The 72089-nt window shown below is 45.4% G+C and overlaps 1 protein-coding gene across 2 annotated transcripts; it reads right to left on the reverse strand.

The window, feature by feature from the left end:
* Positions 1-9064: 9064 nt before the first annotated feature.
* Positions 9065-55804, reverse strand: SULA (NAD(P)-binding Rossmann-fold superfamily protein). 2 transcript variants are annotated; one of them, XM_086493716.1, is made up of 13 exons: positions 55590-55804; positions 14766-14834; positions 14613-14679; positions 14429-14488; positions 13155-13273; positions 12943-12987; positions 11902-11980; positions 11749-11810; positions 11549-11651; positions 10689-10749; positions 10220-10290; positions 9970-10109; positions 9065-9511 (listed from the first exon to the last, which is right to left on the reverse strand). In XM_086493716.1, the coding sequence occupies exons 1-13, from the start codon at positions 55749-55751 to the stop codon at positions 9407-9409; spliced, it is 1143 nt and encodes a 380-aa protein (XP_086349842.1). In that variant the 5' UTR covers positions 55752-55804; the 3' UTR covers positions 9065-9406. The 2 variants fall into 2 exon arrangements, with proteins under 2 accessions (XP_086349842.1, XP_086349843.1); XM_086493717.1 differs by lacking the exon at positions 14766-14834 and having other exon boundaries at positions 14613-14740; positions 55590-55709.
* Positions 55805-72089: the final 16285 nt, after the last annotated feature.

Below are 72089 nucleotides of genomic sequence, written 5' to 3' on the forward strand. Positions count from 1 at the left end.
CATTAAACAGGTGTCCTGCAAAAATCTTTGCAGTCTATGACTCCTTATGAAGCATGGCATGATAGAAATATTTCTATTGAGCACTTGCATGTTTTTGGTTGTTGGCATATGCTTTGGTGCCACAAATACAGCGCAGAAAATTGGATGATAAGACTGTCAAATGTATTTTTATTGGTTATGCAAAGGTTACAGGTTGTATCATCCGCAAACAAAGCATATCTTGGTCTCACGAGATGTTGTGTTTGTGGAACATTTGGTTCAACCCTTGTTGTCATGTACTAGAGACAATAATGTTGACATTTATGACACTTTGTTGCCTCTTGTCAGTGGTGGAACTTTGAATGTGAATTCCAATGAGGAAAATGTACAACCTAAGGGGGTTTCTGAAAATGTTACAGATCAGTGTATTACTAATGCAATTGTACATGATGTACTTGATGAGGAAGGGATGAGAATAAACAAGCTAGGGGTATGCCAAAATGGCTGGTGCATACTTTGCGTGAGAGTGAATTGGATGCACCTTTGTTTAGTCGTACTCGTTTAGGTTCTTGCCATGCATCAAATTTTTATGCTTTGGTTGTGTCTAGCTTATGTGATGTTGAGGAACCTCTATCTTTTGATGAAGCACAAAATCCAAAAAATTAGATGGCTTGCATGCAATCAGAATATGGTGCACTTATAGAAAATGACACATGGACTTTATGTGATTTGCCTCTTGGCATTGGTATGAGGTGGGTTTACGAGTGGAAACGCAAGCCAGATGGTGAGATTGATCGCTATAAGGCTCAACTTATTGCAAAGGGTTATCCATAGCAAAAAGGCATAGATTATGAAGAGACTTTTGCTCCCACTTTTCAAATGACTACTGTGTGTTTTCTATGTGCATTGGCAGCTCATTTTGGTTGGGATGTACATCAGTCAGACATTGTTACTGCTTTCTTGAATGGTGACATAGTTGAGGAAGTTTATGTAACGTAGCCTCACGGTTTTGTCACATTAAAAGGCCACAGGTAAAGTGTGCAAATGTAAGAAAGCTTTGTATGGATTAAAGCAATCTCCTTGTGCTTGGTATAGAAGACTGACACTCATTTTGTCAAATGAAGCTTTCGTAATAGTCCAACAGAAAGCACATTGTATGTAAAGCGTGAGGGTGATGTACTTCTCATTGTTGTACTCTATGTGGATGATTTGTTGATCACTGGAACAAATGAGAGACATGTTGCCCAATTTAAGGCTCCTTTGAATTCTACTTTCAAGATGAAATATTTGGGGTTGTTGCATTATTAGGGTATATAGTTTAAGCCATGTGATGGTGGTATTGCCTTTTGTCAGACAAGTTACATAGAGACATTGCTATGTAAGTTTGGACTTGAGTATTGCAAACCTATTGCCACTCCCATGGAAATAGGTTTGAAATTGAGTCTTCATGATGCCACTAATCCTACCAATGTCACTCTTTACCAAATTGTTGTTGTTTGCCTTATTTATGTATGCAACACGAGGCAGGATATTGAGTTTGGAGTCTCACATGTCAACAGATTCATGCATAGCCCAGGATCTAAACATTGGCAGGCTGTCAAGAGTATTTTTTGCTACACTAGTGGCACTTGGCTTGTTTTATCCCAAGGGAGGATCATTGCAGCCAGATTTACATGCTTTTTCAGACTCCGATTGGGCTAGCTGTTTTGACATGCGAGTGTCCACGAGTGGTTTTTGTTTCATGCTCGGTAGTTCATGCATATCATGGTTGATCAAGAAGCAACCTATTGTGGCCACTTCCAATTGTGAGGTTGAGTACATGGTAGTCTTCACAGCTACGATTGAGTGTGTGTGGCTCAAGCGTCTTATGGTTGATTTAGGCGTTGGACAGGATACTACCAACACTATTTACACTGACAGTCAGAGCTCATTGGCAGTTGTGAGGAACTGAGTTTTTCATGCTCGCACAAAGCACAATGAGGTGCATTACCACTATGTCAGGGAGAGGCACTCAGCAAGAGAGATCAGCTTGGCTTATGTGCCAACACAGGACAACCTTGCAGATCTTTTTAAGAAAGGCATTGTCTCGTGAGAAATTCGAAGCTTTTTGCAAAGCTTTGGTCTTACTCCCCTTTTGTGGACAGATCATGTACTCACACGGCATGGCACTTTCCTATACTCTATGTGCTACCTCTCGTTCACCTCATCACTCCCAGGGGGGATTTGTTACCATATACATGTGGTAGTGATGTGTGTGAACACACTTAGACCACCGGGGAATTTTTTTCCCTCACAAGGAGGTTTTCCCCTTTGTGCATTGTATATACGTCCATCACTCTAGGGCTATCTTATCTTTCCATTGCACACTAAGTAATACACTCTCTGCCTTGAGCTTCCTTCATCTTCTCCAAATTGTATGTGTTTCCTTGCAACCCTAATTCCAACACGCTCTAACTTTGTAGCAACAGACACATCGTGCACAACAATCTGAAGATCCGCAAAAGAGACTCGTCCCATCTCTCACTAACATGTCTGCAATACAATGAAAACTATGCCATCTTGTACCTCAAATACATGCATAGGGTAGACCAAGCCACTCCGAGCTCCTCTTGGAATGACTAAGGAACCGCAATGCATCTCGAAGTACCTGAGATCGACTATCTCTCAACTATCTCATCAAGATCAAACTCTGTCTCAACTAAGGAACGTATAGCATATGACGAATTGTGTATGATGCACCACTAGATAATGACAAACACACATCTCCTGATCTCTCTATATCACACATTGAACATGAGCAAGTTGCACACAATCAAGTCTCCCATTAGAGAAACTTGCCCACCACTCACGACATGGTGTGACATGGAAAGCAGCATCACCATCTAGTAACCACTATAGAGAAAGTGTGCTATCCATAGATATATTTTCAAGAGATATACTCCAAGCAAGCGTGACATCATCATCATCCACAAATACTATCACTGGAACTGCCTCTCTAACATGTGTCAAATCCGCATTTGCATCTCGCATTCATCTTTTTTATTGTCTCAAGCATCTAAAGCAAGGTCGTCTAATGTGCCTTTGTGACCGCAATGCCAACATCTCAAGTGTTGATACGAATGAGACCACTATGTCACATGAGTCATCGTCGTGGACTCAAAACTGTCACGTATATCAACCACCATAAGTAAATGTCAAAGTGGGAGATAAACTCGGCCACTATCACCAAAACAATGGTGAATCCTGAGGAAAAACCAACAAAACCTCCCCTATATCTAGTCCAAAATCTCAACAGATATGATGTTATCAAACATAATAAGAATTGCGGTTATACAATAAGTACAAGGGCAATGTGCATAAACCAATGCCGAAAAGAGATGCACCAAAACTTGGGAAAAAGGAGATCTCTGCGAAGAGAAAATGCTCTCAAAAGAGCTCACCAGCACTTATAGTGCTCAAACGTATCAACGCAAAAAAAATCTCCTGCATTAGTGTAACCACATTGTGCTCTACAATTGTCACACTGATACAAGTCTCAACTGCCAAATAAACCTGGAACCTGTGCTTAGAACCTAAAGTCTGTGACTAATTGTAAACTGTATGCAATAGACACGACTAGAATGGGATACAAGAACACAAATCTGTGTCCGAAACTGACAAAATCTGTCAAAGTAAGTGTCAAAATTAAATCACTGTCAAAGTGAGAATGAATCTTGATCACAAAAGCACTAGAGAGTAAGCTGTAAATACGTAGAAATCATAGTAAGAATCTAGGAAAAAACGGATAGAGCTTCCCCTGAAATTGAAGCAAAATCTCAAAAATCTCACCAAAACCATAGAGACTGTAAATAGGCACTCAATGTCTCAGTAGCAAATCCCCATATGGTATACATTAACTGCCAAAAACTTGGTAATCAAAATCACTCATGAACGAGTGGCTCTATGGACAATTGTGTCTATCCAAAATCCCTATAAACTTGTGAAACTGTCACCTACAAGCTGTAAGGCTCACTCGGTATCTGCATATGTATACATGGCAAAAAAAAATGCACAAAACCATGCTGAAAAACTCTTTGAAGTATCCCACATTGTCATACATGAGCACAATAGTTGCCACATAGACCATACTGGAATAACTCACCTGTGAGCAAAATCTCTAGAACCTGACAAACTACCTCATCGATTAAAAAACTCGTCGCGATCGAAAAACACATGGATAAGCAACCACATGTACGCATATAGATAGCATACATATCCTCCAAGCTTTGTGCCCGAAAAAAATAAAAATCTAGCTTACAAAATCCCTATGAAGGTCAAGATGTACCTATCATAGTAGTAGACGTCCGAGAGTCGATGTCATACGTCGAGAAAATCTGGTCAGAAAAGGGCGTGAGAGCTGCCTATGTCATTGGATATGTGTGTTGGAGAAGAAATTGAAGCGCCATAGGATAGCCTAGATCCGCTCTCTCTCGTCCTCGCTATGTCAAAGCCAGGAAAAAGATGCCAATGCCGTCCTGCATGCGCCGGATGAAAACGTCTCGCTTGCTCAAAGATGCAAGAGTCGTCAAAGCCAAGAGTGCGTGTATCAAAAAATTGCCGACGCTCTATATATAGCACACATCTTGCTTCTCTTTCTTCGATGCCGGAGAAGAAGCACCTAATGTCCCTCTATTGTCAAAGCCGATGTCGAATGTTGGAGAAGCATTAAGAGTCCAATCCGATGTTGACAACGTCCGTTTAAAATTACTTACTTTTTGTTGTGCTGCTCAAATGGAGATTTTGACAGCATAAACGACTTCGAAAGGAGATTAAAACCCAATACACAACCCTAGGACGTCTGTTGGAAACACTCCCAATATGACAAAGAAGTTGTAGCACCAACAGAATCTGAAATCCAGCCTAAAATTGTGCGCATGTGCGGACGCAAATTTAGCTTTCTCTCTTTCTAACACCTGCTCTAAGCTCTCCGCAAGAGCTCTATTCTAAGATGTGATACCACTTGTGAGTGCGCTAGGTGTTGAAGCAATGCGGGGTGCGTGGTGCGTGAGGAATGTGAGGGAGGAGAACATCAAAAGACACGTTGTGTGGGTGGAGCTGCTTCGATAATGTGAGAGATCCGCTTATTCTTTCATATAGTAAAGAATAAGGTGTGTGCACAAATGATGGGGGACCCGATGCGTTCAAGCTGAGATAAGAGGTACACTGCCTTTATCCCAATAACTCTTTCCTTGTGGTGAGGAAAGATAATGAGTGAGTAGTCCCCCAAAAGAGCCGAAAGCTAGAATCCACAAGGACATAATCAAAGGTACCTAGATACCTTGGGTAACAACTATGTTCCTAGATACCTTGGGTAACAACTAAATAAAATGACACCTTTTCCTAAGAATCGTGATAGGCCAAAACCGATTCTAGAGAGAAGTACTTTTCTCTCATCAAGTGGGTGGGGACAGGACGTAGAGTGTCCTTTGCCCGGAATTAGTGCAAGCGATTGGCGAAGGCCGAGAGCCATGCGGGAAAGGATTGTGGACATTCTTTCTCGGTCGTCATCGTCAAGTGTTGCTCTCTTACAAACAGCAGCGATGGACGACCCCCGACCTTGACAATAATATCATAGCAAACTTAGCTTCGGAGTCAAGAAGGAATCCTAACAACCTTGCAAGGCTCGATACACCATGCTCCACGTTCAATAATATTATTGGAAGTTGACTACTCTAATGTCAAAAACAATGTTGACTCTAGGACGAGGGGTGCCACCCCTCCCCTTTAAGTGTCACCGGTCCCAAAGCATGGGATCAATGGTCCCAATTGAAAGGCGGGATGGCAATCAATTTGGAATCTAAACTCAGGATCCCGAGTTTAGATTTCAAAAAACTAATCTCGGGAGGTCAGTCACGTGGACCTGTGGAGATCTAATCTCAGGACGCCACGCTTTCCCAACCAGGTTTTGAACCCTCACCATCAACTTGAGGGGTGCACGCCTTGACCAACATGCCCGCGTGTGCCTCGTTGAAGTAGATGTGATTTCACATCTATTTGAAGGTAAATTCGGGATCTCGACATAAAACCTAAACTCGGGATCCCGAGTTTAGTTTTTGTGGACCCCATCATAAAAACTAAACTCGGAATCCCGAGTTTGGTTTTTACCCGCCAACAGCCGAGATCTGCGCGCACCTTTGATTTTGCACAAGAACCATTGATCCCATGGTTGGGATCCGGTGGCACTTAAAGTTGAGGGGTGCCACTCTCAACACTAAAAGCACAGGTTCTTAAATGAAACCCCCCCCCCCCCCCCCCCCCCCCCCCCCCCCGATCCACAGAGAGACTCAGACAAGCATAAGTAAAAGTAAATACATGTGCATTGCAATGAACTATGCGCGCCTCCATGAATAGCACACATGCCTTGGGCCGCAAGGACCCAACATCAAAATTCGAACGCCACAGATTTTTGAGACCGTCCATGTTCCTCAAGATCCGTGACCGTGGATCCCATCACTCAAAAACCGTGGGATTTAGTGTTGTGGAGGTGCCACCCCACGAATTGCCCTCCTTTTCCTTGGGAAAGAATGCTCGATGAGAAGTAAACCCTAGAGAAATTTGCCAAGTTGGACCAATTATTAAACACTCTTAAGAAGGGGGAATCAACCACCTAAAAGATCACCTACAAGAAAGCAAACTCGGGAATGCCATTTATCAAGTGCGGAATTCAAGTCCAATGCTAGCTACACCAAGGGCCACTCATTCCAATTCACTCATATGATGTCACTTGAGGACACAAAACGACTATATTGTAGTGAATTCTCTAATAAAGAACCCCAAGGCAAATAAGGAAGGTGATCCAATATTCTCAAAGCTACCACCAAGTACTAAAGTTAGAGAAGTCCCGCTACAAAAAGCTCTGATTGTTCTACCAAAATTGAATTTCAACAAGTCTATGGCTCTTGTATCTCCAATGGTCAAATCCTCTCAAGTCAATGAGCCCCAGGAAAAGCAAGGAACAAAGGGACCTTCCATTGGCACTTGCTATCGTCAAAAGCTCAGCAATATCTAAAACATGACCCCAAAATTGTACAACCTACCAGACTTGGAATTGTTCTTGAAAGTGCCAATGGAGCTGGCTTTTGTAAGTAGCTCTACTGGATCAAAAAGCAAAGTGCAGAAAATTCTCACACTACATTTGGAGCATACTCAGAAAATCTGTGCTTCCAAAAGAGACATGACTAACACATCCAACATTAAAGGCACTTCATAAAGAAGAATTTTGGTAATAGCTATAATAAAGAGGTGGTCCTTTGCCAACAATGGATAGCACAACACAAATGCTACAGAGGTACTACTATACTTTTTCTATTTCATTTAAGTAAGATGAAGCTACAAATACAAGTACCACTAATGGCACAGATAAAGCAAATGTACACCTTGCCATGCTCAAAGACCAAAGCTCATGGTGCTATGTCCCCCTAGCCTCATGAACGCCACATACGAAATAAAGGCAAAGCTAAATTGGGATTTCCCAATGCATTGACTTCAACATCAATGAATTCTACATGCATCTCCACACTACAAAATGAAAATATGGTACAGCCTTTTCGATAACCCTAAGGAATACCTCACCACAATATGCTAGAATTAGAAAGATAAAGGTCTACCACTTCAAATGTCCCCTCAATCAAAGCACATAAGCACTTCTCAAGTTTTTGTGCCAAAATCACAAGTCAACATACATGCTTTGTGATGGAGAAATAGGTATGGATTGAAAGACAAAAAAAAAATGATCATGCATCAAAAGAATGGCTGACAACTCAAAAGTCGTTCAAAGCACAAGGATTTTATAAGGGTCAAAGAGACAACTACACAGCTGAGAGTACGTCGTGTAGCCAAAGACTAGACAAGCAAAGAGGAAGCAAAAAACAAATCAAAGAGCCCAGCTGCATTTATCTAGGCAGAATAGAAATCAAAGAACCGGGTCTACTTCAACAACATTGAAATAGCACAAAGATCTTAACACTATAAGACAAGCTAGACCTAGAAAAATACAAATTGGTCTACTTCAACAACATTGAAGTAGCACAAAGATCTTAAATTGTAGGACAAGCTAGGCCTAGAAAGATACAAATGAAATGGAGACCAAAAGCCTCTTGTACAACAAACAGACAAAGTTACGCTCGGAATAGTCACACGGTCAAATGAGTAGGATTATTACCAAAGAAAAAACTCTATCAATACCATAAATCTAGTCAACAAAATCTACATGGAGTCTAACGCTAGTCAATCTTCCAAACCAACTAACAAGCACAATTCCTTGAAGCTTTACTCCATGATAAGTCAATGAGATGGGGACATCTACTCTCAACGACGGAAGCCCTTCCAGAAGGGGTGGCAACTTTGTATATCTTTACGCCCATGTTTTAATGGCTATAACTCTTTTATGAAAGACCCATTTACACTTACCTTAACACACCACATGGTTCTACATGCATTTCTGTGTATGCATGTGTACCTCCTGTCATTGGGCATATACACTACACTCCTTTTGTGTTCCACCCATGCACTCCACCCAAATAATAAAGGAGACAATCCCTTCCAAGTCTAGTTTCCAAAGTCTCCTAAAAAATGGTACCCTCATCCCATAAGCTCACATTACATTTAAAGGCTACTTTTTTCAAGCCCCATCCATCCACTACAGCCTATCCGAATCTCTCTGTATGTGCTTTGATATTATCTCTTGAGAAAGGTACATACATCAGCCCTCATGTGCATAGACCAAAGGTTTTCTCCCTTTGGTGATCAATCAAGGTGCTAAGATCCTAGTCTAGGCTCTACAACAAAACCATCTTTCTCTTTGCTCTCACAAACTGGTTAAAGCCAAACTTGCAATCACTTGCTTTTGCGATTCCTCCTCCACATACAAAAGGTGAATTTGTTTCTAATGCAACTAAAGGCATGCAGCAACAAATGAACTCCACCAAGGACAAAAGCAAGACAAACAATTGATAGGGCTCCTCAAATGTGGAACCCTCTTCAAACTCTGGTTATCAAGGTGAGACATCCAATTTTCAAAATAAGGATGGTGAAGGATCCCCAAAAAGGCCACTTAAACAGCATACACTATTTCCATTAAGAAAATTCAGTCAAACGAGGTCAAAATTGTAACAATTTTCTTTGGTGTCTTTGACCACAGACTCTTATAGGACTGTCTTGTTACTTGTTGCCATTTCTGAAGAGAGTAATCGGATAAGGACCTTTGTGTTGCTCCCCCCCCAAAAAAAAGACAGTCAAAGGTTGCATAGAAATGACCTGGAAAGACAAAAGCAAGGGCATGCAAAATGTAAGTTTGTACATGAAATGGAAATTCAGGACCTTGTCTACGAGTTTGTGAAGGAATGGCAAGGCAAGGAACTCTGATCTGAAAGCCAATCTATCACTGCTCCTATGAGGACACAATGGCTTGCAATGCATCTCTTATGTATCGGTACTTGAACTTGAAGCCCAGTTCCAAGGCTCTCTTGGGAACGACTCTCTGACCATTCAACACCTGTAGAAGCACAAACATTGACGAGTTAAGCTTTTGGTGGTTTTGTTGTTTGGCGCTTGGGTGGGGGTGGGGGGGGGGGGATGGGATAGATTTACCATGGAAACGTTTATACAACCTAGAATATGTTTTCTCCCATAATTTTTGGTTAATGTTTGCTAGTTATTTCACTCAATCTTAGTCAAAAAACTGGGAAAAATAATAATTGGAAAAATAAGAGAACTAGCATAGAACATTATGAGCAAATTACTCATGATAATTCTAATTTACAAAACCAGATTTAATAGTAAAGACCAATATTATCTTATTATACATTTGTGTATGTGTGTGTGTGTGTGGACAATTTCAGTATTTGATTTATATGGTTTTTTTGGAGGGCTTTTGGGTGTGTGGGGGGGAGGGGTGTTGATCATCAACAGAGCGCCAAAACTTAATCACAACATGAGAGCATGAGAGCTTACCATCTCTGCACCCTCACCCAATACAGCTTTCAGCATGAACCCTGGGACGGGCAGCCATGACGGTCGTCCCAATGCAGCCCCAAGCTGATCACACATTTCTGAGAATCGTACAGGGTTGGGGGCAGTCCCATTGATGACACCTAGAACCACCCCAAACATCACAACCAAAGGTCTACTTTTTGCCAAAAATATAATTCAAGAACATTCAGCAAAGAGAGTTAAAAGTCATGCGCTACGTTACAAAGGATACCTTTATAAGAAGCATTTGTAAGGGATTCCATGATCAGATTGACCAAATCATCTCGATGAACCCAAGAGAACCTGTAAAAAAGAGTGAGCCATATAAGTTGCAATGGATTTATGTCATGATAGGCGTCTCATGGTGAGCTCTCTACCAGGGAGCTCTGTACACAGGAGCACTCACAAAGAACTTGTCCAGTCCCACATATAGAGTCTGGTCTTGGCCTGTTCAGACATGGCTGGCCATTGGCCGAGCATGACCAGACCTGCGGTGTGCCGGGCTACACACCCATGTGGCTGTCCTAGGCCTGTTTACATCCCCTGTGGCCATCTGGCCTGGATTGGACTCCATGCCCATGCCCAAGCTCTATGCATCCACCACGTGCTCTACACACTCTATTTGCATATGCCATGTGTGCTCTGTGGTCCCTCAACTACAGGTGACATGACAGATAGTGATGTTTGGAGCAGTTTCGTACCATTGCTTTCCAGAACCAATTGGTCCACCAGCAAACAATCTGAACAACGGGATCATTTGAGCTGCAAAACGAACAAGAGGACCGTAAATAATCCAAGCACAGCTAAGATCTCTAGCAATCACAGAAGAGCAATTACAAATGGTTTTCTCACCTACTTTCAAGAGCAAATCTTAAACACGTCCAACAATATTGACAAAGGGGAAGTTCATTTACTGAACAATGCAAATGCAACTAAAAAACAATGTATATATCTAGATGAATCCAGGATAAGCCCAGATTCACCCTTAAAGGAACGTGCAAGGTATAGGGTGGTCACCCACAAGACAATATAACCATCGGCTCCATCATGCATAGTATTGACTAAATACCACGACATCCCCACTAACGTCGTCAGTGCCCAATAGTAGGTGTAGAACTAGGTTCTAACATATGCTCACAAACACAACACACTATACACACACACACATACACACGAGCATACATCAACACATAGACACGAAAATGCACAATGGTCTACATAAGAGGATAAGAAAGTGCACTACTCAATCTCCCTTCTTTATAAACATAAGAAAACAAATGTCGACTCTCTCTCGCATGGCCTACATACACATAAGACAATGCTTAGTTAATGCCCCTCTTACAAGAAAAAGAAGAAAGAAGGTTTGTTATCATTAGCTTGCCCTGCAGCACTAATGGACAAGCTTTATCCAGCCATTGATCCAAAGAATTCCATGATTCACTGAGGTCTCATGTAGGCCAAAAAATGAATATCATATTTCCATTGGGAAAGCGCCACAGCCACCTAAGGAAAATAACAGGGTGACATGGTTTATAATAAAACTTAAACCAGGATGTTTTACCTAGAGCTCCACCATCATTTTCGAGAACTATTCCAATCCTAATGAGTACCAGTCGCACATCTGCATCCACGTTCTTTGCCGTCGATTCCCACTCTCTGCAGACCTGCATGCAACTACACAATCCTTGTCATACCAGAACCATGGCAGAAAATTTAAATAATAACTGAGGCATAGAATAGAAGTATCTCCATAGTGCTTACCTGGGACAGGAAATCAGCTCCCGAAGAACTGAATTCATCGAAAGTCTGTGTTTCACTGGTCCCTGATCACAAATTACAATGAAATAATTTTTTTATCAACCAGATATGAACATGTCTCAGTTGAAAGAGAACGGTCAAGTTTTGGGATTGTACCATAAAAACCTACAGCTGTAGAACTGACTAGCACTGTAGGCCTCAGCTCTTTGGGTGCAGCATTGATGGCGTCCACTACCTGAAATCAAAGAGAAAATTTTAGGAGTTCACATTTTTGACCTACGTAAGCCTTAATAAAACAATGGAATTCTTGGGAGCAATTGTGGACCATTGGGTAAAGCTTGTGGATTAGAGCCACATGGCAAGCAAATGATGGCAAACCTTTTCTTCCTTTTTCTTGTAAGAGGGGCATTAACTAAGCAAGCGGTGCCATCATTTCCAGAACAGGGCACGGCACTCAGAACAGGGACCCAGAAAGTGGGCAGGAACAGTGGCCGAGACAGTGCACACTGCCATGGTGATTTTCACCTTGTTTTTCTTTTCATCATCCAAGACACCAACAAAATGAAATTAATGCACTTAGCAAGCTCTTCTAATTGTAAGGTGTGAGCTTTGTCCTATGTTGGTGTGTATCTTCTCTATCCTATTGGGATGCATATGTGGCACAAAGCCATGTGGTAGCATGTGGAAAAGGTACTCAAGGGTGTGGGTAACTAAGGGGGTCATTACTAGAGGGTGGGGACTCACCTAGACTTAGTTAATGGACCTCTAAAGTGGCGTGAAAGGTCACCCACGTGTTTGCAACTTGTATGGGCTGACTTGGAAGCCCTGTATGATGCCATCAGTGATGCCAGATGAGATGCCTAAGCCAGCTCTATATAATGAGCACTTTGTACACACTTTCAGTTAAAAAATCAATCAATCTAGTTTTGCCTACACTCTATCTCCATTGCGTACTCTATTGTGTATTTAACATTGTCATTGGCATGCATTAACACCATGAATGCTTCTGTCACCTTGATCCTGCACTATTTGTAATCCTCTCTGATTCTATTTTTAAAATCGTGGCGCCAAGAAAATGTACCAGGTAAGCTACTATGAAAGAAGCAGCAGATCACAAGGACACGGGACCCATTTGATACTCTATAAGAATGTGATTAATTTTTTCCCAGGGCACAACCCAATGAGAAGTAGCATTACCTTCGAAGTAGCAAGTACTCTGCTCCTCATAATTTCAGCCTTCACCTGATCATGGAGAAACAGAAACATACATTGTACATGATCTCAAGAGGAGTATTACGTCAGTGCATGGATTGAAACACAAAATCCAAGTTCTCCCTAGATTTAAAAACCTTCTACCAAAATGTCAAATTGTAGAGATTAATGTAACTCAGCAGAAAATAAGTCCTCACTTCTGATGACCAGCGAGTACTGATAGGTGTTCCAGCCAAATTGACAACTGCTGTCGAACCCTGAATCAGCTTGGCCCATTGGGGTTCTTCTGCTATTTCAATTCCTGGATAAGCGCTTGCTGCAAAATTGGCAAAAACTACTCAGTAAATTAAACATCAAGAAAAGAGCAAAAGAATATGTACATCAAGGATGGAAAACTTTACAAATCACAAATGTTTGGATAAGGGTTTGATTGTCGATCAGTTAGGAACACTTTTTACAACCTACGTACATTTTTTAAGTAAATAAATGAATACAGAAGAACACAGAGTCACAATCACAAAAAAATTATCAAGAAGCTGGAGTTCCTCCAGTAACCACTAACAATAAGGCACACACACCTTGACACTACAGATACACAACAAAAGTCCACAATAGCAAGGCACATGCATCTAAAACGAAAGGGCGTACGCATAATAAGATAGAAATTTGAAATTGGTTTTTCAGTCAACTCCTCACTTCATGTCATGGCTAGGACCTTCCAACAGAGACTCCAGGAAAACAAAGATTTCTTAAAAGAATAAATGTGTGGATCATTGCAGGTTGGCTTCAGACGGTGTTTTCTATAAACAATAAGCACCTTTACCAACTCTTTTACAAAATCCTGTAAACCTTCCCCATAATTCAAGCTTCTGCTCCAGTTTCTCAAGGATCTACTTATGAGGCCAAAAACGGTTATAAAGGTTCCTTAAGATGAGATTGTGAAAGGAAACAGTGAAATTGGAGCATGACTATCTCAGCCCAGACAGGCCCCATTTTGAGTTAGCCCTCCATTTCTAAAGAGCTGATAGGAGGCTATATCTGTCCAAGGTTCAACCAATAATCCTTGAAGGGAAAATACTCCCCCATAGTGCTGACATAGTTTGTGTAACGTTATGGAAAAGAACCCACACCTTGCCAAAAAAAGCCTTGAGTACAGCCATTCTGTATGTACTGCATGCACAAGCAATGATGGAAGATTCATAGTTAATGCTAGTGTTTAGACATATCACTTGCAGAATAACATAAGCAACCTTATATGTGAGCATAGGTTTCAAATCAAGACTACAACTGCCACAATATTGCAATACCAAGTTGTCCCCGCAAAACTTCACTAGACCTTTCTTGATAGAGAAAACAGAGGCGTTTCAACATAAAACAACCCCAAGTTTATAAACATAAATGTCATGGAAATGCTCGCTTGCAAACATATCGTCATGGCCAAATTATTCAGATATTGAAGTTACCTGCTTACCAGGAAAGGTCTTGCCTGCATTTGATGCGGAGCGTGTAAGAACCCTTACTTTATGGCCCTCTGTAAGCAAATAAAAAGCGAACTTATTCACAATATGTAGGCATTTCTATCTATTTGAACCAAGTTCTCCAAGTTGAAGCAGCTAAGAAAAGTCAAGTTCTTCCAACCACATATACAGGCAGACCTGACAGTAGCCTCTGCACTAGAGTTTTGCCAATAAAACCAGTAGCTCCTGTGATAGATACTATCATCTGCCAGAATTGACTAGAATTCAGTGCCAGTCAAAAAAATATAGGGGCATTCCTTGAAAACCTGCGAAGAAAAATTTTCTTCAAACCTTGTCCTTTGTATTCTCAACGGCTTGAACAACAATGCGAAATCCCTTGAAAGGCTGCAGTGTTACATTCTGGAAACATGCATTCAAGTGTGATGTACGCCAATTAATAGCGAAACAAAGTAAATAACTTCATGTTTCAAGATGTAACCGTGTGCTGAAATAGATATTAAACACAGTAATGAGTCGAACCGCTTGCAGAGCATGATCTTGCAAAACCAAGACAAGCCTCGGAATATGCGAATCCCTTGTGAACTTTGAAACTTGAGGTGCTCCTAGATCCAGTCAGATAAGACAACCAGAATGCTCCTTTGGTGGTATCATGCAAACTATAAATTCTAAGCAATACTCACACCAATGCTTTGAATTAGTCTTCCTTCCTCAAACGTTAGATGTCAAATTCTCATTGGTTTTCTGTGCCATGCGGGACATGTTGTTGATACTTCAAAGCAAAGGCAAGTCTAGGGTAGCATAGGGGATCTTCATCAGAAACCCCTGTGAGCCTATTCACAGGTCCTACATGACCAAAAGGATCCATTATATAGAAACCCACCATGTATAACCTTTTTTTCATAAATGTTGTTATATTTTTGTGGGCATCCAGCATCGTTACCATGTGAGTACTGGAAGGGGGGCAATCTGTCCATGCTGAAACCATGTACCTGAAACCATGATGACATCTCCCCATACCAGCATGTCGTATCTCCCGTGGTGGTTCAATGAAGGCCCCCATATCTGAACTCCATATAGCAATGCTGAAGCCACCAGAGTGTCAAAAAGCCAAAGCTTCGTTCGAGGGTCCTTAAACTAAATCTGTAAACACATCCTCTCGAATCCACTTAATGTTGCATATGCTCTGGTCAGTCTAGTGTCTGCTCCTCTCCTCAATGAAAATGCCGGTCCACTAAAGACCACCCCAAGGTAGTTGTAAGCATTTGTATACTCCACTGTCTCATGGCCGTATGTGAATGCGGGTGCTGATCTCCCGGTCCACTGTGGGGTGGCCATAACCTTGGTTTTACCAAGATTGACAAACAAACTGTAACAGACTTGGACACTCCAAGTCGAGATTCAACCGCGACACCACAAGAAAATACTTCAAAACAGTTCACAGTTCACAATTGATTCGACACTGGCCCGACGGAGTTCCGTGCCTAGAGATATTGGCCCCAAAGACTGGCGCCCCTTTCGGTATTTCTTCTTGTATTAATCTGTTGCAAAAGTACAAGTGAGTGGGAGGCCCTCACTCACACTCTGCGTCCAGATGCTCTGAGAAGTGGGAGGCCTGCCCACTTATTTAAAGGGTTTACAAGGGATGCCAAAAGCAGAGCCCCAAAAGCTAAAAATCAAAAGCCTTGCCAAATAAAGCAAAAGCTCTCTATCTCTCACATGCTCTCTCTCTCTCTCTCTCTCTCTCTCTCTCACCAGATGGAATGCAGAGGCAGTTAGATGCATTACATAAATTCGCGGAGGACAGCGGACTGTTGGTAAATTTGGGTAAAACCAAAGTTATGGTGTAAAACACAACGCAGTCGGTTAGGAGCTCGGCACCTACATTTGCATATGGCCAGGATACAGTAGAGTACACAGATGCATACACATACCTTGGTGTGGTATTTACAGGACCGAAGTTTACTCTTAAGAAAGCAGCGGATGCTAGATTGTCCAGAGCCTCTGCGGCCTTGGGAGGGTTGGAGAGGATGTGTTCACAAGTGCAGTTTCAGGAACCACGAACAAAACTTTGGCTCTTTGATACTCTGGTTTCGGCTATGCTTTATGGGGTCCACATTTGGGGACCATCTGTGGATCAGGATAATTGGAAGTCAAAGGAGAGACCTTTGGTATCTATGATTTCCCGAATGATTAGAGCCAAGACCTCCGTACCACACACGATTACCCGAGCGGAACTAGCTGCCCCTCCGATAGAAATTGAAGCTCTCACCAGATCAATGTCCTTTATGCATGGTTTATGGGATACAAATAATTGCCGATATACTAGATTGGCCCTCGAATCCTCTCGACAATTAGCAATGAAAGGAGATACATCATGCTGGTATGCGCAACTGTCCTCGTGGTTTCAGAGACACGGGTTCAATATGGAAAGATTACCCCCCTTCCAATACTCTCTTGAGGCTCCATCACTGGCAATCATACGAACGGAGATTAATAAAATCATCCGCCAGGATCTTATACAGTTGGACACTAAGAGGACATGGGTAGACCCTACACAAGAATTGGGCAGGAAGATGGCCGACTACAAAGAAAACTTCCTACAGCTATCGGAAGATGGTTTTGTGATTCGCCCGAGCTACATGGATACCCGCCTGTCTCATGGTTTGAGATGTGCTATTGGTCAGATTCGTACATCCTCACACCAGCTGGAGATTGAATTTGGCAGATTTAGGGGAATCCCACCTGAGAGCAGAATTTGCAAGTTATGCGGAATGGAGCCGGAGACAGAATTATACTACATATGCCATTGCACCGTATACTATGAGATACGTGGGCGTTTCCATTGCCTATTCAAAGAAGGCTTTGGACCTCTAGATAGAGTCATGCAATACCAAGATCAAAGGTGCTTAGGCATGTACCTACTGGAACTACATCGGCACAGGGATAATCTAATGAGAAGACAAAGAGCACTACAGCCTCAGAGGCAGATCACAGATTTCTTCGGATCGAGAGATGCAGGAATGGAAGGAGAAGCAAGAGGCCAGCAGTGAGCACAAAGGAGTACCCACATTCATACCAAAGGCACCCTCATGGACAGGGCGATTGAGCTTAGGAAATCGAGACGACCACGACCGAGATGCAGAAGTACACTTCACCGGAGGAGACTACAACAAAGGATTAGAAGCATTCTAGCCAGACACCCAGAATGCTCCTAAGAAGTTTATCTAATACTTTGTATTTAGTTTTTTCGCATTTATTTTTACACTTTCACACTTTTCAGACATTGTAACAGATTCACCACTTTTGTATCAGTTTGGTCTCATAGGTCACTTTGGCCTTTTTGAAGACGTTAATATAACATTTCATTTCATTTCATTTCTCTCCTCTTTTGCGTAGCCAAAATAAAGCAAAGCCACCGAAAAGCTGCCAGTTTTTCCGTACATAAAATATGCCACGTCAGCAGTTGGGAAACCCGTGATATGCGCTGCAATTTCCGGGACTGTCCGTACAGACCTGCCACGTCAATAAAACAGCGCAATTTTCTCGGTGCTGCATTTTTTCAGCCAGGCTGTATTCCATGCTAGGAGAGGATGTGTGTGTGTACTGGGCAGCCACATCACCAGTTTGTGACATACCCCCCTCTTGAAAGCATTGTAATCGCCCTCGATTACGCCTGCAAAACAGACAGAAGCCATAAACTATCTTAGCAGACAGTACTGTTAGTACTGACGCACTAGGAACACACATCTAGCACATGTACCAATCGACAGTCACATCACACGACATCACAGGACATCACATGACAAATCACATTCAACATTCATTCGGATCTCAAACCATAATTTATCGACAATGCAATTAGCAATCACATCTAGATCCACTCAGGACCTCATAGATGCCCGATTGACTAATCCCTATTGCAACCATGTCTATCGAGATCATTCAGACCAAAATGCTGCAATCATTTCGTCTATCAGTTCCTGCACTTAAACAAGTCGAGAACAAATCAGTTTCATATTATCCGGAATTCCATTTCATAAAGTTATACAGCAGCATACTGCCAGCTCTCAGTATCCCTAAAGCTCAAAGAGACATCAGTGACTCTAGTATTCAAAAAAAAACCCAGGCATCTGTTGACAAAGGAGCGGAGTAACTCCCCTCTTGTGCAAACCCACTGCACCAGATATCCGGCCAAGCTGAATTCGGGGTTCCATTTGGAATAGACTACGATAAACCAAAAGCTTCAAGGTAAAGTTTCACGATTTGAGGAGTATCTGCTAGGTCCTCCTCCTCCATCCACTTCGCATCCAATGCAGGATAGTTCTTGAATTTAAGCAAGAACCACCTTCTGACTTTACCTTATTTTTTCTGTCCTTATGTGCCAATATTTGTTCAGGAACAAGGATCTCCTCGTTTTCTTCCACTTCGGGTTTGCTTATCAAGCTCCCCATCTTTGGGCAGATCACCTTTAAAAGGTTTCAAGAGACTCACATGAAATGCATTGTGAATCCTCCAAGTGTCAAGCAATTTCAGTCGAAAGGAGACATCATTCATCTTTTCGGAGATCTGGAAAGGTCCGTAGTATCGCATACTAAGCTTTGGAAAAAGCCTCTCCTTTCCCTTCTTCTTTCTCAAGCGTGTCTTCTCAAAACGTAAGAGCAACCAATCATTCTCCTTCAATTCAAATCACAACGATGGCGGTCTACTGCCTTTCTCTGTCTTTCTTGGGATTTCTGCAAAGCCTCGCGGACCTTGGGAAAAGCCGTGTCCGAGTCGCATGTGTACTCATCAGCTTCAAAAATGTTATCTTTCGTGCTTAGGAAGGGTGGAACCTTCGCAGCTCCTTCAATAATCTCAAATGGCGTCTTCCCCGTCGAAGAGTGTATCATGTTATTGTAGGCAAATTCCACCAAAGGTGGATACTTTTCCCATTGAGTCTTCTGATCCGAGATGTAAGACTTCAATAAATCTAAAACCATCGAATTAGCAATCTCGGATTGCCCGTCAGTCTACGGGTGGAAAGATGACAACAACTGCAACCGCGTACCAATGTTCTCCCAAATTGCCTTCCAAAACAAACTCGTGAATCTCGGGTCCCTGTCCGAGACAATCGTCTCGGGCATGCCATGTAATATGAAGATCTGAGCCACAAACAGTCTCGCTAAGTGATCCAGCTTGACTGTTTTCTTCACTAGAATGAAATGAGTCTGCTTGCTAAATCTGTCAATAACACTCCAAATACCATCGTGACCACTCGGTGTTCTCAGGAGATCAAAAATGAAATCCATTGCAATACTTTCCAATGGGCGGGTGGGTATGGGCAAAGGCTGTAACAATCCTTGTGCTTTATGCCTATCAAACTTGACCTTCTGGCATACCAAGCAACTACGCACAAACTCATCCACATCCTTCTTGAGTCTCGGCCAAAAGAAGTGTCTCTCTACCCCTTTCAAGGTGGTAGCAATGCCGTGGTAACCCGTAAAAGGTAGACAATGGCATTCGGTCATAACCTTTTCCCTCAACGGCTGTGTAACGCACAACATGGTTTTCATCAAGTAGCCATCCCGAATAGAATATTCCACTACTATCTCCCATCCCATATCCGTGCGAAAATGTCTGCAAAATCTGTATCTGTGGCATACTGATCAACCATATCCTCGAAGCTCCTATGATGTATCGCGGAAATAGCCAGAACCAACGGCTTCCAAGAAAAGCATCCGCCACCAAATTCTTATGTCCCTGCATATGGACAATCTGGAAGTGAAACTGTGACAAGATTTTTGCCCACCGCATCTGCTTTTCCGAAAGCTGCTTCTGTGACAAGAAGTAGCGTAAACTCTGATGGTCTGTAAAAACAAGAAAATCCGCTCCGAGTAGGTAATGCCGCCACTCATTAAGAGCATGGATAACCGCCAAAAGCTCTCTCTCATAAAAATGTGCTGTCAATTCCAGCCTTGAGAACAATCGGCTCTCGTAAGCAATGACATGGCCTTCTTGCATTACGACCGCACCCAGACTACGACCACAAGCATCACAATATACTTCAAATGACTTCTGCAAGTCCGGCAAAGTCAAAACTGGTCCCATATTCAATTTCTCTTTCAATGTCTGAAAGGCAGTCACCTCTGTGGGTCCCCACGAGAAAGGGACTCTTTTCTGTGTCAAGATATGCAAAGGGGAAGCAGCCTCTGCAAACTGTCTAATGAACCGCCTGTAGTACAAACACAATCCCAAGAAGCTTCTAACTTCATGGACATTCTTCAAATCGGACCAATCACGGATAGAGTCTATCTTGGCTGGGTCCATCTGCACTCCCACTGCTGAGACAATGTGTCCCAAAAAGTGTATCTCTGGTAGGAAAAATTCACTTTTCTCTGCATTAATCACCAACTTGTGATCTTGTAATGCCTGAAAGACTTGAAGCAAATGTTCTCTATGTGCTGCCTCATCCTTGGAGAAAACAATGATGGCGTCAAAGAAAGTGCCAACAAATAGTCTGTACTCTCGAAAAATCATGTCCATCATCCGGTTCAATGTCGAAGGAGCATTGGTTAGGCCAAAAGGCATCACCAAAGACTCAAATAACCCAAAAGTCGTCCGAAAGGCCGTCTTGTAGACGTCTCCCGGCGCGATTCGGATCTGATGATATCCACTTTTCAAGTCGATCCTACTAAAGCACGAGGATCCCTGAAGTCGATCAAGTATATCATCGATTCTAGGAATCGGAAATCTGTCTTGATAGTGATTTTGTTGAGAGCCCTATAATCGATGCACATCCTCCAAGATCCGTCTTTCTTCAAAACCAATAACACTAGAGAGCTGTACGGCGAAGTACTAGGCTGGACAAGATCCTTTTCCAAGAGGTCTTTCACTTGGTTCATAATTTCTTCGTTCTGGGCTCGGCTCACACGGTAAGGTGGCCGGTTCGGCGGTGTGCTTCCAAGTATCAAATCAATGGTATGATCTTCAGGACGAGCGGGTGGTAACTCGCCTAGCAGGCCCTCTGAGAAGCAATCGGCATGAGTGTGGAGAAAATCTTGGCGTTCTTTATCAAGTTCAGACATATTTGTCCTATCCTCATCGTTCAACTCTTTCAAAAAGATCGAGTAAACAAACAGACCGGATTTCATTAATTTTGAAATGACCGAAGCCGATACAAACAGACTCGCCCTTAAGTTCTACATCGAATACAATGGTTCTGCCCTTCTGTGTGGTCAAAGTCGCTTTCCTCGCACGATAGTCGACCACGGCGTTGTTCTTGTGGTACCAAGGAATTCCCAAGAGGACATCCCAACCTTCCAAATGCATTATGTAGAAGTCCTCATGCCCCAAATACCCCTGACAATGCAACCGAAGTTTGCCAATGACACGTGTAATGGCTACGTCCCTGCCGGGTGCCGCTAGAACTGCCTCTGCAAGTGGTCCCAGCCAATCGGGAGTGATCTCGAGCCGCGCCGCCAATTTCGGTGAAATGAAGGTGGCCTTGGCTCCTCCATCAAAGAAGATCAGGTCTTCTTGGTCTTTCACTTTGCCCCAAGCTCGACAAAGTTCTGTACTCTCGTTCATCGTGCTGGAATCAGTACCCGCGCAATCTGGAACCAATCCTATTTTCATCTTGCCTTTTCTTCCACATTCCTCAGCTGCTCTCGAACTCTCAGGCCTCTCATCGTCCTTGTCGTTCTGTTCTTTCTGGGCCTTTTTAGGGCACTTTGCGGAGATATGCCCAATTTCTCCGCATCCAAAGCACTTTCCATCCTTGATGTAGAGAGCCCTCTCTTGAGAAGTGAGTTTGGGTCGTGCATCCTTTTCTTTCTTTTCTGGGTTGCTCTTCCTCTTTCTACTTTTATTTTTCAAAGTCTGTTCGGCTCTTTGCGTCATGAATTCATCTGTGGGGTAGATCAAACTTCCTGAATGAATGGCAAAACCCCATTTTGCACGACTCATCAACTCCTGAATGGAAGCTGACTTTTGTTCTAAGCAGTGATCTCGGATCTCTGTAGGAAGACCCAAGGTAAACCGCTCAATTTGTTCTTTGAACGAGATCTTCCTAAATAAAGAGGCGCGTAGAAAAGAGCTCCAAAATCTCTCGCAATAAGCGTCCGTTGTATCCTTCTTGGTCATCCGAAGATGGTTTCAAGCAATTCGTATGTCGCATTCATACTCTTGAGTCAACCAAGAAGAAATAAAAGTCTTTTGAATTTCAGCCATTTAACTGGCGCTGTCTTGTTTAATAGAAGCGTAGACCACCAAGTTCGAGCATTCCCCTTAAAGTAAGAGGCAGCCCTCCGAATCTTGGAGTGCTCTGAGTAACACCCTCCTAAGAAAGCTATGTCAAACTGTTGTACGAAAGACAAAGCCTTCGAAGCATCTCTATAACCAGAAAACGTGTCAAATTGAATTGACTGTCCACCTTCCTTAAACTCTCGGATTTTCTTGCTTTTGTCTTCCAGAAAGTCATACTCTTTAGCTTTATAAAAATAATTCTTCTTTGCGTAAAAGCTGTTGTCATCAGAGTCCGAACTATCTGAAGACGAGTCCTCTGTAAAACTGTCAACCACGGGGCAAGATTTAGGCTTCTTTGCCTTTTTCTTTCCCTTTTTGAAGCTTTGCTTTTTGCTTCGCTTTTTGCCTTTTCTCTCTTCTTCGCTCGAGTCAAATGAGCTAGAAGAACTGTCAGAAGAAGAAGAAGAACTGGGTACTCCTTCAAATCGAACACGCTTCTTCTGCTTTCTTGCCGATTCAAATGTAGACTGATGACCCAAATAACCCGGGAAGTTGGCGCCTTTCTTCGACTTTTTGTCATGCTTTTTAGCTTTGTTCTGCGCGTCAAAAAGCTGAGCAATTCGTGCATCAACCACCTCTTCTAATTCTTGCTCGGTGTACATCCTGGGAGTAGGTTGTCTCTTGAGAGCCGGTTTGAGGGGTGGTTCTGTGATCTGCCACCATTGTGAGTGCACCTCATCGAAAGAGTTCTGGCTCATATATTTTGCAAATTTTGGGTCCTTCGCAAAAATTAAGCGTCATCTTTGTTGCATTGCTGATCAATCGTCGACGCTCCATCTCTTCGATCTCCGCCTCAGTAGGCCTAGGCGGGCCGTACTTCTCGCGTGAATCTTTGTTGTGATCTCTTCCCGCATCTCCGGATGCAAAGGAAGCCGACTGATCTCTGTTTGAAGCCATATGTGCCGCGTAAAAAGGATCGGATTTCCCATAGAAGAGAAATCAGTCGTACTCTGATACCACTATAACAGACTTGGACACTCCAAGTCAAGATTCAACCACGACACCACAAGAAAATACTTCACAATTCACAATTGATTCGACACAGGCCCGACGGAATTCCGTGCCTAGAGATATTGGCCCCAAAGACTGGCGCCCTTTCGGTATGTCTTTTTGTATTAATCTGCGGCGGCCTTCACGCTCACACCAAAGTTGCTTTTTCCCACCTCACGTCGATTGGCCGGCCGCTAAGTGTACGGTCTGCTCTCAATGAGTGAAATAGGAACAAGGGAACGCTTGACAAGCCCTTCTTTCTTGGGTTACCTGCCACTCTTCAAGAACACGATTAGGAATCGACACGCCCAAGTGCACTTGGGTTACGTGCGATCGAAACCAGCAAAAACATTTATGTGGTTCTTTCCTTGAGTGATACAGAACACTGCCAAAGAGCTTTGATACCAATGTAAGGTGCATCGGAAGTGAATGTTGATAGTGCTCAAGATGAGTGCTCCAAACTGTACTCAAGGGTTCCTTTAACTTAACGACGGGAGAGCCTTTTGTCATACATAGTTACCCGGAACGGGAACAGGAGGGTCTAGAACGGGACGGGAACGGGGAGGAGGAGGGGGGACGGAACGGGAACAAGGCCAGAACGGTCAACTAAAGTAAGGCTTGAATTACCTCCATTCAGCTTAGTCCCGAATCAACTTCTAAACAACCCCAAACTTGCCCTCAAATTATCCCAAATATGTCCCCCAAACAACCCCAAATCTGCCTGCAAATTCCTACTTTTTGTCCCCAAATGCCAACTTTTGCCCGTTCTGCCGTTTCGCCTCATGTCCCCCCCCCGTTCCGAAGCATCGTTCCAATTCCACCACGTTCTGGAGCGGTGTTCCGTTCCCGACTCCATTTCGAGAACAAGACTCATCTGGAACGCCGTTTTGGAACGTTTGCGTTGCGTTTTGCATGTTCCATGTTACACTGCCTTTCGTTCTTCTTAGAGAGAGAGTGAAAGTGCAATGATCACAAACGAAGTGAATGCTACTGTGAATGAAAGTGCTGAGAATGAGAGAGAGAGAGAGAGAGAGAAGAAGAATACGACACCAGATGGTTCTCAAACCCCCCTCCAAGGGCCCCCCTCTCTACGGCGAGAGAGGTCTATGCAATGGGTCTAGATGCTGTGAACTTGATGACGACGATGTCGACGACGACGACGATGGTGTCGTCGTTAAGTCCGGGATCTGAGACAATGGCAACGAAGGTGTCGTCATCAAGATAGGGATTGCGATGACGATGACGATGTTGACGATGACGATGGTGTCGACGATGATGGTGTTGACGACAACGGCGTCAATGGCTGAAAACTGAAAACGCTAGATGCTCTGCTTAGGGATCTGATGTTGTGACGGTACTGCGGCCTGAATTTGCAACTGCTCGCCGGACTAGGGCTGAAATGCAAAAACGCTGGCTGATCTGGCTGAAATCTGAAAACGCCAGGCTGATGTGCTGAATTCTGAAAATGCTAGGCTGATCTAGGTCTTGACGGGGAAACTGGCGAGGATCTGCGACCGGGTGGGAGCGGGTTCTCGCGAGGCTAAGGGCTGAAAACTGAAAACGCTGGTGTAGTGGCTGAAAATGCTGGGCTGATCTTTGAGAAAACGCTGGGACATGTGGGTGCCTGCTTGCTCTGCTGCGAGTGCCTGCCCTTCTGTGTCCTGCTTCTTCAACTTCTACTAAGTGCCCAATAACATTGGTGTGTACGTTACTTTGCGAGGCATGGTGGACCTGCGACAAAAAAATCAGCGACAAAGTGTTCATGTGAAGGCATTTTGGAGGGAGAGAGCAAGAGAAAGCAATAGAGAGAGATGGTAAGAGTCACTTACAGCGAGTGTGCTCCTATGCGGCACTATAGAAGTAGTGTGCAATGATCCACGATCTCTTTAACGCCCAAAACACTCAATGGCAATAAACTCGAGTCTCTAGTTAAAAACTCAAGGATGCCTAGGCTTATTATATCCAGTAAAAATAACCCCCAAATCATGTGCTATCAACTTCTAGCTGAAAAAGCACGGTCGTTAAAAATGATCGTACGGTAAGCAAGTGGAGAAACCAACGGAGGTTCTAAAGGAAGTCGGCCTACCCTCCTCCACCAAGTGACCTCGACACCAACGTCAATACAGATTAACATTTGTGCGAATCAAATGCTCAGAAAAACGCCAAGGATCCACAATAGGCAAAGTTTCTCAAGAATCACCACTTGGCGAGATCCACTTTGGATGGCAGGCGGCCATTCACTCACCTCTCAAGTCAGCAATGAAACAAAAATCAAACCCAAGTGCAGTCAAGTGAAAATTGTACTCGCAAGATAAGTTTGAGAGTGCAATAGAGTTCCCATAATCCTAGTTTGCCGTTCTGAATCCCCATTCCATGTTTCAAACGTGAGTATCCAAAACAAGGAATGGCATGTCATGCATGTTGCCTTTCCCCATTCTAATTTCCCATTCCGGGTAACTATGCGAGTCATCGGATTGGATCCCATAAGTTAGTGGAAACTTCTTTTGTTGCTTTTGTTGCTGCTTCTCTTAGGGTTTAGGCCCCTCGTCCCGGATCTGCAGGTTGGCTCTGTTCTTCAGTGGCTTGACACGTCAACAGTTTGTGGCAGTCCAGGCTGCCACATCTCGATAATGCATGTAGTCGCCTCTTGGCCCTATCGGAGCTACCTTGTATTCTATCATACCGTCCAATGAGTGTAAATCAACTTCAGCCAAAAATTGTGCACTGTCACTGCGGTAGGCTTTGGTATACCGTCAAAGAACCTCAAGCATTGGGTTTGCCTTACTTGCCAGAGGCCGAGGCTACTAATCATTTCGCACTTGTAGTGTCTCTCCTATGTTCGCCACTAGTCCACCTTGGAGCCTCTAAAATTTTCCTATCAAAACATTTTGCTGACTAACTTGAAATTAATTATCCTCAACTTGGAAATTATATTTAAGCACAACTGGCTACTGCTGGCACGACCCTAGTCTCACCTATCTGCGGACAAGTCAAGAGAGAAGCAGCTCTAATTTTTGTTGACCTTCGAGCCTCTAAAAATTTCTTATCATAACATTTTTCTTGTGAACTGAAAAAAAGAAGTTCCGAGAAAAAGATCCTTCTATTAGTTAATCAAACTGCCCATATGGCTACAACCACCTCTACTAGAGAGGTCTACAACAATCATAAGGGGAGAGACTCCCAATGAAAAAACAGCATATGTACAATGAGGGCTAAATCAGGAGGGAAAAGCCACACATGTGGATGGTAGTGCCATCTGAGCACACCCCGGACCATGGTGAAGAAAGGCCCGGGGCGCTAGAGTCGAAGGAACGCCTCTCTACGCTCCCGCAAGCGGTCGGAGCTGCCCTCAAGTCTCTCGAACTGTCCCCCGAGAGTATGGATCAGCTCCAATCAAAAATCTCGAATAGTCTCTGCTGGTGGCACAAGGCGACCCTCAAAGATGCGGAAGCAACGGGCCCGCCAGATGAACCAGTGTCAAGCCACAGACGATTTCCCAACACACCTCTCTCACTGCACCACTCATGTGGAGTAAGCTCTAAAGCAGGCTGGTGTGTAGGTCGACCCCCCTGTATCACTGTCATCCTGTTGGTCGACGATAGCTCAAACTGTAATGCACGGCCCGTGAGAGTGGACAAGCAGCTGCCCCCAAGTGTACTGCTGTGCTGTGGAAAGAGCTAGCATCAGCCAAAGGACCCGAAGTGTAAGGTGCAGCACAAGTGAATGTTGAACTTTGCTCAAGATGAGTGCTGCGAACTGTGCTCAAGGATTCCTTTTACTTATGGAAGGAAGACCCTTCCGTTCCTTTAGTGAGAGTGCAAATGATCACAAACAAAGTGGGTAAACACTGTGCATGAAAGTACTGAGACTAAGAGATAGAGAGAGAAGAATACGACACCAGACAAGTTGTCAAATCCTCCTCCAAGGACCCCCCTCTCGGTGGGGAAAGAAGTCGATGCTATTGATTGCACAATCTAAAACAAGACACTGATGCAAGTTCTTGTCACAAAGTGATGATGTGGCTACAGACAGCAGAAACCCTAATTTCTGCCAGAAACCCTAAAATTCTTGCAAACCCTAATTTCTACCAAAAAAACCTAATTTCCGAAAATCGCGGAAGCAGAAAAAAAAAATTTAATGAATGACGCAAATCCTAGCTTTTTGCTACGCAAGGATTTTGGAAGAGAGAAAGAGTTGAATTGCTTTATTTTAACTCTCATTGAGAGAGAGAGAGAGAGAGAGAGAGAGAGAGAGAGAGAGAGAGAGAGAGAGAATTTGCTTTTGCTTTTAAGCTTTTGGGGCTCTGCTTTTGGGCATCCCTTGTAACCATTAAATTGGTGGTGAGGCCCTCACTTCTCAGAGCATCTGGACGCAGAGTCTAAGAGTGAAACCCGAGCCATTCTCTTGTACTTTGAACTGATTAATACAAAAAGAAATACCGAAAGGGGCGCCAGTCTTTGGGGCCAACATCTCTAGGCACGGAACTCCGCCGAGCCAGTGCAAATCTATTGTGATATGTGAATTGTTTTGAAGTGGTTATTTGGTGTTGTCGCAATTGATTCTTGACTTGGGAGTGTCCAAGTCTGTTATAGTGGTATCAGAGCACGGCCGATTTCTATTCTACGGAAATCCGATCCCCAATTTATTTTTTCCGCAGCACCTATGGCTTCACGCAAGGATCAGTCGACTCCCTCAGCATCTGGAGATGCAGGCAGGGATCACAACGAAGATTCCGACAGAGAGTATGGCCCGCCTCGGCCTACTCAGACGGAGCAAAGAGAGATGAAGCGTCATCAATTGATCGGCGATGCAACAAAGATGATGCTCAGTTTTGCGAAGGATCCGAAATTGGCAAAATATATGAGCGAGACTACTTTTCAGGAAGTGCATGCGCAGTGGGGCAGAAAACCACTACACCACCCCTGAAACCCGCTCTCAAGAAACCTTCTGATCACAAACAGTATTCAGAGAAGGAATTACAAGAGGTGATTGATGCACGGATTGCTCAGCTTTTTGACGCGCAAACGAAAGCCAAAAAGCACGGCAAAAAGCAGAAGAAAAGCATTGACTTCCCGGGATATTTGGGTCGTCAGTCGACATTTGACAAGGCAAAGAAACAAAAGAAGCGTGTTCGATTTGAAGGAGTACCCGGTTCTTCTTCTTCTTCTTCTTCTTCTTCTTCAGATAGTTCTTCTAGCTCTTCAGATTCGAGCGAAGAAGACAGAAAAGGTAAAAGCGAAGCAAGAAACAAAGCTTCGGAAAGGGCAAGAAAAAGGCAAAAGAAGACTAAATCTCACCCAGAGACTGACAGTTCTACTGAGGACTTGCCTACAGACAGCTCAGATTCGGACGACGGAAACTTTTATGCGAACAAGAAGAATTTTTACAAAGCCAACCAGTATGACTTTCTCGAAGATAAAAGCAAGAAAGTGCGAGAGTTTAAGGAAGGTGGCCACTCGATTAAGTTTGATACTTTTTCAAGATACTCAGATGCTTCCAAGGCTTTGTCTTTTATACAGCAGTTTGACATCGCTTTCATGGGAGGACGCTATTCAGAGCACTCCAAGATTCGGAGAGTTGTCTCTTATTTTAAGGGGAATGCTCGTACTTGGTGGTCCACGCTTCTTTTAAACAAGACTGCGCCAGTTAAATGGCTGAAATTTAAGAAGCTTTTTATTTCTTCTTGGTTGACGCAAGAATATGAACGAGATGTACGAGCTGCTTGGAACCATCTCCCGATGACCAAGAAAGATACAATCAATGCTTATTGTGAAAGATTCTGGAGCTCTTTTCTATCCGCCTCTTCATTCAAGAAGATCTCGTTCAGAGAGAAGATTGAGCGGTTTACCTTGGGTCTACCTACAGAGATCCGAGATCACTGCTTGGAACAGAAGTCAGCTTCCATTCAGGAGTTGATGAGTCATGTGAAGCGGGGCTTTGCCATTCACTCTGGCAGTCTAACCTACCCCACAGATGAGGGCATGACACAACGAGCCTAACAGACTTCTGGGAATGAAAGTAGAAAGAAAAAGGGCAATCCAGAGAAAAAGGATGCACGACCCAAGCTTACTCCTGAGGAGAGAGCTCGCTTCATCAGAGAGGCGAAGTGCTTTGGATGCGGGGAACAGGGACATATCTCCGGGAAGTGCCCTAAAAAGGCACAGAAAGAACAGAATGATAAAGACGATGACAAGCCTGAGAGTTCGAGAGCAGCTGAGGAACGTGGCAGAAAAGGCAGATAGAAAAGCAGAACTGGTACCACATGGCGTGGAACCTGCACCGAATCTAATGAATGAAAGTACAAACTTTGCCGCTTTTGGGGCAAAGTGAAGGATCAGGAAGCTCTTTTGAAGGAGCCAAGGCCAACTTCTTTTCACTTGGAATTGGCGGCTTGATTTGGAATTACGCCTGACAGACTGACGCCACAGGCGGAGGTAGTTAAACTGGCACCCGGATGGGATGTTGCCATTACACCGAGCATTGGCAAACTTCGTTTACAATAACAGGGGTGTTCAAGGCCCGCGAGTGACGTTCTACTCAGGATCCTTGGAACCACAAGAACTACATCGTGGTTGACTACCGGGCCAAGAAAGCGACTTTGATAAATGAAGGGCTCAGAGAATTGTACTTGAACTTCAGTTTCTTTACTCATTCTTTTGGGAGAGAACTAAACGATGATAAAGGTTGAATATGTTTTGACCTGATCAAAAGAACGCCAAGATTTTTCTCCACACTCATGCCGATTGCTTTTTAGAGGGCTTGAAGATCAGACCATTGACCTGATACCTGGAAGCACGTCACCGAACCGGCCACCTTACAGTGTGAGCCGAGTATAGACTCAAAAGATTATGAACCCAGTGAAAGACCTCTTGGAAAAGGGTCTTGTCCAGCATAGTACTTCACCGTATTGCTCTCCACTGTTGTTGGATTTTAAGAAAGACGGATCTTGGAGAATGTGCATTGATTATAGAGCTCTCAACAAAATCACCATCAAGAACAGATTTCTGATGCCTTTTGGCTTAACCAATGATGGACAGGATTTTTCGAGAGTACAAGCTATTTGTTGGCACTTTCTTTGATGATATCATTGTTTTCTCCAAGAATGAGGCAGAACACGGAGATCATCTACTTCAGAGACTTTTTGGGACACTTTGTCTCAGCAGCAGGAGTGCAAGTGGATTCGGCCAAGATAGAGACTATACGTGATTGGCCCGATTTGAAGAATGTGTTCGTATTACAGGCGGTACAGAAAGGAGTCCCTTTCACGTGGGGATCCACAGAGGTGACTGCCTTTCAGACATTGAAAGAGAAATTGACTACAGGACCAGATTTGACTTTGTCGGACTTGCAGAAGTCATTTGAAGTATTTTGTGATGCTTATGGTCGTAGTCTGGCCATGTCTTTGCTTATGAGAGCCGATTGTTCTCTAGGCCGGAGATGACAGCACAGATTTATGAGAAACAGCTTTTGGTGGTTATCCATGCTCTTACTCAGTGGCGGCATTACCTACTCGGAGCGGATTTTACTGTCTTTACAGACCATCAGAGTTTGCGCTACTTCTTGCCACAGAAGCAGCTTTTGGAAAAGCAGATGCGGTGGGCGAACATCTTGTCACAGTTTCACTTCCAGATTCTCCATGTGCAGGGACAGAAGAATGTGGTGGCAAATGCTTTGTCTCAGAAACCGTTGGTTCTGGCTATTTCCGCGATACATCATAGGAGCTTCGAGGATATGGTCGATCAGTATGCCACAGATACAGATTTTGCACATATTTTCACACGGATACGGGATGGGGAGACAGTAGCTGGATACTCCCTTCGGGAAGGCTACTTGTTGAGAAAGACTATGTTGTGCGTTACACAGCTGTTGTGGGAAAAGGTTATGACTGAATGCCACTGTCCACCTTTTACGGGTCACCGCGGCATTGCTACCACCATGAAGGGATAGAGAGATACTTCTTTTGGCCGAGACTCAAAAAGGATGTGGAAGAGTTTGTGCGCAGTATGCCAGAAGGTCAAGTTTGACAGGCATAAGGCACACAAATTGTTACAGCCTTTACCTATACCCACCCGCCCCTAGGAAAATATTGAAATGGATTTCATTTTTGATCTCTCGAGAACACAGAATGATCACGATGATTTTCCGATTACATGGCACGTCTGAGACGATTGTCTCCGACAGAGACCCCAGATTTATGAGTTTGTTTTGGAAGGCAATTTGGGAGAACATTGGCATGCGGTTGCAGTTCTCGTCATCGTTCCACTTGCAAACTGACGGGCAATCTGAGATTGCCAATTCGGTGGTTCTAGATTTATTGAAGTCTTGTATCTCGGATTAGAAGACTCAATGGGAAAAGAACTTACCTTTGGTGGAATTTGCCTACAATAACAAGATACACTCTTCGACGGGGAAGACGCCATTTGAGATTGTTGAAAATGCTGCGAAGGTTCCATCCTTCCTGAGCACGAAAGATTAAATATTTGAAGCGGATGAATATTCGCGAGATTTGGATACGGCTTTTGCCAAGGTTCGCGAGACTTTGCAGAAGTCTCAAGAACGACAAAAAAAGGCAGCGGATCGCCATCGTCGCGACATGGAATTGAAGGAGGATGATTGGGTGCTCTTACGTTTTGAGAAGGCACGCCTACGAAAGAAAAAGGGAAAGGAGAGGCTTTTTCCAAAGCTTAGTATGAGATACTACGGACCTTTCCAGATTACTGAGAATATAAATGATGTCTCCTTCCGATTGAAACTGCCAGATACTTGGAGGATTCACAATGTATTCCATGTGAGTCTCTTGAAACCTTTTAAAGGTGATGTGCCTGATGATGGGGAGCCTGATGAGCAACCCAAAGTGGAAGAAAACGAGGAGATCCTTGTTCCTGAACAGATTTTGGCACATAAAGATACGAAGACTAAAGGTAAAGTCCGAAGGCAGTTCTTGGTTAAGTTCAAGAACTTTCCTGCATTTGATGCGAAGTGGATGGAGGAGGAGGACCTAGCAGATACTCCTCGGATTGTGAAACTTTACCTCGATGTTTTGATTTAGCATAGTCTACTCCAAACGGAACCCAGAAATTCAGCTTAGCCGAAGATCTGGTGCAGTGGGATGCACAAGAGGGGAGTTACTCCGCTCCTTTGTCAACAGATGCCTTGATTTTGATACTAAAGTCACTCATGTCTCTTTGAGCTTTAGGGATACTGAGAGCTGACAGTATTCTGCTGGATGACTTTATGAAATGGAATTCCTGATAAGGATACTGATTTGTTCTTGACTTCTTTTGAGTGCAAGAACTGATAGACGAAATGACTGCAGCATTTTGGTCTGATTGATCTCGAATAGACATGGTTGCAATAGGGGTTAGTCAATCGGACATCGATGAGGTCCCGATTGGACCTAGATGTGATTGCTAGCTACATTGCCGATAAATCATGGTCTAAGATCCGAATGAATGTTGAATGTCATGTGATGTCCTGTGATGTCTGGTGATGTGACTGTCGATTTTGTACATGTGCTAGATGTGTTTCCTAGTACATAGGTACTAACAGTCAATGTCTGCTAAGACGGTTTATGGCTTTTGTCGGTTTTGCAAGCGTAATCGCGGTCGATTACAATGCTTTCAAGAGGGGGGTATGTCACAAAGTGATGACGTGGCTACAAAAACCCTAATTTCTGCCAAAAACCCTAAAATTCCTGAAAACCCTAATTTCTGCCAGAATTCCTAATTTCCGAAAATCGCGGAAGCAAAAAAATAAATAAATAATGAGCGACGCAAATCCTAGCTTTTTGCTACGCAAGGATTTTGGATGAGATAAAGAGTTGAATTGCTTTATTTTAACTCTCATTGAGAGAGAGAGAGAGAGAGAGAGAGAGAGAGAGAGAGAGAGAATTTGCTTTTGCTTTTAAGCTTTTGGGGCTATGCTTTTGGGCATCCCTTGTAACCTTTAAATTGGTGGTGAGGGCCTCACTTCTCAGAGCATCTGGACGTAGAGTCTGAGAGTGAAACCTGAGCCACTCTCTTGTACTTTGAACTGATTAATACAAAAAGAAATACCGAAAGGGGCGCCAGTCTTTGGGGCCAATATCTCTAGGCACGGAACTCCGCCGGGCCAGTGCAAATCTATTGTGATCTGTGAAGTTTTTTGAAGTGGTTATTTGGTGCCGTCGCGATTGATTCTTGACTTGGAGTGTCCAAGTCTGTTACAGTTCTTGACGCTACGATGCAATGAGGTTCTAAGTCGGTGACGAGGGCGGCGACGACGAGGTCGACGGCTGGCTGAAAACGCTGGTTTCAAGGGCTGAAGACGCTGGTGTGCATGGCTGAAAACGCTGGTTCCATCTGCTGAACAAACGCTGGTTTTGTCGGCTGGAAACACTGGGCAGCAGGGCTGAAAAACGCAATTTCAGTAGACAGAAAAACGCAATTACAGTAGGCTGAAAAACGCAATTTCAGCAACTACAAAACGCTGGCTGAATATTGCTACTTGCTGGCGCTTGTAGAAGGATTCAAAAACGCTAGGCTTGATCTTTGGTCTATTGGCTGGAAAACGCTAGGTTGGCCTGCCGGAGAGTCTTGCTGAGAAGGTGCTCTGTTGGACGCCAGGTCCTGCTGCCTCTTTTGCCAGAAAGTGCTAGCGCTAGGTTTCTTATATACATGCTTGTCAAAATTGCCCTACCCAGTTTCCCAACAAAAGTCACTTAATAATAATAAGTGAAAAATGGCTAAAATAGGGAAAATAGATTCTGTGCACTGTAAAATGCTCCTGATGGATTCTGATGGTAATCTGATGATCATGCTGTGTGCAACCAGAGGATATGCATCCACTCTAAGTGCCTGGACATGCACGGTCTGCGAACAGACTCACAAAAGTGCCTGAACGCTTCCTAAGCTAGGCTGACTGAACCCTTGTCATGAAGTAGCTTGTCCACGTACACATAGGGTTAGATGTGCACCTAACACGAAGCCAAACCTGTTGTGCCATAGAGCAGAGTCCCATAAACAGTGACACTGGGTCACAAGCTGCACATGCTGTCGAAAGGCCATGTACTAGCCAACTCCCCATTGTTGTAGCTCTATGTGCAACCAGCCACTGGAACAACGTGACTCGCCGCGGTTGTCTGGCGTCCCACAACCTCGCCGAAAAAGCTGACAAGAACTCAGCTGTGAGACCCTCCTCCTGCCAATGAGGTGCTACAGCAAGGCGAGCCTCTCTCTGTGCTACCAGACCTGACGTCCCAATCGAACAGTGTACTAAAAGAAAGGGACCCCTGAATGGTCGGCTGAGGAGAAAGGGTCCCTCCAAAACCACTCTCCAGGATCACACTACACTCGTACCAGTGGACAGCTCTCCCAAGCCCAAAGCCTCCAATGGCGTGTCTTAAGAGCTGTTGGGTCAAGATCGATGACACAAGTCCTCCCGCAGATGCCCACTTCTCGGATTCTCTGAAAACAACACTCTGCAACCTGTGGAGCCTCTACTCAGACTCTGTGTGGTCGACCCTCGCCCTGTATCTCGAAAAACATGGAGGGTACAATCTTTGAGCAAGCTCGAACTGCGATAAGGACCTCCAGACGCGTGAGGGCTTCCATCCATCTAGGAGCTGCTGCCTCTAGAGGTGTGAGCCACTCAACGGGTATTGCCTCTGTGATGTCCTGACACATGCTCTCCACCCCCCTCATGCCCTGCAGCCGGATGCTCTGTAGCTCCTCTGGCAAACCTGAGAACTGAAGTCAGTCACCTAGAGTGCGTGCTAGACTCTCTGTCGTGGAACCCCAAGAAACATGAGGCCTACTACCAACCAAGTGGCCTCTCTGAGTGCTGACCATGGGGTTCCAAACAAGGGGCTGTCTCAAGTGCTCCTCAGTGCAGGTGGGCTGGTGCTGCTCCAGGCCTCTCCGCAGCTGCTCCCAAGAGCGAAGTAGGCTCACAGAAAAAAAATCCTCCAGTCTCCTGCTCAGATCAACTCTGCGCATCTCTGTAAAGATCCATCTGATAGAAGGTCTCCAAGGGCCTCCTACTTGAGGCACTCGAGCTTGAAGCCGCTGAAGCAAAAAATCCTTCCAGGGCTCTGTCAAAGGTGGCAACGGAAGATGCAATGAGGAAAAGACCTGGCTCGTGATCCGGTGGGTACCTCGACTCCAATCTAGAACACCTGCAATGCCAAACACATGAACAAGGCACACCTGTGGAGAAGAGAGATCACATAGGTAGAACGAGACAGGACATCTGAGAATGAGAGAGAGAGAGAGCTAGCTGGGAAAGGCTCTCCATGCTGATAACAATCTGCTCATACAAGTGACCAAGGGTGGTCCGGCATAGGACTGACATGCCAATGGAGAGACCCGAGGACACACACAACTGCGATTGCTACTGACACTGCCAATTGCTCCTGCACACGAGACCACTGACACAGCCATAGCATGGGCTGGGCTCTCCACCACTGATCCATCTCCTGACAAAGGGAAGAACTCAGATGCCCACGGGATGGGCTTCCCTGAGATGATCACAAGGAGAAGAGGATCTTCTGCCCATGTTTGTCCTAGCAAGGAATCGCCACCAAAAGGCGACTGCCATCTTCTGTAAACATCTCCTGGGATGCCCACCAGAAACGCTGAGGGCCGGCCATAGCATGGGCTGGGCAGTGGGCTCTCCACCACTGATCCATCTCCTGGCAAAGGGAAGAACTCAGATGCCCACACGATGGGCTTCCCTGAGATGATCACAATAAGAAGAGGATCTGCTGCCCATGTTTGTCTTAGCAAGGGATCGCCACCAAAAGGCGACTGCCATCACCTGTAAACATCTCTTGGGCTGCCCACCAGAAACGCTGAGGGCTGCCAAGGAAAACGCTGGTGTAAGCTGATGAAAACGCTGGGCTGCCTGATGGTGAAAACGCTAGGCTGCCTGATGGTGAAAACACACGGCTGCCTCCTCCTCTGCAGGCTGCCGGCTGCACCAAAAACGCAGATGTGGGGGCTGCCCAAAAACGCTCGCTGCCTCCCCTCTGCCCACCAGATGCCTGCCCCCTAGGGAGGGCACCCCTGACTGGGGCTGATCTGCATGTGCTAATAGGCTGCCCCCCCTCCCCTGCCTATATAGGCCATAAAGCTGGCTGTCCGACCCAGATACTCAGCCCCACGACTTGGAAAAGAAGGGAAAAATATGGGATGGGTACCAGATGCATGGGAAAAATAGGGGGAGCTTGGGATAAAATATCCCAGGCATCCAAAAGCCTATATGACCATGGAACAAAGCCAAAACCCAAGCTAAACATGGCTAGACATGACCCGACATGAGTGAACTAACTCACACTAGCCGGGCACAGCCACAACACACTGATCCATCTCCTGACAAAGGGAAGAAGTCAGATGCCCAAGGGATGGGCTGCCCTGAGATGATCACAAGGAGAAGAGGATCTGCTGCCCATGTCTGTCCTAGCAAGGGATCCCTACCAAAAGGCGACTGCCATCATCTGTAAACATCTCCTGGGCTGCCTACCAGAAATGTTGAGGGTTGCCAAGGAAAACGCTGGTGTAAGCTGATGAAAACGCTGGGCTGCCAGATGGTCAAAATTATAGTCACAAGGGACGCCCTTTTTCAGGCTTCCCGTCCCCACTTGCCGTCCCGCCCTCTTCTTTACACTAAAAATCCATTTGAGCCCCATTCCCCATTTCCCGTCCCGGAATGCGTCCCTTGTGACTGGTGAAAACGCTAGGCTGCCTGATGGTGAAAATGCAAGGCTGCCTCCTCTGCAGGCTGCCAGCTGCACCAAAAACGCAGATGTGGGGGCTGCCCAAAAACGCTGGCTGCCTCCCCTCTGCCCACCGGATGCCTGCCCCCTGGGGTGCCCATGGGAGGGCGCCCCTGACTGAGGCTGATCTGCATGTGCTCATAGGCTGTCCCCCCTCCCCTGCCTATATAGACCATAAAGCTGGCTGCCCGACCCAGATACTCAGCCCCACGACTTGGAAAAGAAGGGAAAAATATGGGATGGGTACCAGATGCATGAGAAAAATAGGGGGAGCTTGGGATAAAATATCCTAGGCATCCAGAAGCCTATATGACCATGGAACAAAGCCAAAACCCGAGCTAAACATGGCTAGACATGACCCGATATGAGTGAACCACCTCACAATGGCCGGGCACAGCCACAAAACAGCCTTCACTCCCTAATCTGCTCCTGGGAGATACCGGAGCTACCACTGGACGGGAATATGAACTCTAACAGGCTCCTCCCCTGGAAGCAGTCCTCTGACAACAAACTTCCCAAGAAGGGCTCTACTTTGTTGTGCTGGGACAATGATCCCCAACCCCCCCTGAGAACAAGGTAGAGTGATAACCTGCCATGCTACTTTGGCCCGGGCTATCTCAGTGTCGCGCCCTGACCAAAGAAAATTCATGATCAGTCTCTCTACCTAGCTAATGTAGGAGCTCGAAAAGATCCAACAAGATGTAATGTACCACATACTAGCCAACAACACCTGGTTGGCCACTACAACTCTGCTTGCCGAAGAGAGTCGTTCCGAACTCCAATTTAGCAACTTCCTCCTGATGGACAGGAGGAGGGGAGCAATCTGCTGCTCAAGGGACAAGTCCAGGCCAACCTGACAGCCCAAGCAGCAAACTGCAGTCCCTGGGGGAATCCATCTAAAACCCTCACCTGGCAGCCAATCAGGCGTAGGAGCACTACCAACCCAGAAAGCCACTGTCTTCCTCCAGTTGATCAGTGCGCCTGATGCACAACAAAACGTCTCTAGAGCTTGCTCACACCTGTGCAGGTTGGCCTCCTGGCCCTCCAAGTACAAAGCTAAGTCATCTGCAAACATCTGAGAAGCCCATCCTACGTAAAGTACCCTCCAAGAAGTCCCAGTCTACTCTATCGTAGGCCTTCTCAAAATCAAGAAGAAGTATCACCAGATCCTCACCTCAGAGGCGAGCGAGGGTCGATGCCTCCCAAAAAGTGAAGATGTTAAGGATACTACGCTCCTTGACAAAACCTGTCTGGGTCCCATGTATAATGCTCTCTAGAAGTGGCTGAATCCTCAAGCTCAGAGCCTTGGCTAGTATTTTGTAGGCTGAGTTGAGGATGGTGATGGGTCGCCACTGTCGAATCTCATCCAAGGAGCCTCCCTCCCTGAGAATGAGGTAGATCAAGCCCTCACTCATGTTGTCGGGCATCTCTCCTGTATACAAGATGTACTCAACAGCATTACAAAGGTCTGTGCCCAGCAAGTCCCAATACTCCAAGAAAAAACTAGCCCCTGGGAGTCGAACCATCCTCCCTGGGACACCTACCACGGTGAAGTGCTCTCAAGGCCACATGGAGCTCCTCTAACTGGAGAGGTAGCTCAAGTCTCTGACGCATCTCCTCAGTCACAAGACAAGGCATCTGTGCCCAAACCTGCTCTCTGCATGCATCTTGACGCTCTGACTAAGACTCTGCAGACAGCAAGTCATGGTAGAAGTCAGTAGCAATTGTACGTATATCCTCTGGCTCTGACGCAATTGACCCGTCAGATCTCCTCAACTAGCTGACACTAGTGTCCGCATGACAGGGTAACACTACCTCAAAGAACGACACAATCACTCTCACCCACCTGGGTCCACTGAGATGCCTGTTGATGAAAAGCAAACTCGTGACGCCTCTCCTCTATGCTGACAAGCTCTTGGCGAGCCTGCTGCAATTGATCCTCCAACCAACGACTGTTTGGGTGTTGCTCCTGCATCCTCTGCAAGGAAGCAACGCCCCGACGGAGACGCTGCTCCTCCTCCCTCGCTGCAGTGAGGCGGGCCGTAGACTCCTGGAGAAAGAAGTGACTAGGTTGAGCAACTCCAGAGACAACTCTGTCAGCAGGAGAGTCCTGCGTGTCCAAGCCCTCTGTCCAAAGAGCCACCACTCGCTCTCTGAGCCCTGAGTCCAACAAGATCCTCTCAGGAATGCGTAGCATCGTGCTCCCCCCTCCTCTGTCTATCTGTCACCGTGAGGATCACTGGTGCATGGTCCGAAAAAGATGTCCTAGCCAAGATGCAAACTTACCCTCCCAAGTCATAGATGTGGTCACTAGCGTAGAAGCAATCTATCCGAGATAGATTCACTCCTCACACTCTGCGGTCTGGGCGAGAGAAGGACAAGCTGTCTGGGGGTCTCACAAAGCCAGAGTGTTGCCAAACATCTAAAACCCTCAAAGTCATACATAGCCTCTCCCAGGCTACCAACTCAGCTCTGTGCACAGTAGCATGGCTACCACCAATCCTCTCTGAGGGGTCCTCCAACATGTTGAAGTCACCTCCAATGCACCATTGCTCTGCATGCGGCAGAGACTCTACAATGTGAGACCAAAACTCTGCACGTGCATGTAGCGCGGATAATGCGTCGTGCTCTCTACAGTGTGGGTGCCCCTCAGTGCAATGAGCGTGACAATCTCACTCAAACAAATGAAAACTCTCTCAAACAGAATGAAACACAGAAACGACGGATAACAACACAGAAACAATGGATAACCACAGAGACACAACAGTGGACCAGAACATGTGGACTCGACTAGCTCCAAGAACCATGTACAGACGCTGGCGTGGCAGCACACTCCGCTCCAGCCCAGGACTCACAGGTACAAATGGGGTGTCGAGGCTCAGATGTGCAGGGATGGTGAAGCAGTGCTCTGTGTAAGACTCTCTAGACGACTACGTGCAAGATCAGATGGAACTATCCCAAAACGACTACTGATATGTACAACCATAGGAGCCACCAACGGCCCATAAATGTCCAGCCAGCTAAGTCTATCTCCAAACTGAGTGGTGGTGGTGACCTGGCCACGACGTCCACTAGACCACCGTAGGTACCTGCCACGTGTCACTCCCAGCCAAAGGGTCCGTCCAGTGTGAACCAGACCAACTGTAGCTAACTGTCCAACTGTCTGTCTTGTGAAGTGACACTGTAGCAGGCTACAGGTTGCCCGCCACAAGACTGGTCACCGTCTCGGTGAGCCAAAACTGAATGAAACTGCAAAAGTAACTATATGTATCATGAAAGATGAGGTAAGAGCACAGTCCTGTCACCCAAGGGAAAGGGTCGTCCCCACTGCTGCTCCAGAAGCTTCCGGATCGGGAGGAGCCATTAGATCAATAGTGTAACCATGCGGTTGCTGTCCTGTGCTTTGCATACCTTGATTTCCTGTGGTTGTACCAGCCATCTGCTGCACAGCGGATGGGAGTACCTGCCCTGAAGTGAGCTCCGGACGCCTAGTAACGCAACCATGTCGGTGTGCACCAGTAGCACCATCACAGCAAGGAACACTCTGGCTCTGCATGTGTGGCATCTGGATCTGAGACTCTTGTTGAGTGAAGTACTGGACCTGGGGCTGTGGGTAGTGTCCCATGAACTGCTGAGAGGGCTGAGAGGGACCTGCTGGGTAGTGTCCCATGAACTGCTGAGATGGCTGAGAGGGACCTGCTGGGTAGTGTCCCATGAACTGCTGAGAGGGCTGAGAGGGACCTGCTGGCGCTGCAAAGGTGGCTGGACTCTGGACCTGTATCCCTGGCCTAGTCCATCCATATCCCACAGTAGCCTGGGTAGGCCTGTTATCATACATAAGCATTTCTTGAAATCCTTGCACCTGTGCTTTGAGGTCATCAATGATTCTCGACTTTATCTTCAATGCCTGTTGTAGTGCAAAAATCGTTGCATCTCGATCTGCGATGGCACTCTCGGCAACTCGCAGGGATCCCTCCATAGCTGCGTATGTGGCGGAGTGATGCTGGTGGGTTGCAGCTAGCTGCTCCACGCCTAGCTCGATGGTGGCAATAGCAGCTCTGGAGTCCTGAAGCAACTTCTCTGAAAGCTGAAACAGAGAAGTGGAGTCGGTCCTACCTGAAGATCCCTCAGATGGGTGTGATGCTGGAGGGCGCACATGAGGCATTGCGGGCGAGCTAAAAGTAGGTGCAGATGGTGGCACAACCGGCGAGCTAGAAGTAGGGACACTCGGTGTAGAAGGTGCTTCAGAGATTGTTGTTGTAGGTGCAGCGAGTGATATGTTGACCGGTGTATGAGTGAAGATGGGAGAAGAAGGAAGAGGATCCTGTATGGGTGAAGTGACCATCCTCTCTTGAGGAGCAGCAGTAGACACTGGTGTCGGCACAGCAGAACCAGGTGTAGCAGTGGACGTATGACGCTGAAGATGTACCCTAGTCTGCTGTCTTTCAGGAACTGGCAAGGAGAGTAGAGACTTCACTGTATCCTTAATCACTTTCGCCTTGATCTTCTTTTTCTTGGTGACTGTGGGGTCTACTTGCATGCTCACGGGTTTCCTTTTCCCTTTCGAGGTTCCCTGTTCCTCATCCACTTCATTTATGTTGATAGGTATGTTTATGATCCATGCCAAGAGAGGCGCCGCAAAACATCTAAAAGTTAACTGCACAGACTGCACTTGGGCCCGAAATCTTTTAGCCCTAGACTGCAGAGAGCTGAAGAGAATTTGGTGGAATCCACATGGGATAGTGTGGATTAAACAATATAGCCCGTCGCAGTGGGAGAATGTAGTGAGAATATCTGTTTGTACCTTGTCTTCTTTGGCATCCCGAGCCAGAAAGTAATACCTGAAGATTGCGAGAAGCCGTCTGTTTCGCTCATAATTTGGGTGATCCGAGCTCAATAGCTCTTTACTTGCTTGAATTGTCGCGTCCTTGGGCAACAAAGAGAAAGTGCGAGTAGTAGACTTCACAGTTGGAAAGTTGGTCATACCCATGGCATGGCCAAGCCTTGTAGCTGTTAGCTTGTGGCCCCGGACCTTTGGAAAGTTTTTCAGCAGTTGATGTATCAGTTCTGCTGGAATAGTATCAGGTAGATTTGCATCAGCCAATTCTGTGAGACCCAGAGTCCGTAGCTGAGCAGTCGAAAGCACCTCACTGAGAGATGGTCGAGGTTGCTGCATATGAAAATGTAATGAAAATGCTGTGCGATTTTTTGAAGAAGCAGGCCTCTTGATCTCATGAGTGATAATTTGCGGCTTTTCTTTTTTCTGAGCCACCTTTGATTGTTCCTCTGGATCACTGGAAGCACCTGACTCTAAATTTACATCTGAATCCTCAGATGCTGCTGAGTCTGCTTTGTAGCTTTCATCACTTGGGTCACTGGAGGTAAAGTCATCTATGTCATGGCTGCTGCCGCTTGCAGATACTTCATCTGCTTCGCTCTCTGATTGTTCAACCCGAGCTTTTCTCCTCGTCATCTCTACCTTTTTCTTGCTACCCCTGCCAAGGTGAGGTCTGATGACAAACAGAGGATGACAAACAAAGCCGCTGAGTAGCCAATGGAAAAGTAGTAGGATGCAGACAATTTAGATTTCTCCGGCTAACTCGTTAGGCTGGGCGAGTAATTTAAGGTAGGGTAAATTCGAACCAGGCGAAAGAGGGCGGTTAGGGCGAGAGGGTGCTGGGAGAGGGTAGGGGTGAGAGGGGAGGGTAGGGAGCGAGAGGGGGTGCGGGAGAGGGTAGGGGGCGAGAGGGGAGGAGAGGAGCGGGTAGGGGGCGAGGGGTGAGGATAAGGACGAGAGGGGGGATAGGGGCGAGAGAAGTGCGGGAGAGGGTAGGGGCGAGATGTTTGGATAGGGGCGAGAGGGGAGGATAGGAGAGGGTAGGGGGCGAGGGGTGAGGATAGGAGAGGGTAGGGGGCGAGGGGTGAGGATAAGGACGAGAGGGGGGATAGGGGCGAGAGAAGTGCGGGAGAGGGTAGGGGCGAGATGTTTGGATAGGGGCGAGAGGGGAGGATAGGAGAGGGTAGGGGGCGAGGGGTGAGGATAGGGACGAGAGGGGTGTGGGAGAGGGTAGGGGTCGAGTTTTAGGATAGGGGCGAGAGGGGAGGATAGGAGAGGGTAGGGGGCGAGGGGTGAGGATAGGGACGAGAGGGGTGTGGGAGAGGGTAGGGGTCGAGTTTTAGGATAGGGGCGAGAGGGGGTGTAGGAGAGGGTAGGGGGCGAGTTTTAGGATAGGGGCGAGAGGGGATGTATGAGAGGGTAGGGGGCGAGTTTTAGGATAGGGGCGAGAGGAGAGGGTAGGGAGCGAGGGTATAGGGTAGGGGCGAGAGGGGTTTAAGTAAGGGTAGGAGGCAGTAGGTAGGGGCGAGGGGTTGGGAGACTAGGGTTTATTAAGGTCTAATGGGAGTTAGCACAACAGTTAGCAGATACAAAGATAGGATAATTTTGAGCAGGTACGAAGAGAGGACTCAGATAAAGAAGGGTATTAAGGCTTGCACTGATCATTAGTAGCCAGCTTTGGAGCACCAAAGAGTACTTTCCCCCTTTCTTTCTTTCTGCAGCAAAGCTGAAAGTTTATTTGCACCAAAGGTTTTTTTTTTTTTGCGGCAATTGGAATCAAAAGTTCTTTGCCAAAACTCTGCCATATTCTCTATATAGACAGCCTCAATCGTCGTCTAAGCAGTCGTCTAAGCAGAATGCCCAAGCAGATTCCACTTTTTTCAACTGAACAAAAAAACACTCTGACTAGAAGCTTGACTGATAGCAGCAGTTTTGAAGGACCTTAATATTTGACTGCAAATAACACTTAGGATAGAAACAATTAGAGGAGCGACTGAACTGTTGAAGTTCCGATAATACCCAATTACCAGGAGGACTGAGTGGAGAAAAGATATCTTAGAGGAGAGGTGGAAACTTACAAACATAGCAAAAACTGAGACAGTAACAGAACATCTATTCTGGTGGAAAGCTAGAGGGGAGGAGAGAAATGGGCCATCGAGCCTACAGATGGCGGAAAGTTGCATACCCTTTACTCAGAGGAGTAATAGCACTTGATTCTGGAGCCATTTACCAGTGTCAAAGGGACGCCTTCCAAAGTGATTAACTGGACAGCCCCTTGTGGCAAAACCTCCTGTACTCTAAAGGGCCCTTGCCAAGCTGGAACCAGCTTCTTTGCTTTTTTCATATATTTTGCCTGATAGAGTAGCACCAATGTGCCTTGCGTTATTTTTGGCTTTCTGAGGTGGCGATCATGCCACGCTTTGCGACGAAGTTGTTCCGCTTGCAGAGCACGAGAAGCTAAAAGGCGGCTTTCATCCAATAAGGTGAGACGGGAGATAGAGGCAGATTCCATGCCCCCACTTGCACGCAGACTGCCCACCCTAGGGGAACCGGAGTTGAACTCAAATGGAGCTATGGCTTCCAAACCGAAAGCGAGTTGAAAAGGCGTTTGATTCGTTGTTGCTTTGAAAGATGTGCGGTATGCCCAAAGAGTGCCATGCACAGCCTGAGCCCACGATGCAGGATGGAGATGACATGCTTTCCTCAGTAGAGCGATCAGAACCTTGTTGGTGCTCTCGGCCTGTCCATTGGCTCTAGGATAATAAGAGCACGACTTGCGATGAAAAATCTTGTAATTGGCCAGCAAATTTGAGATCATGTTATTGACAAAATGAGTGCCTCTATCACTGGTGATCTCTAAGGGACATCCAAATCTGCATAAAATATTTTCATATAAAAATTTGGCCACTGTATTGCTGGTGCAATCTACTGTCGCTAGTACCTCTGCCCACTTTGTTGCATAGTCTGTAGCCACTAGCAGATATTTGCGATTACCTGGTTGAGCCGGGGGATATATTGGTCCCACAAAGTCCAAACCCCATCTCTCAAAAGGTAGCCATGCCATTGAGACCTGCAAAGGACGGTTGGATTGCTTATTCGGCTTCGGCCCACATCTCTGGCACACATCACAAACCTTAGAATATGCTATTGCATCCTTAAAAATGTAGGGCCACCATAGACCACTCTGTAGTATCTTCTGAGCAGTGATGTGACCAGGATAATGGCCACCAGTGGGACCATTGTGGGCATCCTCCAGAATATGCTCCACCTCATGAGGCGAGACACAACGCTTCAGAACACCATCTGGTCCCGCTTTGTAGAGCTGGCCCCCGATCAGAGTGAAAGGCCTGGACTTCAAGAGCAATCTCCTCTTTTGCAGTGGGGATGCCTTCTCTGGGTACAGCCCAGTAGATAGGAAATGTAGGACCTCGCCGTACCATTCCGGTGTTGTATCTATTTTAAAAAGTCCTCTATCTGGAAAGTCATCCGCAATCCCGGTAGCTTCTTCGCCTGTGTAAATGCGAGAGAGGTGGTCAGCCATTACATGATGCTTACCAGGACGGAGTACCACTTCAAAATCAAACTCCTGGAATAGGAGGAGCCATCGCCATACTCGACCTGCAACCTGTGGCTTATGAAGCAGATAGCGCAAGGCATGGTGATCAGTGATAACTGTGAAGTGGACCCCTAGCAAATAGTGACGAAATTTGTGTAAAGCATACACTATAGCCAATCCTTCCCTCTCTGTGGTGCTATAGTTTCGCTCTGCTTTGGTGAGCAGGCGACTTGCATAATGTACAGGGCCATCCAAGTTGAACTCTTTGCTAGGCTGAGTCAGCACAGCACCCACAGCCAGCAGACTGGCATCTGTATGCACATGAAAAGGTAGGGCCCAATCCGGGGCAACTAGAATAGGCGCTTCAGTGAGAAGTTTTTTGAGGTATGCAAATGCTTCGGCCTCAGGTGTTGACCACCGGAAGGGAACAGCAGCACTGGTGAGCCGGGTCAATGGTTGAGCCACCTGTGCATACATACGTATAAACCTGCGATGATAGCCGGTGTGGCCCACAAAGCTCTGAACACCTTTGGGATTTATGGGAGGAGGTAACTTCAAGATGGCCACTATCTTCTCTGGGTCCGGTGCCAAACCTTGAGCAGACACCACATGGCCCAACAGTGTGCCCTCTGTGACCAAAAAATGACATTTGTTCGGATTGAGCTTCAAACGTGCCTCTCTGCACTTGAGGAAGACTGCAGAGAGCTGAGCAAGATGCTCCTTTAGATTTTCTACTGGGGTCGAACATTGAGCACCCGAGAAGGTGGAAAAGTCATCCATGAATATGCGAAGGTGATCAGTAAGCAGAGGACAAAAGATGAGATATACTATGCGATTGAAAGAAGGCGGTGCATTTTTAAGCCCAAAAGACATCCTAGTGTAGATGAAAATACCCCAGGGAGTCACAAAAGCTATTTTGATTTGGTCGTCAGGATGTATTCCTAACTGATTGTAGCCGCTGAACCCGTCCATAAAACTATACAGTACATGGCCAGCGACATCTTCGAGGACTCTCTCAGTAAAAGGTGTCGGAAATCCATCCGGGATTGTGACCTTATTCAGAGCCCGATAGTCGACACAAACTCGAATTTTGTTGGACTGCTTCTTTGGGGCAATAACCATAGGAGACAACCATTCTGAGTGCTCTACTGGTACAATAATACCTGCTTCTTGCATCTTTTCCAACTCGATTTTGACTGCTTCTGCATACTTGGGATTCAGTTTATAAGCACGTCCTCTGACCGGCTTAGCCCCCTCAACCAGAGGAATTGTGTGGACTCCTAGCTCTGCTCGGATTCCTTCTAAATCGTGGTAAGACCAGGCAAACACATCTTTGAAAGAGCGCACGAAGGAGATTACCAGGTCGAGTAGAGCGGGGTGATCCCATAACCAAGTGGCTAATAAGATGGGCTGATGGCTGTCAGGGCCTCCTAGGTTGACCTCTCTGACTGGGTCAGGCGGTGCAGTTGTCGAGGCTGCGTCAGGTGGAGAAGATTGTGCCGCCTCTGTTAGCCTTTGGACATTATGAGCTGGCGTCTGATCAATGTTGAAATCAGCATACTCTTCCTGCAACCAACCTGATGGAAGCTCTGCAAATGGTAAATCCTCAGATACCTCAAAGTGCTCCGGCATGGATGGAGAGTCAGATAGAGTAGAGGCTAAGGAGGGAGCTGGGGTGTTGGCCAACTCTTGCAAGGGAGACTTTTTTCCCCTTCTATGGTGGGTTATAAGCTCACCCAGGCCGACGGTTTCCATCAAGGGACCCTCTGAAGGATGGGCACCAGAGACCGGTCCACTTGGAGAGACCGGTCCACTTGGTTCTGACTCACTTGGCTGACTGGGATTCTTGGTCTCAGGTGTAGCTTCAGATGTAGGATCAGGGGGATAGGGTGAATCTGTTGGCAAAGGTTGAAGAGAGACTACATAGCATTGCATCGAAGAGGTGGCCTCTAACCATTGCAGTAAGTCTTCATCGGACCCATCGGGAGGGACCGACTGGTCCAAGTCAGGGTTGGACGCTACTGACAAAGAGCTATGCTGAACGACCGGATCCATACCTCCTTCGAGACGAATTTGTTGCATTGGAGAGCCAGGTGTATGTATCCACATGGCGTCGGTTCCCCAGTCGTGAAGTGCTTTCGTATGTCGCAGCCATGGCCTACCAATCAGCAAGGGATAACCTCCCTCTACCAGGGGAAGATTAACTACCACAAAATCCAAGTTAAAAGTGAAATCTTGTACCTTTAGAGGCACCTTGTCGACTATGCCCACTGGGTAGACTGTTCTCTGATCAGCCAATGTAACAGTGAAAGGAGCAGGTCGGGTAGGCTTTAGACCTAAGGCTATCATAGTGAATTCGGGCATCAAATTGATTCCAGATCCTCCATCAACGATGACGCCGGATAGCTGGTGCCCAAGAATAGATACAATGAGGCGAGGACTTTTATAATCGGTGAGGGGAGCAGATGGATAGGAAATCAAATAGGACTCTGAGGGCTGTACAGGGAGGTGCCCGCCACTAGGCCCAGCCCCCGGGTACAGAGACTGAATGACTAACAAGGTGTCACTTCTAAGTGTTGCATCAAGCCTTAGCATGTCGTATAGTGACACCTGCTGAAAAGTATTTTTCAAGATGGCTTCTGCTGTGGGCTTGGCGCCTTCGAACTGGGCTCCTTTTGTGCCTTCGAACTGGGCTCCTTTTGTGACCTTAATCTGTTCCAAGTCAGCCACTGCTTCTAAGAAGGCTCCATCAATGTCAGATAACAAGGAAGTTGGTTTGCTCTGAGCAATTGGGAAGGACTTGTCCTTTGGGTCAGGTAGACCAGAGTGAGGAAGTGGAGATTGGCGAGGTGGACCTGTGGGTAGACTGAGACCAAGAGCTGCTCTTTGTGCCCGAGTAAGGACACCAGCAGGCTCCTCCACTTGCAGAGGCTTAACCACATGAGTAGCAGGTGAAGGTTGAGGCACGGTGTTCACAGTAATCAAATTTATCTTCGGAAAGGTGAATTCGGGCTGGTTCTGAGTCGAGCCTGAAGACGTGGATGCCCTTTGCTTGGGACAATCTTTACTGTAGTGATCCTTCGAATCAGGGCAATGACGACAAGGAGGGGACCCCTCGGGTAAAGGACACTTGCTCTGATAATGCCCATATTCTCCGCATCTGTAGCAGAGTATGGGCCGATTGGAAGGACGAAACGGGGGACGAGGTGGTTGCTGCATGGAATTTGAGGCTGAGGTGTAGAAACTTTGGGGAACTGAGGGAGTACTGGCATGGTAAAAACTGTGGGGTGCAAAGTTGTTGTGCATACCTTGCTGCATAGGGGGTGTTGTCAGCAGAGGAGGCAACTGGTTTTGATGGCCGTAGGGTGAGACCATGTTGGATGCAGGTGCTAACCCTTGTTGGAGAGAAGGACCAAGATTTTGTTGTATTTGACGCAATCCCTTGAGGTAGTAACAATCCTTATCCTCATGTCCAGCTTTTTCACAAAAGTGGCAGTAAAACCGAAGGGGGCATTCCTGTGGTGGGTGCCCTGGAGAGCGGCATGAGCTACACCAAACCATAGCCTTAGTCTCTTGCTGACACTTGAGCTCTTCTAACTCGCGCTTAATCTGTTCCAATGCCTCATTATGTGTAGGCTTCTCTTGTCTAAGAGAGAAGGACCTCTCCTCTTGAAGAGCTCGTTGTAGCTTTAGGGCTTCCAGTTCCCTACGTAAAGAAGTTAAAGGATCAGTAGGACTACCTTCCGAGAACACAGAGGAAGTATCTATTTGAAGAGAGTTGTTGAAGAGCTTCCTAGCTCCCTCTATTCTAGTAGCAGCTGCGATGAACTCGTCGAGAGTGGCGTCGGGTCGGAGACTCTCTCGGAGTTTTTGCTGAGAAGTTTTGGGAAGCGCCTTCTCCACCCACTTTTTAACCATGAATTCACCGGGTTGTTGGGGAAGCTTGGCCACCAGCGACTTAGTTTTCGTCATGAGCTCCGCAAAAGTCTCCTCCGGTTTGAGCACCATGTTGGCCAACTCATCCAACACCTTCTCCTAGTAGTCACCTGGCCTGAAAGCTGCACAGAACTGCTGTCTTAAGGCTGCCCAAGTTGCAAAATGGTTCTCTGCAAATTGGCTGTACCATTTGTCTGCTAGGCCATCCAGGGTGGATGGAAATAGTACCAAGTAAGCATCTTCTCTGTTCAGCCCACGTCCCCTACAGAGAGATACAAATCTTCTTGTATGGTCGTCAGCATCTTCTGAAGACAGCCCTTTGAATGTAGGGAACTTGATGTTCACCTTGGCCAAAACACTAGCTAGTGGCTCCATGATTCCTTGCTGAGTCTGTTGCACAGTAGCTTGTTGTAGAAGAATAGGAGAGAGCTTTTCCGGAGAAGGTGATCGCGAAGATGGGGAACCTGATGAAGGAATGGGTGATGTGATATGTGGAGGTATAGGTGATGAGGTTGAAGGATTTCTACAAGGTGTCAAAGGTCGTCTTCTGTGATAGTACTTCAGAGGGCTCAGTAGTGGGCTTTGACGCTCAACTGACTTCCTTGTATGTGTCATACAGTGACCTCCAAACCAACCAAGCTTTGGGCAAGAAACCTTGAACTGGCTGAAGACTGGTCTAGACTCTACTAGATCATACTAGACCAGACGAGTGTCTAGACCAGCTGGACCAGGGACAAGGAGGACTAGACCAGGGTCTAGACCAGACAAGTGACTAGACCAGCTAGACTAGGGTCGAGGGGGTCTAGACCAGAGAAGTGACTAGACCAGCTAGACCAGGGTCGAGGGGGTCTAGACCAGAGACGAGGGCAAGCTGGACCAGGGCGAGAGGGACCAGACCAGCAAGGCGAGAGACTTAGACTGCACAGGCGAAGCGAAGAACCCAGCTACTCAACAGAGTGAGACTTCAGTTGAGGTCCCCAGCGTGATCGCCAAAATGAGAGCACCTGTAGCGCGGATAATGCGTCGTGCTCTCTACAGTGTGGGTGCCCCTCAGTGCAATGAGCGTGACAATCTCACTCAAACAAATGAAAACTCTCTCAAACAGAATGAAACACAGAAACGACGGATAACAACACAGAAACAATGGATAACCACAGAGACACAACAGTGGACCAGAACATGTGGACTCGACTAGCTCCCAGAACCATGTACAGACGCTGGCGTGGCAGCACACTCCGCTCCAGCCCAGGACTCACAGGTACAAATGGGGTGTCGAGGCTCAGATGTGCAGGGATGGTGAAGCAGTGCTCTGTGTAAGACTCTCTAGACGACTACGTGCAAGATCAGATGGAACTATCCCAAAACGACTATTGATATGTACAACCATAGGAGCCACCAACGGCCCATAAATGTCCAGCCAGCTAAGTCTATCTCCAAACTGAGTGGTGGTGGTGACCTGGCCACGACGTCCACTAGACCACCGTAGGTACCTGCCACGTGTCACTCCCAGCCAAAGGGTCCGTCCAGTGTGAACCAGACCAACTGTAGCTAACTGTCCAACTGCCTGTCTTGTGAAGTGACACTGTAGCAGGCTACAGTGCACTTGCCACACTGGGCGCATAAATGTTCAGGAAACCCAAGAGGCAACCCTAAACCTGCATAGTAATCCATTGAGCCCTGCCAAGCACAATAAAACCTCTGCTCACAATGGCCTGCTGCCAAGAGTCCATACCCCTCTCTATATACCTCCAGGTCCAAATGCAGTTGACCAAAATGTCTCAAATCGCCCATGCAAAAGCTGGCCACATCGTCTAATGCGGCTCTCACAAAGATGATGCTCTTGCAGCATAAGAATATCAATCTCTCCGCCCACAAGGCATCGCTTAAGCTCCTGACGCAATCAACCCCGCTGGTGCTGAAACTCGGGCCACCTAATCCCTATACATTCCATGAGACAATCCTCATGGGGAACGAGAGAGAACTGATGCTGCAAAAGCAGCTAACCGCGCTATCTTCGAGGCTAGCTTGGAAGATATGCATGACTGCAAAGACTATCTAGCCCGGGCCCAAGAAGAGCGTGTCGTACGTAGGGCAACCTCCTCTGTCCAAGAGTCTTCATGTATGTATAAATACAATGATGGGCTCTGCGTGTCAGCAAACAAGTGTACCACAATGTGTCTACATCGTGCCAAGTTTGGAGGTGTCACTGAACACTTGGCAAGCGGCCACAAGGTCTATACCAAGTCTATAACCCCCAGGTCTCCCGTGTGGTGAGAGAACTCGAGGGCCTGTGCCTGCAACCACTCCATCACTGAGTCCAGGGTCCACTCAGCCTGATCCTTGCCACATAAGGGAAAAGAGAAGCCAACCGCTAAGTCCAGGGCCTCTATCCCTCTCGCTGCAAGGAACAGTACATGAACTCTGAAACAAGCTGCCTCAAAGTCTGGTGAAGGGTCGCCAAGAAACCGCGTGAAGTCGTAGGCAAAGAAATCCCACCTGCGACGAATGTCGAAGCATGTCAATCCACGAATAACTGTTGCAAAGGGAGAAGTCTGCACCAAAAGGGGGGTACGCAAGAAGTGTTGTTCCTCGCTCGCCAAGCGACTAGTGGCAAAAGCGCTGCCAAGAGATCTCTTAGCAGCCGAGGAAGGTCCTAGGGGGGGGGGGGGGGAGGGGCAAAAGGAGGGGGGCAAGGTGGGGAGGGGGGAGGAGGCAGAGGGGGAGGGGCAGAGGAAAACTCGGGGGAAGGAGGGGAGGGGGGCTGTCAAAGATGAGGTTGAAGTGGAGAGTGGAGCTAGGACCTCATCCTGCTGAAGAGGGTCGAAACGGTTCCCCATAGAGAAACACTGCTGCTGACTTGGAGCCTGGCAACCACCCGGCGGGCCAGGCTGGCGTGGTGGCCCCTGTCGACATCGACCACGAACTTGCTGCCATCCCTCCTCTGCCTGAACTCCAGGCTCGGAGAGTAAGTCTACCTGAGTACCCTGAGACTCTATCTGCTGTTGCTGGCCAGCCCTAGGAGGCTGGGGATGAGCTTGAGGTGAAGGTCGAGGCCTCCTCCATGGACAGGCCTTTGCAAGATGGCCCATCTGACAACAAATGAAACACTGATTCGGGAGGCCCGAATACTCCATGCTCTGTCGGCGCCAACCACCACTCACTCTAGGTAGTAGAATGACCTTCGAGAGGATGTGGGTGTCCCGAACCAGAACATGTACTTTGGGAATGCCAGCTGCCTTGGCAGCTACGGAGGCTACCGTGCGAGGTGTCTCCAAAACAGTCCCAATCCCTGAGCCTATCCTGGACAGTAACGGAAGGTACTCCCTCCTCAGGACGGGGAAGCAGATTGAGATGGGAAGGTCTACCTCCTCGACAAGCACGTTGGTAGCTAGGTCAAAACCATGGCGCCACTGTCGAAAATGAGCTCGAATTGCTCGAATGGCGAGGGGGCTCATTGCAATGACCTTGGACGCCATCTGGGGAGTCTCAAACTCTATCTGGTAATACCCACCCCCGAGAAGCTTAACATCAAGTAAGTATCTTGCCCACCTCTGTTAAAAGGCGGGCCTATAGAAGATCATGCACCTCTCCTCTGCTAGGGCGGGTGCTGATGATCTTGCAGATGACAAAGGTCACCTGGAGGCGCTCCACCTCTGCTGCGAGGCTCGCTTGCTCTGTCGACAAAAGAGCAAGTCGGATGGTGGGCTCTACAAGGTCGGGCGAGGGGGCTTCTTGAGAGTCCCTCTGGGATGGAGCATGAGCCTCCATCTGTGTTTGTTGCTGCGATGGAACGCTAGACGGAAGGAGACAGCCCTCTAAGGAAATCCCAACAAGCAATGTCAAGAGGTCAATCCCTTCGGAGAAAGTCGATAGGTGCCTTCAAGGGGATCGGAGCCATCAAATGGAAGCAGCACGGGAGCGCGAGAGGAAGGGCTGAGGCGAGGGGGCAGCGCACCGGCGGGCTGTACCGCACGCCGGCGGGCAGGGCAGCAAGCAGGGTAGCGCGAGGGAGAGGGGGGAGGTGTGAGAGATGCCGGGGGGGGGGGGGGGGGGTTGGGGGGGGGGGGTTGGGGGGGGGTTGGGGGGGGGTTGTCGCAGGTGCGTGCACATGGGGGGGACGGTGAGCAGTAGCGAGTCTAGCGAACTCAAAATTAATTATGCTCAACTTGGAAATTCGATTTAAGCAAAGTTGACTACTAGTGACATGACCCTAGTCTCACCCTTGATTAGCTCTCTTCCGGGTAAGTCTATTTCCATGTTACGAAGTTGCAATTTTAGGTGCTTCTTGCATCTTATTCTAAACTTAGACAAGCTCTCTTACAAGATGTATCAAAAAGAACCCCTCATCAATGGCGACGCAGCCAATGGAACAATGTATGCAGCAGAGAAAGGTTTTGCTGATCATTTGCTTCGTGCATGGCCCACATGCCATGATGCAAAAGAGTCCTTTGACAACTTGCCCACAAAGCTGTGTTCATTTCATTATGGCGCCTGGTCTACTCCGACGCCCTCCACACAATTCACGTTAAGATGATTATGGGCTGATGAATTTACGACAAACTCTGAGATTGTAGCTTTACGCCCTCACTTACAAGACGTATAAAAACGAATCCCTCATCACTGGTATATGCAGCAGATGAAGGTTTGGCTGCTCATTTGCTTCTTGCATGGCCGACATGTCATGATGAAAAAGAGTCCTTTGAGAACCTGCCCACAAAGCTTTGTTGTCTACCGATGCCCTCCACGTGTTAGGATGACTATGGGCTGATCCATATACGACCAAATTCTCGAGATTGTAGATCCCACGCCCTGGCAGGTTGGCAGATGAAGAGAAGGATCACAAAGATACCCAGGTGGCTTAACCCCATCTCCCGTCTCACAGATAAACACCAAAGCGAAGCCTTCTCTTCTCCCCGATCAAGTTCTCTTACTATCCACAAGGATGTCGCCTCTGTGAAGCTGGCACTTTATCTCCTCCTTGAGGTCCTATGTTTTCCTCGGCTAGACATGTTCGTCCTTCATGTACAGGGCAAAGATGGTCATTGAATGCTTTATTCCTTTCACTTGCAGAGGCAAATCAGCAGTGTTCAAGCTTCATCAAATAAAGTCGATGCAACTAATACTACGGTATTCTTCCTCGACAATCAAGCTCTATCAGTGCAAGACATACTGACGTTGCACATGAAGGAGAAACTTGCATTAGGTCAAAGACTTTGGAAGCAAGGTCAACTTTTAAGCATGATAGGCTTGCATAATCATGCTTTCTCAATCTATAGCATGTAGCTTGCAACTTATTGAGAGTGTTGCCAACACCTTATAAGGTTCGTGACATTGCACTTGCTTTCTCGCATACCCTATACGACATCGTGTATTACACAGGCATGTTGGCATGCTACAAATGCAAGTGTGATGCATCCATTGCATCATAAGATGTGAAGCAACACAGGCTCACACCTGCCATGATGTAAAGGTGCTCATCAATCAACACACCTATTTCCATGTACTCTCTTGCAAGTGTATTAAAGCTCGACCAGTAATGAGAACGGAAAAGGCTCTACTTTTATGGAAACAACAACTTGCAGCTCAGTGAAATATATGCATGATGCAGCTCTAGGACACTGCAAAGGGGTTCTCTACTACAGTCCATGTGTGAGAGCAATGGCCGTACAGATATGGCTACTGGAAGGAACAAATAGCTCCTGTGTGAGTAGGTGCCAAGCAGACTGGGCGCACGAACCGACATTACACACCGCACGCATGCACTCACTCACTCACTCACTAGAAACACGAAGTACTTACACAGAAAGAATAGCGATATGAGCTTGAACTTTGGAGTGACGAGCCAAGGAATGTGCATCCACTAAAAGCGCGAGGAGAACGTAAGAGCATCCCAAGAGACGGGGACTGCGGAAGCTGCAGACCATAGCCAGACTCTTGCCTGCTTAGTCTGACCATATCCATTGGGGAGCTTCACTCACTATGCCGCTAAGTCCCATGCAGGATTCGAACTCACGCCCATTTATCTTAGACCTTTTGTCACCTCATGTGATATCCACATGCATTGGACTCGCATGATTCTTTAAGAGAAGGCAATATATCCTGACTATCAAGCAACTTATTCATGGGATATGATATATCTGCAAAGAGAGCTTCAAGGTATGTAATCTCTTGTTTTAAAACCCAAAGAAAATCTAATATAACTACCTTCTTTTGGGTGTTAGGAATCTTTTTTTTCTCTTCATGGGGAGATATGATTGTTTCAAGATCCAATTGTGAATAAGATTCCACATTGAGAGGAATTTGTTGCTTAGTTTTAATGAGGTTTTGATCCAATTGCAAATAAGTTTCGAACTTCAGAGGATCTGCTGCTTATTTTATAGCACTGATTGTGTCTATAAGAGTTATATTTTCAGAGGTATGATGACCCAACTAATGAAAAAATCACTCCATAAGTATTGAGGGTCACTAATTGGCCTCTTCACATTTGGACTTTCAAGTAAAGAAGATCTCAATTTGCCAAGGGATAGTAGATAAGTTCACATTACCAAGTTTCTTACAATCACTACTGGTGACACAGTAGACTATGATGGCCATAGTTAACTGATAGTTTAAGCAGCTTCTTTGCAGAATATAACCAAGGGATTCAGATTGCCAAGACAACACCCAGGGTTTTCGATTAATATTTATTTATCTTCACTAATCTCTAATTTTAGTGTTTAACAAGTCAAAAGATTTTTGGTAATACATCTTTGAGGTTTGAAAATTGTACTTGACCTCTAGGTAAGTATAAGAAATTTTTCACTTCCTAGTAAGCATATGAGTTGGTTTAGTTTCATTTTTGAATATATTTTGGTTAAGCTCTACAAGTGGGATGCATGTGCTATATCCACTTTACTCTTCAAACACATGGCAAGGTCGTATATGAGGAAAGGATTTTGGTCAAGTAGTTTACCAGGTACCATTTTCAGTAATGTGTTACTTTCTCTCTTAACTGTTCGTTATGATACAATCAAGGTTCCCTCCCTATTGAAACATTTATAGGCCTACATGGTAGGGTTTTGTCGGACACATGTTGTTACTCACAAGGTGTGCAACATGGTCTACGAACTCATAGAGTTTGATTTAGCCCGTGTGGAGCAAGGGTTATGAGGGTCCCTCTCACTCATGTTGTTGAGTGTTTATAGTTACCTCCACACACAAGTTCATCTTGTGGAGAATATGAGTCTCTTGGACTGACATATTGGTGCTTGTTTCTCTAATTGTGTGTCTTTATTATACCATTTTGAGCACATCGTATTATCGGGAACAATTTCAATGGCAAAAAATTATCGGATACCTAGTAAGAGTTGTTAAGGTTACAAGTACCATTCAACAATAGTAACGGATGATTGTTTATGCATATAGCAAGGTTATGTCTTGTTAATGAAAATGTTTCATTGTTGGTACCTAGATGTAACGATTTTTCACATTCTCTTATGGTACAACCGTTTTAGTAAGGCTTTTAAGTAATTGCAAGGGGAAGTATTTAGTCTTCTTTTGTAGAGCTATTTACATAATGTATTCCCTCCTCTTCTAGGGGTGCTATGAGAATAACATCCACCATAAGAATTTGCAACTATAGTCATGAAAATGTAGGTTTGAATCATTTTTTTCTAAATGCACGCACACTAGGGGTTATTGTCATAAAATCTAATACCTAACCAACCCAAATGATTTTCTCATATTAACTGATCATTTAATGTGGGAGAACGAAGGTTAGGATATAGAAATGTGCTTATGGATCTATCTCAACACGGGGCCAAGGTAAAAGGGTCCAAATGAGAGATGGTTTGTCAAAGAGCAATGCTACCTAATGGAGCTTAAAGACCTAAGAGTTAGCTTCATTAAAGACCTCCAAAGGTTAGTGTTAAAAAGTCTTTTGACCTTAGGCAAGCTAGGGTTGTGCTTGAGGTGGGAACCCGGCCCAAGCTTGAGGTGCTTGTCGTGCTTGCTGACAAGGTGCTTGAGGTGCTTGTCGTGCTTGATGACTAAGATGCTTGTCGTGCTTGAGGTGCTAGGGTTGAGCTTGATGTGGGAACCTTCTCTAGGCTTGAGTTGAGCTTGTAGTGAGAACCTTCCCCGAGCTTGGAGGGTTCAAGGTGTTCCCAAAAGTCAACATGATCCCTACTCAAGGGGGAAGAGCCCTCATTGTAGGAGCTAGAGAGACAACACACACACACACACACACACACACACACACACACACACAAGTCAAGCTTGGTGTAAAGAAGCAACTAGGACACTTGTCAAGTTCCTCTTCACGTTGCCCTCATGGTGTGCCTAAAGCCTATTGGTTGGCCTCTCAAGGGGTCCAATGATAATTTAGTTAATTAAATTAGTTGATTATGCATTTATCAAGTCCTCTCTCTCAAGGGGAAAGGGGGAAACTTGTCCCAAGGCTAGTATGCTTGCTTGATATACACTCTGCACGTGATTGGACAGGCTTGCAGGGGTCCAATGAGCTTCCATATCTTGAGTTAGAAGAGGGGGTCAACCAAAGCAAGGAGGGGACTAGCTTGGGGGGTATACTCTCCCACACACACGCACACACACTCATTGTGTGAAGTTCAAACTGCAAGAGCTCCATCTCCTTCTCCAATCTTGTTGACAAGTTGAGAGCCTACACCAAAACTCTTGGCTATGGAATGCAAATCCAACCAAGAGCCATGCTTCAATGCTTAAGCTTGCCATCTTCTTCATCTTCATCATTATTCTATTATGCTATGCTAAGCAAGAAGAGTCACGATAAGTGAGGAACTATTTCTTTCTCGTGTGAATGCTTCTTCTTCCTCTACCCTACCCTCATTCCCCGCTAGCTCTCTCCACCTTTGAAGGTGTTTGAGGCCTTGGGACTGAGGCCGGGGATGGTTAATTCTTTTTGCAAAGATTATGTTATACTTGTGATGCATGAAGTTTTCCGTCTTCATTGCAGGTCACAAGGAACACAAAGATTGTATTGTACCAAGTCTCTCTTTATGGAGAATCTACAATACAAAAGCCTATTGAAGGGGGGACCAGCTCCACATAACTCTAGTTGTCAACTGTTGTCAAGTTCTCTAACTCTCCCTCTTACAAAAGTATTGGTCATGCCAAGTTAATTAAGTATTATGGTTATGTTGCTATCGCTAATTAAGTTGCCATACTGATGATGCCCCCATGTTTGTTAATTATCTTGTTACTAGGTTGCATCAAGCTATGGGCAACCTTGCTTTGCAAGCTGAAGTTACCCAACAACTTAGTGCCTATGGGATTTCCCTTCCTCTCCAAGAAGAGAGAGAGCTTAGGAGGCCTCTTGATGAGAATCCCAAAAGAAGACTCTCTCCCATAAGAGAGGACAAATCCAAAGAACGAGAAAGAAGCGAATCCCTAAGTTCCTCTGAAGATGTGGCTCCACAAAGACGGCGGTCTAGACGATCGCCAACTCCTCCCAAGAGGAAACGGTTAACCCATTGTCCTTCTCCTCGTCACTCCGAAAGGGAAGAGAGGAAACAAAGGAAGAAAAGAGCAAGAAAGAGGTCACCCTCTTCTCCTTCTTCTTCACCTTCCTCCTCTTCCAACAAAAGCAATAGCTATTCTCCTAGAGAATACAAGAGGAGAGGACATCGCAAATCTTACCCTGCATGGCAAAGGTCCCAAAAGCTCAAGATGTTTAAAGAGGGAGGAGAGATTTTTTTTTTCTCACCTATGATGGCACCTTTGGTGCTACCAAAAAAGTATTGCCCTTCTTCCAGCAATTTGATGCGGCCTTTTGGAGACAAGGGCTTCACAGAGTCTTCCAAGCTATGTCATGTAGCTATGCACTTCCATAAGTCTTCTCATCAATGGTGGGCTAGCCTTCGTGTGGCAACCGTGATGCCCCAAATACATGGAAAATTCTATGAGTTTCCTTGCAAGCGATGCAAAGGACAAAGTGCTTACCGAATGGCAGAGCTTGAAGCTGCTCTCCAACGAGTCTATCCACAAATACGTGGACAAGTTTTGGGATTTACATCTCAAGGCTATTGTCTTTCAAAAGATAGACTTTGCCGAGCAAAAGCAATAATTTTTTGCGGGATTACTTGAAGGGATGGTCGAGTACGTCAACTCCCAACGGCCTGGTTCTATCATCGAAGTAATCCACCACACTACGGTTGCTTCACGCATCAATTTCCAACAAGGGGCTAGAAGGAATGCCAAGCCCATGGAAAGCAAAGACAAAAGTGATGGTAAGGAGAAAACCAATGCCCAAAATTCTTCCCAAGGCAATTTTAACAACAACAACAACAATCGGTCCAAGGATAAGGGAGTTTAAAAGGTAAAAATAAACTCTCTCCTGAAGACCTAGAAGCTTTTCGTAAGGACCACAAATGTTTTGTGGGGAGCAAGGACATGGATATCGTTCTTGCCCCAAGAGAAATGCCCGCAATGAGACTCCGAGAGCTTCCATGATCGAAGCTCCAAAAGAGGATGTTCATCAAGGATCACCTCTCTCCTATGCTTGGGGAAAGGTAAGGGAGCATGATTCCTTCATCTTGTTTGACCCTGGCTCTACTCACAACTTCATATCAATGGAGTTGGCCACTAAGTTGGGCATTCAAGCTTTTGAGATGGGAGATACTGTAACTGCTGATGGAGCTTTCAAGGGACAGCAAGCCTCCGTTACTCCCTCGATTTGGAAGTTGAGGCTTCATGTACAAAGATGCATCGTCAAAGAAGACTTTTTCATCTCTCCTCTCCAACATGAGGATGTTATCCTAGGGGCACCATGGTTCAACCACATGCTGCCAACATGAAGTTCCCTGAAAGGAGAATCTACTTCACCTACAGGGAAAAGAGCATGTATATAGATGCTAGTGAGTCTGGTCGTACTATACCACTTGTAAATCCTCCTGCTTTTGATAAATCAATGAAAAGATCAGTTTTTGCATACATGATTTTTGTCAAAGAGTCCCTAAAAGGTCTTAATGTTTCATCAAATGTAAATGGTAGGAATAAAAAAGAGTTAGACTTGTCTAATTTTTTAAATGGATTCCAAGATGTGTTCATCAATGATATCCCTATGGACTTACCTCCAAAACGAGGGGATGATGACCATCGAAGTGAGCTTCGACCAGGAAGCTCATCGCCTAACAAGCCTCCTTATCTAGTTTCCCAAGCTCAACAAGAGGAGATCATGAGGCAAGTACAAGAATTGGTAGACAAAGTGATGATCAAGCCTAGCTCCTCTCCCTTTTGTTCTCCAGTCCTTTTAATGCAAAAGAAAGATAGTACATACCAAATGTGTGTGGACTATCGAGCACTAAACCATATCACTATTAAAAAGAGATTTCACGTACCGCGGGTAGAAGATCTATTTGATAAGCTACAAGGCTCTACTTACTTTAGTATAATTGACCTTAAAAGTGGCTATCATCAGATAAGGATAGTGAATGAAGATATCCTAAAGACTGCGTTACGTACAACGTCTGGTCTTTATGAATATCTAGTTATGCCTTTTGGCTTGACTAATGCACCGACCACGTTTAATCCTTTAATGGAGAACATCTTTAGACCCTATCGCAAATTCATTGTGTTCTTTGATGATATCATCATCTACTCCAAGTCCTTGGAGGAACACAAGCAACATCTCCTAGTGATTTTTCAAGCTTTGAGGGAGAACAAGCTTTTTATCAATCAAAAAAAGAGCAAATTTTTCCTTCAAGAGATTCAATACTTAGGTCATATTATCTCTCAAGATGGTATCCGTATGGATCCATCAAAGTTTGAGGTAATAAAAGCATGGCCTAACCCAAGGAATCTACATGCGTTGAGAAGCTTTATTGATATGTGTGCATACTATAGACGCTTCATAGCAAAATTCTCTCAAATAGCAGGACCATTACATGACTTAACAAAGAAGAATGTTAAGTACTCATGGACTACTAATGAGCAAAATGCTTTTGACAAGCTCAAAGAGAAGCTTACCTCCCAACCAGTCCTTATGCTTCTGGATCTCTCAAAGTGATTTGAGGTCCAATGTGATGCTTGTGGTGATTGCCTTGGAGCAGTTGTGCTTCAAGAAGCGCATGCCATAGCATATGAGAGTCGAAGGCTCAATGCTAATAAACGAGTCTTGGGCATTTACAAAAAAGAGCTTTTAGCTGCTCCACATGTTCTAGACACATGGAAGCACTATCTATTGGAGACTCCATTTATTTTTCCGAATGGACCACCAAAGTCTCAAGTAATTCTTTTGACAAACAATTGAGTTGGTAAAATTTTTATTTTTATACTGCTCACATTGCTGGTAAGCACAATCAAGTGGCTGATGCACTTTCATGATGACGAAAAGTTAATGCAGTGTCTATAGCAAATCACAATGATCTATCTTCTATGATAGATGAGTATGCTACTGACCCTGACTTTAAAGACATAATGTCAGACCTTGCATTGGGGAAGAAAGAAGAACCATTCACCTTGCAAGATGGCTATCTTCTCCATGGCAATAGGCTATGTGTTACCTACTCCCTTCGTGGGGAGAAAGTCGTGTATGAATCCCATGCTCCTCCCTATGCAGGGCATAGAGGCATTCAACCTACTCTTCGAGGAGTAGAGACGTACTTCTATTGGCCTACCATGAAAGTGGACATACAAGAGTATCAAAATGTGTGGTATGCCAAAAGACTAAATATGATAGAGGGAAGCAACCTGGATTACTCCAGCCATTGCCAATCCCTAATTCACCATGGGAGAGTATATCCATGGGAGAGTATATTCATGGCAATAGGCTATGTGTTACCTACTCCCTTCGTGGAGAGAAAGTCGTGTATGAATCCCATGCTCCTCCCTATGCAGGGCATAGAGGCATTCAACCTACTCTTCGAGGAGTAGAGACGTACTTCTATTGGCCTACCATGAAAGTGAAAATACAAGAGTATGTTTCAAAATGTGTGGTATGCCAAAAGACTAAATATGATAGAGGGAAGCAACCTGGATTACTCCAGCCATTGCCAATCCCTAATTCACCATGGGAGAGTATATTCATGGCAATAGGCTATGTGTTACCTACTCCCTTCGTGGAGAGAAAGTCGTGTATGAATCCCATGCTCCTCCCTATGCAGGGCATAGAGGCATTCAACCTACTCTTCGAGGCGTAGAGACGTACTTCTATTGGCCTACCATGAAAGTGGACATACAAGACTATGTTTCAAAATGTGTGGTATGCCAAAAGACTAAATATGATAGAGGGAAGCAACCTGGATTACTCCAGCCATTGCCAATCCCTAATTCACCATAGGAGAGTATATCCATGGATTTTATCTTTGGATTACCCAAGTCTATCCATGGGAATACGAGAATATGGACAATAGTCAAGAGGTTTAGCAAGCAAGCACACTTTATTCCTGTCAAATACACTATTAAGGCACACCAAATGGCAACTCTCTTCATATCTCAGATTTTCAAACACCATGGATTACCAACATCCATCGTGTCAGATACAGATCCTAGAATGACCAGTAATTTTTGGAAAGGTCTATTTGAAAATCTAGGTACAAGATTGAATTTCTCTTTGGCCTATCACCCACAAACGGATGGCCAAAGTGAGATAGCCAATCTTACAATTCTTGATCTACTAAAGGCTTATGTTATAAAAGTAGATCAACTCTCACAATGGGAGAATTACCTACCCCTTGTAGAGTATGCATATAATAATATTGTCCATACTTCTACGAAAAAAGCACCTTTTGAAATCATAGAGGGAAGACCTAAAAGTACCTTGCTACTTAAAGTACATGGGAAGATCTTCATTGCCGATGAGTATAGTCGTGACCTACAAGAATCTTTTTAAAAGATTAAGGAGGCTATCTCCATCTCTCAACAAAGGCAAAAAGCTACTCCTGACAAGCACATAAGGGCCTTAACGTTCAAAGAAAATGATTGAGTCTTACTTAAGTTTCCCAAGGCTCGATTGAGGCAAACGACAGGCAAAAATCCTACGGGCCATCAAAAGTATTATGCTAAACTGGCAAAAAGATACTATGGTCCTTTTCAAATGTGGAAGCCAATCAATGAGATGTATTTTCAACTCAAGCTGCCCAACCATTGGCTCATACACAATGATTTTCATGTGAGCCTACTTAAGCCCTACAAAGGAGAGCCACCAAGTGAACCAATTATTGAAGACCCTCCAGAAATTGAAGACCAAGAAGAGGTGCTACAACTCGAAGCTATCCTTCGGCATGAAGACAAGATACTACGACATGGTAAGATTATGCGACGGTATCTTTTATGTCAAAAATTATCCTTTTGAAGATGCTAGGTGGATGCAAAAAATATAGCTTAAGGATAGTATGAACCTTGTCAATGCTTACAATGCTACATTAGAGTACGCAAATGTACATGTTTCTTTTTAATGATCAATGTTTTTGTCTTATAAGACTAATTATCTTTTTATTGTGCACAAATTTAAATAGTATGCATGCTTACAATCATGTTTGCGATGATGACGTCTCTCAAACACCAAGTAGAATTTGTCACTCTACTTTGGAAGAATGAAATGGACTAAAGAGCAGATATGCTTACGGAAGCTACGTCTCCCAAGCACCAAATGGATTAGTCGTCCATCTTGGAATGATGTCGTAGGGTGAAAAAGGATCTTCTACCCGCTAAGAAACATCGACTAATGACTAAGGCTTTATCTCTTCTACCTCATAGTCGAGGACGACTATGATTTCAAGAGAGAGGTAATGTCATAAAAAATAATATCTAACCAACCCAAATGATTTTCTCGTATTAAAGTGATCATTTAATGTGGGAGAATAAACGGGAACAAGGTGAAGGAGTACGAGCGGAAGTGCGACGCGAGAGAGAGTGCGAGAAGAAGAGCACGACGATATGGTGAACTCGCTCTACTGTAATGAGTAGAGCATAGTGAGTTCTTATTAGGTTTTTACAAAAGAATATGTGTACATACTTGGCGGCCCGCCCACTTACCTGGGCGACCACATTGGGATTTATACCCCAACAACCTCCCACATAAAGTCCAATGTGGTACTTTAAGTGTGAGAGAAGCTACTATACAAGCTAATATACAAGAGATGTAGAGAAGTGATGTACTACCCTACACCTAACTGCTTGCGAAAATGCGCAAAGCTCTCTGAGGGAAGTCCTTTTGTAAGTAGATCAGCAGGATTTTCTGTGGTGTGAACTTTGAAAAGCTGAAGTTGCTTATCCTTGAGCATTTCCCTGATGAAATGATACTTCACATCCACATGCTTTGTCTTTGAGTGATAAACTGGATTGTGAGCCAATTGTATAGCACTTTGACTATCACAATATAACACATGCATCTCTTCTTTGATTCCCAAATCTGTTACTAGTCGATTAAGCCAAATTGATTCTTTGCATGCCTCTGATGCTGCAACATATTCAGCCTCTGTAGTAGACTGAGTAACACAGTCTTGTAATCTAGAACGCCATGATACTGCTCCACCAACCAATGTAAAGACATACCCTGACGTAGACCTTCGATTGTCTAAGTCACCTGCATAATCTGAGTCTGTAAAACCCTTTACACTTAGCTCCTGACTCCCATAGCATATACGCATACTCTTTGTAGCTTTCAGGTATCTCAATATTCCTTTCACTGCCTCCCAATGTTTCTTGCCTGGGTTTGACATGTATCGACTTACTACTCCCACTGCAAATGCAATGTCTGGGCGAGTAGCAATCATTGCATACATCAAACTACCCACTGCAGACGCATATGGAATCTTATCCATTTCAGCCTGTTCTTCCTCAGACACAGGACAATCTTGTTTGCTAAGTTTCACATATGGTGGCAATGGAACACTCAGTGACTTTCCCTTCTCCATATTGAAACGTTGCAAAACCTTGTCAATATACTCTGTTTGAGATAACCAAATCAACTTCTTTGATCTGTCTCTCTCAATGCGCATACCAAGTAGATGACTTGCCTCACCCATGTCTTTCATGTCAAACGATTTTGCCATCTTTGACTTCAAAGCTGAAATTTCTTCCAAGTGCTTGCCAGCAATCAACATGTCATCCACATACAAAATAAGGATCAACCAACTACCATCCTTAGCCTTCTTTGTATATAGACAGTGATCGAACTCACTACGTTTGTAGCCTTGAGAAAGCATAAACTTGTGGAATTTATGGTACCATGCCCTCGGTGATTGTTTTAAGCCATAAAGACTCTTTAACAACTGGCATACCCAATCTTCCTTGCCTTTCTCAACAAACCCTTCTGGCTGCTGCATGTAAATTTCCACATCTAAATCACCATGCAAGAACGCTGTCTTGACATCCATTTGGTGCAACACCAAATCTAATATGGCAACCAATGCAAGAAAGCATCTCAATGTAGTCATCTTGACCACCGGAGAGAAGACTTCCTCAAAGTCAATGCCTTGTTCTTGCTTAAAGCCCTTGGCAACAAGCTTTGCTTTGTACTTTGGCTGACTATCATGAGCGGTGATCTTATACCTGTAAACCCATCTACAGGGTAGAGCCTTTTTGCCCCGTGGTAATTTAACTAGCTTCCATGTCTGGTTTTTATGCAGAGATGTCATCTCTGATTGCATGGCCAATTTCCAATTCCCGGAGTCCTTTATTTGCACTGCTTCCTTGTAACATGAAGGCTCATTGCAATCAGTCAACATGACATAGTTCATAGATGGAACAAACCTATCAGAAGGTCGCGTGATACGTCCAGATCTACGCACAATAGTTGGCTCAAGCTCAGCCACAACCTGTGGTTCCACTCTATCCTGTCCTTGCTCCTCTTGAGCCCTGACATTTTGTCTTGCACGTGCAGGTCCATCTTCTTGGAAGACAACTCTTCTAATCTCCTCAACCCTCTCTGGTTTAGAATGATATTTGGATTCATTAAAGTGAACATCATTGCTGCGGACAACCTTTCTGGATTCGGGATCCCAAAGTCTGTACCCCATCTCACCAGAATTACCATAGCCTAGAAAGATGCACTTTCTACTCTTTGGCTCAAGTTTGTTCCTAAATTCCTTTGCAACGTGAGTATATGCCTCACAGCCAAAGACTCTGAGATGCTTGTATGAGGGCACCTTGCCTGACCATACCATCTCTGGCACTGAATCCTTCTGTAAAACCTTGCTAGGAGATCTATTTACAAGATGAACAGCTGTTGATACAGCTTCAGCCCAAAACCCATTTGGCAGTTGTGCATTAGACAACATACTTCTGACCTTCTCTTGTATGGTCCTATTCATCCTCTCAGCAACACCATTTTGAGGAGGATTGTAAGGAGCAGTAAGTTCACGTTTTATACCTTTTGACTCACAAAAGTCCTGAAAGGCCTTTGAAACATACTCTCCACCATTGTCAGTGCGTAAGCATTTAAGCTTCTTGCCACTCTGATTCTCCACAAGTGTCACAAACGTTTTGAAAACACTAAACGCTTCATCCTTGTGCTTGAGAAAGTAAACCCATACTTTCCTCGAGTAATCATCTATAAATGTCATAAAGTAAGAAGCTCCCCCTAGAGATAGGTTAGGCATAGGTCCACACAAATCACTATGAACAAGTGCCAACTGTGTATCTCTTCTACTGCTTCTATGCTTATGTGGTTGTTGTGTTTGCTTACCATACAGACAATGTTCACAGAATTCAAAATCATTAAATGAAAAGCCAGGCAAATAACCAGAATGAGACAAGATTTCCATTCCCTTCTTGGACATATGTCCTAACCGGCTATGCCACAAAGAAACGTTCGGCTGCTCGGTTACATTGATTACATTTTTAGAGACATTTGATACATAAATCATGTAAAGTCCTCCAGACTTTACTCCATGTGCTACTGTCATAGAACCCTTGGATATCTTCCACATGTTCTGTCCAAAAGTGGTGACGTAGCCAGCATCATCAAGTAAACCTGTGCTGATCAAGCTCTTTGTAATTGCGGGAACATGTCTCACATTCTTCAGCGTGAAAGAAGAGCCATTCTGAAACTTCAATTGAACATCTCCAACACCTAAGGTCTCACATGTCTACCCATTGCCTAGCCGAACATGATCTTTAGTGGTCACATAAGAAGTAAATCACTCCTTGTTTGGAGACACATGAAGTGATGCCCCTGAGTCTATAATCCAGTCACTCAGTGCATTTCCATCAGATGTTGTAAGAAGAGCTGAGTCCATTGTATTCTTCAAGAAGTAGATGTCTCCTTACACTAGACTGTCATCCTCTGCAACAGTGTTTGTCACATTTATTTCTTGAATCTTCACTGAGGACTTGTTCTTCTCACCGTGGTCTTCAGCTTTCTCTTTGCCTTTTTCTGCTTTCCATTCTCTGCAGTCTCTTTTCATGTGACCCTTCTTGCCACAATGGTAGCATTCTATGTCACTCTTGCCTTTAGCACTGCGGGACTTGCTACGAGACTGATTCCTCTTTCCACCTTTGTACTTTTCTTTGGTCCTTCCCCTGACAACTAAGGCTGTTCCTTTGCCTTTGTCCATTGTCTTTCTATTGGTTTCTTCAGTAAGCAGACTTCCTTCTACACCTGCTATGTTCAAACCATCTGGAGGTGCAGAATTACTCAAAGCTGTGCGAAAAGTGTCCCAAATTTCCGGCAATGTGATCAACAGGAACATAGCTCTAACAGGTTCATCAAACTTGACACCTTGAGCTGACAACTGACTATAGATTGTGTTGAATTCATTCAGATGATTGGACATAGGTGTCCCTTCTTTCATCTTCAAGTCAACAAGCTTCTTAAGCCAGTATACCTGTGAAGCTGCACTCTGCTTCTCATAAAGATCACTCAGCTTTAACCATGCTTGATAAGCCGACATCTCGTCTGCTACATTGAAGTAAACGCTTTCTGCCAAAGTCAGCATAATGGTAGAAAGTGCCAATTCATCCATTTCGCTCCATTCATCTTCGTCCATATCTTCTGGTTTTATCCCCTTGAGCTTTATAGGTTTTATCTGCTTCTTTTGTACCAACACGTGCCAAATCTGCTGCTTCCACAATGGGAAATTGGTTCCATCCAGCTTCTTGATATTGTAAAGAGCAGTGTCCTGTGATCCAGCCATAGCTACGCTTCACAGTAGTTTACTTTCTTGGGAAAAATTCGGCATAGTTTCCCCTGTAAACTGACCTCTGAACCAATATCAACCTGTCAAATGAACCAAGAAAGCTTCAGATTCTGCATAAATTTTGGCAGAGTCTCCTTTGTAAAATGGCTATGGTGTACTCAAAAACAGACCAAAAAACAGCTCAAAAAACATTGTCTCTCTGACACTGTAAGCTGTGGGTAAACCTGTCCTGCACATGTACTGTCTCTGACTGTCCTGTCATTGTCCTGTAAGCATAAACTGCGACAATGCCTCAACGGCAGTAAAGCAAAGATGCAATCCCAACTGTCTAACTCACAGTCAATACATCCTAGCTGCCTATCTAAGGGTGCTCGAGGGATCGCTCCAAGACCTGTATCACCGAAAAGATCTCAACATTCGAGAATCCCCCAGCTCAATAAAACCTCACTCGACCCTCAACAAAGGCTGCAGTAAATCTGACAGTACATAGACTTCCCACAAAGTCATACATCCACAAATTTCCCACTGTATATTGTAACCGCTGCGGCGGTTGTTTGCTGCGTGACTCACAGCCAGCAAACCCTCAACAGACATACATCATCTCTGACAATACATCCCATGTGGAAGTACCTGCAATGTCAGGATGAAATCTGGAATATCAAGCAGCAAACACAAGCTACCTGATGAACTAGTGGATGTCGCCTACAGTCTGTGTGTAGATGCGCCCGTGTCGTATGTGACACGCCTCCAAGAACTGTGAGCCGTCCTTCGATGTGTAGACAACCACAAATCAACACTCTGGGAGTGTCGATATCCTCAGCACCTGCAGTCGTAGGCCGAAAACCCCAAATTTGCATAGTCGGATCTGTACCTGCTGAGACCATGTAGTCGAAAATGGCCTGCGCAGAACTTTGTCGAAGCCGAACGGTGGCCGAGATGACCTCAGAATGAAATTTGGGGCCGTGTCTTCGCCTGTCGAATTTCACTCCAATTTGAGTTGGTGACTCTAGCCTCCTGCAGTGCTGCCCCGAGCCTCGATCTGAGCTCTGATACCAGTTGAAGGAGTACGAGCGGAAGTGCGACGCGAGAGAGAGAGTGCGAGAAGAAGAGCACGACGATATGGTGAACTCGCTCTACTGTAATGTGTAGAGCATAGTGAGTTCTTATTAGGTTTTTACAAAAGAATATGTGTACATACCTGGCGGCCCGCCCACTTACCTGGGCGACCACATTGGGCTTTATACCCTAGCACAAGGGTTAGGATATAGACATGTGCTTATGGATCTATCTCAACCTGGGGCCAAGGTAAAAGGGTCCAAATGAGTGATGGTCTGTCAAAGAGAAATTCTACCTAATGGAGCTTAAAGACCTTAGGGTTAACTTCATTTTAGACCTTCAAAGGTTAGTGTTCAAAAGTCCTTTGACCTTAGGCAAGCTAGGGTTGTACTTGAGGTGGGAATCCGGTCCAAGCTTGAGGTGCTTCTCGTGCTTGCTGACTAAGGTGCTTGAGGTGCTTCTCGTGCTTGATGACTAAGGTGCTTGAGGTGCTTGTCATGCTTGCTGACTACGGTGCTTGAGGTGCTTGTTATGCTTGATGACTAAGGAGCTTGAGGTGCTTGTCATGCTTACTGACTAAGGTGCTTGAGGTGCTTGTCGTGCTTGAGGTGCTAGGGTTGAGCTTGAAGTGGGAACCTTCTCCAGGCTTGAGTTGAGCTTGTAGTGAGAACCTTCCTCAAGCTTGAAGGGTTCAAGGTGTTCCCAAAAGTCAAAATGATCCCTACTCAAGGGGAGGCGAGCCCTCATTGTAGGAGCTAGAGAGAGAACACGCACACTCTCACACAAGTCAAGCTTGGTTTAAAGAAGCAACCTCCTCCTGTTGCCCTCATGGTGTGCCTAAAGCCTATTGGTTGGCCTCTCAAGGGGTCCAATGATAGTTGATTATGCATTTATCAAGTCCTCTCTCTCAAAGGGGAAAGGGGGAAGCTTGTCCCAAGGCTAGCATGCTTGTTTGATATGCACTTTGCATGTGATTGGCCAGGCTTGCAGGGGTCCAATGAGCTTCCATCTTGAGCTAGAAGAGGGGGTCGACCAAAGCAAGGAGGGGACTAGCTTGGGGGGTATACTCTCCCACACACACGCACACACACACACCTCATTGTGTGAAGTGCAAAGTGCAAGAGCTCCATCTCCTTCTCCAAGCTTGTTGACAAGTTGAGATCCTACACCAACACTCTTGGCTATGGAATGAAAATCCAACCAAGAGCCATGCTTCAATGCTTAAGCTTGACATCTTCTTCATCTTCATTACTATGCTATTATGCTATGCTAAGCAAGAAGAGTGATGATAAGTGAGGAACTATTTCTTTCTCCTATGAATGCTTCTTCTTCCTATACCCTACCCTCATTCCCCGCTAGCTCTCTCCACCTTTGAAGGTGTTTGAGGCCTTGGGACTTAGGCCAAGGATAGTTAATGCTTTTTGCAAAGATTATGTTTTGCTCATGATGCATGAAGTTTTCCATCTTCATTGCATCATCTATGTCACAAGGAACACAAAGATTGTATTGTACCAAGTCTCTCTTGATGGGAGAAGCTATAATACAAAAGCCTATTGAAGGGGGGACCGGCTCCACATAAATCTGATCCTCAACTGTTGTCAAGTTCTCTAACTCTCTCTCTTGCAAAAGAATTGTTCATGCCAACTTAATTAAGTATTATGGTTATGTTGCTACCACTAATTAAGTTCACCCTTTATGTTCTCAAAGTAGTCTCACAAAAATGCTTGCTTTAATTCTCTTCATTCCGCTATTCTTAAAGTTCATAGGCCATTTCCATTATTGTTATGGTCCCTAGTGTTTAGAAAAGTTATATTTAAAACGGCGTGCAAATTCGTGAATGTGATAGCTTATGAAGCTCTTGGCACCACAAGTGCAGTATCTCTATGAGATTTATTGTGGGTCCACCAACCACCACATGAGGTGATGGCTCAATATGGGTGCTTGTAAATAGATTGCCTCAAATTTGTCAATTTATTCCATTCAAGTCCAGTCTTTGACCCATCTGATTGTTCACAATCTTTATAGGTTATATGGATTATCATGCAATTTTATGAGTACTAGTGAACCCATGTTTGCCAGTCGTTTCTAGGAGACTATTTGTAAACGATTGGGAAACAAAAATCCATATAAATACTGCAAGCCATCC

This window comes from Adiantum capillus-veneris, chromosome 21, assembly GCF_014529385.1.
Source record: "Adiantum capillus-veneris isolate H3 chromosome 21, ASM1452938v2, whole genome shotgun sequence".
In the NCBI taxonomy this organism is placed as follows: Eukaryota; Viridiplantae; Streptophyta; class Polypodiopsida; order Polypodiales; family Pteridaceae; genus Adiantum; species Adiantum capillus-veneris.

Coding starts and splice junctions, on each gene's coding strand:
- SULA (XM_086493716.1), bottom strand. CDS start 55,751: ATGGATATGGTCAGACTAAGCAGGCAAGAGTCTGGCTATGGTCTGCAG. Junction 12,988..13,154: donor GTACTCGCTGGTCATCAGAA/GTGAGGACTTAT, acceptor CTCCATGATCAG/GTGAAGGCTGAAATTATGAG. Junction 9,512..9,969: donor TGGGTGAGGGTGCAGAGATG/GTAAGCTCTCAT, acceptor GTGCTTCTACAG/GTGTTGAATGGTCAGAGAGT.